The 71,725-nt window shown below is 38.8% G+C and overlaps 3 protein-coding genes and 2 long non-coding RNA genes across 15 annotated transcripts; 2 read left to right on the top strand and 3 right to left on the bottom strand.

Moving 5' to 3' along the window:
* Positions 1 to 22,531: 22,531 nt before the first annotated feature.
* Positions 22,532 to 35,348, top strand: LOC112170444 (disease resistance protein RUN1). Its single transcript, XM_024307739.2, has 8 exons — positions 22,532 to 23,754; positions 27,928 to 29,071; positions 29,613 to 29,888; positions 29,996 to 31,063; positions 31,160 to 31,804; positions 32,405 to 33,027; positions 33,154 to 34,141; positions 34,224 to 35,348. The coding sequence occupies exons 1-8, from the start codon at positions 22,910 to 22,912 to the stop codon at positions 34,854 to 34,856; spliced, it is 6,222 nt and encodes a 2,073-aa protein (XP_024163507.1). The 5' UTR covers positions 22,532 to 22,909; the 3' UTR covers positions 34,857 to 35,348.
* LOC112170445 lies at positions 24,099 to 27,093 on the bottom strand. 2 transcript variants are annotated; one of them, XR_002925095.2, is made up of 5 exons: positions 26,825 to 27,093; positions 26,688 to 26,743; positions 26,479 to 26,568; positions 25,498 to 25,545; positions 24,099 to 24,531 (listed from the first exon to the last, which is right to left on the bottom strand). It is a non-coding gene; the product is annotated as an uncharacterized LOC112170445 (long non-coding RNA). The 2 variants fall into 2 exon arrangements; XR_002925094.2 differs by having other exon boundaries at positions 26,688 to 27,087.
* A 7,133-nt stretch (positions 35,349 to 42,481) lies between the features above and the next one.
* On the bottom strand, positions 42,482 to 43,061 carry LOC112170711. The gene is made up of 2 exons (XM_024308031.1): positions 42,773 to 43,061; positions 42,482 to 42,711 (listed from the first exon to the last, which is right to left on the bottom strand). The coding sequence occupies exons 1-2, from the start codon at positions 43,059 to 43,061 to the stop codon at positions 42,482 to 42,484; spliced, it is 519 nt and encodes a 172-aa protein (XP_024163799.1).
* A 291-nt stretch (positions 43,062 to 43,352) lies between these two features.
* LOC112174544 lies at positions 43,353 to 48,648 on the bottom strand. 10 transcript variants are annotated; one of them, XR_005802089.1, is made up of 10 exons: positions 48,390 to 48,648; positions 48,216 to 48,267; positions 48,006 to 48,092; positions 47,686 to 47,852; positions 47,492 to 47,586; positions 47,044 to 47,288; positions 45,770 to 46,349; positions 45,505 to 45,624; positions 43,652 to 43,761; positions 43,353 to 43,570 (listed from the first exon to the last, which is right to left on the bottom strand). It is a non-coding gene; the product is annotated as an uncharacterized LOC112174544 (long non-coding RNA). The 10 variants fall into 10 exon arrangements; XR_005802093.1 differs by having other exon boundaries at positions 48,234 to 48,267; XR_005802088.1 differs by having other exon boundaries at positions 47,686 to 48,092.
* A 2,275-nt stretch (positions 48,649 to 50,923) lies between these two features.
* Positions 50,924 to 53,448, top strand: LOC112170709. The gene is made up of 3 exons (XM_024308030.1): positions 50,924 to 52,700; positions 52,823 to 52,941; positions 53,122 to 53,448. The coding sequence occupies exons 1-3, from the start codon at positions 50,924 to 50,926 to the stop codon at positions 53,446 to 53,448; spliced, it is 2,223 nt and encodes a 740-aa protein (XP_024163798.1).
* Positions 53,449 to 71,725: the final 18,277 nt, after the last annotated feature.

Here is a 71,725-nt window from a genome sequence, read left to right as displayed (position 1 = left end):
GACATGGCATTTTTGTCAACGCATCAAGTCAATTTCCATTTTGCTAAACTGTTATGTTCTCACTTAAGAAAGTAAAAAAACTCACGATTGGTTATCTCTGTATTTAAAGTCTCTTTTAGTTGCTAGATCCAACTTTTGATTAATAATGTGTACGTAGTATAGCAAATGAAATACACGTCGGTTTACAAAACCATAACCGGCTTCCATGCCATTTGTCCTTTGACACTAATTTGACTCGTACAGCTCATGTGATTAGGAACCAAGTCCACCAAAATTCCAGAAATGAAATAAACAAAGAAAATTGAAAAGACAAAAAAATGAAATGCCTGGGAATTGTTTTAGAATTTCGGGAAAAACCAACAGGCCTAAATTATGACCAGGCTCACTTAAGAACTTAATGTTTGACCCGGCCCAATATCAAATCGAAGTTTCTAGAGCTAGTCTCCTCTATCTCTATTCAGCTATTGGTCAAAGGGTGCGGCTATTGCCACCCTACCATTTTCTTTGTTCACTCTACTTACTCATTACACCCTACATTTTAATTTCAATTATTAGATTTACTTATTTAGCCCATTTCTCTTTCCAAGAATATCCTTATATGACATATCCAATTAGAAAATAAATATTTTTAACGAAAATATCTCATTTAATTTATACTCATAAAATTTATTAAAGTTTCCTAATAAAATCATAATCTGATTTACTCCCATTTTTTTAATTTTTTCTTTCAATTTCAATGTTCTTTTTTTTTTATAAGGAATTTCAATGTTCTCTATTTCAATCTATGTAAAAAGATTAGTAAATTTACAACTATGATCAATGAAGAAGAGATTGATTTTTTTCTTCGTGTTTTAAATTTTTACTTTCGGTGTTCACAAAGAATATTGCAAACATTTTGATGAAGTTAAAGGTAATGTTTTTGTGAATTGAATAACGAATTAACGATGAGGAGGCAACAAAAAGACAAAAAAATAGTAATAAATTCAAATTTGGGTTAAGAAGATAAAGATTAATGTTATTCAATGAGAAATTAAGTAGTCTTTCTATTTAATAATTACTTATATATTTATTTTTTTACATATTTGGATTTTAGAAAATTAGTGTACTTATTAGTCATTTTGCACTTGGGTAATATAGTCTTTCAATAATTCAAATGTTTATAGGGTAAACTAAGAAAATTGTAGGGTGGCAATAGCCGCACCCTTGGTCAAATTAAGAAGAAATTAAAAAAAGAGAATATTTCAGACTGCAAAGCGACGCGCCACGTCAGCACACGCAGGCTGTGTGAGTGTTGAGGCACAGGCACTAGCTCAGTAGTGAGCGTTGTCCTCATATAACAAACTAGTACGCCTGCTCGTCTCTCTCTCTCTCTCAGATTCACACAGCTGAGCTAGGGTTACGATCGATTTGCACAGAGAGAGAGAGAGAGGCACAATGCTTGCGCCGCTTATTGAGAATGGTAGTGAGGCGGGTCGGGTTGGAGAGAACCAACCCGAGAGTGTTCGGACGGAGCCGCAGAGGATTTTTCATAAGCTGAACGCAGTCGTGGTGATGGTTTTGCTGGTCATCATCTTCTCTCTCCAGTACTTTCTCATCAACGGCTACATAACGCTGTTGTTGGTGTCTGTTGTTCTTGCCGGGGCGCTGGAAGTTCCGGGAAACGCACTCCGGTCGGTCGAGTCCGACTCATTCAAGGTCAAGTTCTGCTTCCTTTTCTGTGGATCTCTGAGTCTGTACCTGATCATCTACTTCGGGATATACTTCAACCGTTCTTGTGTGTGCGCTCTTGTGTGTGCAACTGGAGCGCATGATTTTGCCATCCCAGACTGATTACATAGAGCAAATAATTTGTACTAGACATTCTCTGTGGCTCTGTAAGGCTCTGGTTTCTGGATTTGGCGACGAATTCTGTTATGGAAAAGTGGGATGAAGTTTTGGTGTTTACTTACGCCGCATCAATGTAGGTATCTGTTATGTCGGGACAGTTGGGTGCGTTTGAAAAATGATGGATTGAATCTTGAAATAGGGAAGAAGAGAAAGGAACAGATTCGATGAGCGAGGTGGTATGATTGACTTGGGGAGATGTTCACAAAGAAGCTGGGGAAGAGGAGAAATGGAACTGCACATGGAATTGTTCATGAATAAGCTGGAGAAAGGAGCGAAAAAAATACTAACTAGGAGAAATTGAAACTGCACAGGGTATGGATTGATTTTTGTTCTTCGTTCTCTTCTGTCTAGTCCCCCTGTCCACCATCACAGGTCAGGATGTCGTCCATTTTGTTAAACTATCTGGGACAATCTTGAAAATTAGGTAGTCTAAATAGTAAGGTCGACCAAACCAGCCCTAATTGTCTTCTCCTCTCCCTTCTCCCTCTCGTGGTCACATCTGATGTAATTTTGTTTACTTGCTATCTATAGAGGTGGCAATAGTTAGTAGGCCAACAAAGTCCCTACATACTGCATTTGTGGGAAACCGAATGGTCCTTTGCTCAAGCACAGGGGGATATCTTATCCACTTATTTTGGTTCTAGATGATAGATTCTTCCAGACATTACTTCACTCATTTTGCTGATGTTTTGTGGGACTGAAGGCAGCAGTCAATAATCATAGGGTAGAAATGGTATTGAGAATCGCACTTGAGAGAGATATTTGTGGCCCGTTGAGAAATTTACTTCAGGCGAAAACCATAAATGAGTGAATTTCTTGGCCTTCTCTCATAATCAACATATCAAATAAAAGTGCTCTAAACGCATCTACACATGAGATAAAATGCTCTCATTGAATGAGGGAAATGGTAGTAAGCTGTAAAGCTTTATAGGACTATCAAATACTTATGGTTAGTGTAACTACTAGCACATTCTGTGACTGAATAAAATATTGTTAACGGTAATATTTTATTATATTCCTTAACAATACCGTCGCAACGAACATTCTATCAAATAGAGAAGTTCCTTGAGAGTAATATTATATCAGCTTTTACTTTCGGTTAACTATCCGTTTTGATTATTAATAATCCTTAAGAATTTGTCTTAAACTTATATCAGCTCCTCCTTTCTCCTTCTCATTGATGGATATAAAGAATGTAAGCATGTTGGGAGAAATTATTCAATGTATGTTCTGGTTTATGTTCAATACAAGGGAATGTATACGTGGTATATAATATATTGGAGGAGCTAAAACCTCTGTAAAACCCTCTATTGTAATGTTGTACAGTTGTAAACTTGTAATTAGTTGCTTGGATTGCGACACTTGTAGGATTATAGGATTATGAATTGAGGGACAAGGTCGCTCTTGTACTGATGATGAGTTCTGGTGTTTTGCAAAGATTCTCATTCTCCTTTCAAGGCACTGTTGTCTGGATGCATGCGCAACTTATTGTTTGTGCGACTGGTTTGTCATCAGGTGGTTCTTGTTGAGCTCGGTCTTGTTTGTATGCTTTACTTCTCTCTCTTTTAGACTATTAGACTTATTGGTCCACGGAGGAGCAACAGTAAAATAAAAAATCAAATGCAAACCTCCTTAGCTGATTAACATACATGGCGAAGTCGTGCTGCTGAAGCTTGTGCTAGGTCTCTGAGATTTTTGATAATGGTCAGCTCAGAAAAACCTGTCATTGATGAGTCAACTGCCTGAACAATATGTGGGTCTGAGTATGAAAACTGACTTTCATCTCTAAAAACTATGGACAGTCCTGCTCTACATTGGGTTCGATTGAATGAATGCAACATCGGCATTTAACTTGATGTATTCTTTTCTTTCCGGCTGCAGACTTCGTGCTATTGATCGATAAGGATGTGGGATCGTTGTCACGGTAGTCCGCCCACCATTTATTGACAAAGCAAACATTTCAGGGGCCAGTTTACGGCATCATCTCATACTGTTAATTTAAGGCAATATGAACAAATGTTCTTAGTCATGTGGAGAAATCCATCAACACGTTTTGAATTAGTTTTATTAGCGAAAAGGTGTTTTCGAGATCCCATTGTTAGATCAAATATGGACTTAACACATATCATCATAAAGTAATTGATGATTGGCTAAATGTCAAACCTAGTTTAACATGGATACAAACTGTAAATTAATACTAGTAACTTAATGAAGCAATGTATCAATTCATTAAGGATAGTAATCCATTGTTTAGTCTACAAGGAAGGCTACAAGATTGTGATACATTAAGAATCTAACTAGGAAACCTAATCCGATAAAGAATGCTTTAATGAGAAGCTTCTTGAGGGTTAAGTCACCTATATAAATAAGATGAATTGGTCCCTGATTACTACCGACGTTTTGCATATTGTTCTGTCCATTGAGAAGCAAGTTGGTAAGTAACAGAAGACCGTATTCAGTGATCGTGTTTGCAGCTGCAGAGATGGAATCCATGCCTATGATTGCTGAAGGTAAGCTTTAGTTCTTTTGTGATTGTTGTCAAAGCTTGTATGCATATGTTGTGAGCATGTATATGGTTTTAACAATTGGTATCAGAGCATAGGCTCACAAATATCAAAATCGTTTTAGGGTTTTGCAAAACAAACACAAAAAAAAAAGAAAGGGGTTTTTGCTTTACGGGTTAAGTCATATATACTTCTCTGGATTGATTTTGAAACCACATATAAATAGAGAATAATACAACAATTGGATTAATATGTTTGATAGATTATTAAACAAATGCTGATAACAACAAGTACCTCCTCAATTCCTCACTCTATTAATTGTGTTTGTATGATAATTTGATTATAGTTGTGAAAGTCAATTGTATATTTGCTCCTTTAGCCTCACTCCAGAACCTTTGTGTTCTCACCTTTTGGTGTTATCGCCTTTGATGTAGTCTTGCTTCATTTGTTCAATGCAAGCAGCATTGTCCTCATAAATGCTTGTTGGTTCATCTGTGGTAGACTTTAGACCACAATTGCTTCGAACATGCATAACTATGGACCTAAGCCATATACATTCACGAACTGCTTCGTGAAGAGCAATAATCTCTGCATGATTCGAAGAGGTAGTGACTAAGGTCTGCTTTGTAGACTTCCAAGATATCGCGGTCTTTCCCATAGTGAAAACATAACCAGTTTGGGAGCGACCTTTGTATAGGTCAGAGAGGTACCCAGCATCAGCAAAACCTTCCAAAACACTTATATCATTTTGGGATGCGGATAGGGAACGCGGTCCACCATATGTGGCGTCCCTGACACTAAATGGGTCCGAATCCATCTTCTCTCTATAGGGATAGAACAAGCCCATATCAATCGTATATCTCAAGTACTGAAAGATATCTTTTACACCAATCAAAATGGCGTCGCGTTGGCGCAGAGCTATACCTTAGCTAACAAGTTCACTGCAAACGAGATTTCCGGTCCTGTGCATTGAGCTAAGTATAATAATACGCCTATTGTACTCAAGTAAGGCATTTCTGCCTCTAGCATAACTTCGTTATCATCCTTCAGACGAAGAGGGTCATTTTCAGGATCAAGACTACGGACGATTATGGGGGTGCTTGAAGGTTTGACCTTGTCAAAATGCCTAAGCATCTATCAACACGATGCTCAAGTTTCAAACTAAAACATAATCGTGTTCTCCCATAATCCTTCATCTCAAAATCGGATTTCAAGTGTTCAGCGGTTTTCCTTAACTCTTTAAGGGCTTTTAATGAAGATCATATCCAACATGAACCGCAATGGAATCCAAAACTTGTTATGAAAACGCGTGGGTATATCCCTTCCCAATCAAGTGGTCATTTTAGCTAGCGTTTCAACCTCTTTGTAAACGCGCTCCGTGGTCTAGAGCCACTTGACTTGGGTAAATGAAGTTCACCATGAACCTTCATGTATATTCCGTATCTAGATCCCTATATAGATACGTAGTGACCACATTTGTAAGCTGCATGTTTAGTTATTCGGAAACTACCAAACTGACAGGGTAGTGGACTGCAATGACATCCATTACGAGAGAATATGTCTCATCGTAGTCGATTTCAGGGCGTTTTATGAGAAGCCTTGCGCCATAGGAGAGATTACCATCTCTTTTTCTCACTACGCTTTCTAACGAAGACCCATTAGTCAACATGTTTTATATTAGGACGTGTTAGCATCACTAGCTCGAAAACCTTCCTCTTCGTTAGAGAATCTATCTTAACCTAGATCGCATCTTTCCATTTAGGCCAAATCTCTCTACGTTGACATTCATTCATCAACGAAGCATGGTTCAATATCATTTGACTTAACAAACTCATGCGCAACTACATCATCAATTATGATGGAGTTTCTATCCCACGTCTCAAGTACACTAGTGTAATTTTCATAGAGCTCTATATTCTCAGGAATAGGTTCTGACGTTGAGGCGTCCTCCAACGATAACCATAACTCGGAAGATTCTCACGAGACGGATTTTGAGTCTTGATGATCAAAGGATTGGAGTGTGCCAAAGTATCCTTCGAACCCACGAGCCTCCCACGCATCCTAGCTGGGGCCATGGCCTGTAACGCTAGAGTGCCACTCTCTTTGGCATTGGCGCCATGCCTACCTCCGTGTAGGGTAGCGCTACATCCTCTGGTAGGGATGTCCTTCCTTGCAGGCATGTTTGCAGCATATTTGTGTGATCTCGTCACTTTAACAGGGATCGAGATGAGACATAGTGGGGACAGGCCATGATAATTCCTGTCATTCCTGCTGAGCATCCGTGTTCTTATCTCCCCCTAACGACGGGAAGACTGTCTCATCAAAATGACAACCCACAAATCTAGCGGTAATGAGATCGCCTTGCAAGGGCATTAAGTGGCGGACGATTGTTGGAGTCTCAAATCCAACGTAGTTGCCCATTCGTTTGTAAGGACTCATCATAGAGCGCTGTGGCGGCGCAATTGGCACATAAATGGCTCACTCAAATATGCGTAAGTACGATACTTGTACCCAATCACTAGCTGTAACGCAGAGGTACATTGAATGGCGGTGGGTCGTGGACGAATTAGCATTGCTGCATGCGATATTGCATCACCCTAAGCGGATATAAGGAGATTGGTGCGCACTACCAATGTCCGGACTATCATCGTAGTCGTTTCCGCAAGACCATTTGGGTGTGTACATGGGAACATGATGTCCAACATCAGTCCCACTGCAATATCCATCGAAAGTCTTTCGATGTAAACTCTCTAGCATAGTCAAATCCAATTGACTGAATATGATGATATGGGGAGTGAGCCCGTTGTCATATGATATGTGCTAGGAATGTAGCATAAGCAGCATTTATAGATGGACAATGGCACAACACATGACCAGCGTGTTTGCATGTCAACCAAGTTGGTTGAATCAATCCACAGAATCCCCATAGATTCTATGTAAGAACAGAATGAGTATGTTCATTTCCTTTGCATAGGACGGTCTTAGTCCTAATTTCCCTAAGGAACGAGCTTTGTAAAACGAGCGAGAGGCTTTAGAAGTAACCAATGAGTATTTTGGTTACGCCTGAGCGTCTGAAACGCTATTTGAAGTAAGTTGGTGATTGCAACATCACCATGATGGACGCTATCCATGGCGTTATGGATAGGGACTGCACCAACCCTAGCCTGGTGGTGGACGGAGGCGGTGCCCTAGGCAGCTGCGTCGGTCACACTTAGTCCACAAATCAACTTTTGATTCATGCTTCGTTTCGCTCGCAAGAAATGATGTCCATGTGAAGTCTTTAGTAGACAGATCATCATATCATGACCAGGATAACCTATCCTGTCGTGACAAAGCCAATATGTGTCTAAATCCAAGAGATCTTCTCTCGTAACTTTATTGGATTTAATAGCTCGAATAGTGATATAAAATCCACTAGAGAGACACATAAACTTCTCTAAGATGCGCCTTTATTCGCAATCATTAGAGATATTGCAAAGGAACTCATTTCTGTTCTCTACATGAGTTTTCGCATAGAATCCGTCAGCTATTCATAGGTGTGATTCGCCCTAGAAATGTAGAGAGTTTCTGTGATAGTAATTAAGATGTCATTTGGCAAGTGGAACTTGGGCTATTCCATGTCCTTGAATTAATACTGATGGCCCAGCCATCGTAGTCACAAAAGTCATATGCTCAGAATCAAAATTGAGTCATAAAGAACTCGAAATTTTATTCATAAGCCAACGGAGTTACATCATTGTCTCTTTGACTAAACAAAATCTAATCCAAAATGATAGCTACTGCAAAACAATGGTAGTCTTCTAACTTCTTTCGGTAATTTCAAATAAATGTGACTAGGTGAGTAGAGAGATGTCGGTGGAGTAAGACTCGCTTAAGTACCACTAATCTCAGAACCTTCCTAGAAATCACACTTACTTTGAGTGAGCCTACTTTGAAGAAAAGCTAAGCCATTGGCATTTACTACAAAAATATATGGCAATTGCCTATTACATCTCTTGGAAAAATAAAGACTTAAACAGAATTGGCTATCTATTGATCCCAACCAGATTTGTAGTCTTCAACCCTTCACTCTAGATCATCTTCTTGATCTTCTTGTTCCATATAGTGAGCTTCTCTTGCTTCACAATATGCTTTGTAGGCGGTGACAATTTCTTCACGAGCTCTACAAATGTGTGCCCAATGATCAGACACTCCACATCGAGAACATACATCTCTTTGCTCAGACTCCATTGATTGAGGCGCTTTGAAAGAGTCATTTAGATGGCTCTTAGAGCTGGTGGCGCCACCAACATGGCCAGAGGTGTTTCCTCCCTCTCTCTTTCCACGTTTACCTCTTCGGTTCCGTGTTCGCCTATTTTGGCGGTTACCTTCCCAAGTAGAGCGATTATATGGATCAGAATGTCCAGAAGTATACCTAAGATTAGGGTTTCGCTCTTGGCGCCCTCTCTTAGAGGTGCGACTATAATTGGATTCCGAAATATTGAAGATCCTAGAAGGAGCCTAGAGGGGGGTGAATAGGCTCACAACCAATTTTTTTCGTTCAAAACTTTCTCAAGGATTGCAACTGGGTGATCAATCCTGAGTGCTGATATTGAACAGAATATATTGAACAATCAAGCAAACCAACTAAAGTATTAAAGAACACAGATTTTTGTTAACGCAGTAAACACCTTATCGAGGGAAAACATCTGCGTGGCCTTTAACACTTGAAAGACCAAAACCAATTCACTATGAAACCAAATTACAAGATTACAACACAATGATTGCACTGAACTCGGCAACCATTCTAGACTGACTCACTAGACTGTTTGTACTTAACTCTTGCTAATTGTTTACACAAGTGAACAACTCAGAAATCTCAGCTATGAAACAAGCTATGAACGCAGCAAGTTCTTCTTGGAGATTTCACCTTTAAAGTTTGCAATACCCAAATGACCTCATGGGATGCAAGATATGATATGTATGAATGATTGAATGGTTTGTTGTTTTTCAAATTGTTTTCAACATGGAACAAGACACTTTGAAAAACAGAAAACCAAAGAGATAGAACTTTAAACAACAAAGGGATTGAAAACCCAAATATTTTCAATGCCCGAATAGGAATAGAGAACCACTATATATAGAGGAGGAAGAGAAAGAACAGTTCACTCAAAGAACCGTTAAACTCAATTGGAGAAGGTAAACCCATACCCATAATTTCAGATTGCCCGTGTAAACCCATGCTCCTAATTTCAATTAGGAAACCAATTCAAGAACCCAAAACACTCAAGCTCCATAATCAAAACTGACATAGGAAGGGAACCCATGAAAAACCATTGACTTTTTGAAAGAGATGCCATGTATGAGCTTACTTGAGCCATGATGAAGAGGGGTCTTCTTTTGATCTTCAAGTTTGAAGCTTGATCTTGGACAAGATAGCAAGATGAGATGGGATTGGGAACCACGACAACAAGGCAGCAACGTAGCAAACTGTGATGAGGTTATCAAGTTGTAATTGAACTAATTCTTCAAACTTGGCCTTGGCTTTCGACAGCAACACAGCCACACAAAAGAGAAGAAGAACTATTATGCCAAGATAGGGAAGCTGACAGCAAGGCAGCAAACTGATCTTCAAGTCTTCACGTGGGTCTTTGACAGCAAGACAACCACAATTACAGCAATGGTAATTAAACAAAGCAATTATGGTCTTGGGCTACAAACAAGGGCTTGTAACTCTTGGGCTTAGTGGGTAGAGTGTTTTGTTAAAGTGAGGAATTCCAATACAAGTTATACTAACAAATATGTTCTGTTTCCACGGATCTCGAATTATAGTTCTTCACAAGGATGTTGTCATGCGTTTCAGCGACATTTATAGCTCCAATGAGCTCATGAAACTTTGTGATTCGTCTTGCATTTACATTGATTCGATAGTTCTTAGGAACCATCAATGCAGAGACGGGGAAGGTAGAGAGAGTCTTCTCAATCAACATTGCATCTGTGATCTCTTTATCACAGAATTCCATTAAGGATTTAATGCGAAGTGCTTCCGAGTTGTAGTCAAGAACTGACTTGAAATCACAGAAGCGGAGGGTATGCCATCTCACTTCTAGGTTAGGAAGCAGGGAGTCACAGACGTTGCCAAATCTATATTCGAGTGAGACCCACAGCCTTCTAGGGTCTTCTTCATTCATACACTTGTACTGGAGCGAATCATTCATATGACGAGTCATTAGGATGATGGCTTTCGCCTTATTTGCCTCTAAGGCAGCTTTATTTGCTTCCAAAGCTTGAGCTTGCTCAACAGTTAGCACGTCCTGGCTAGTCTCGAGAATCGTATCCAAGATTCCATCAGCCTTGAGATGCTGGCGGATATCACGAACCCACCTGTGATATTTAGAGCCAGTTATTCCCAATGAAGCAAAGTCCAATTTTTTCAGGTTACTCATCCTGAAAAAGAATAAGAAATTAGGGTTAGTTTCGGAGCAAAAAAGGCTACCACGAAAACAAATAAAATTTCTGAGCATAGTCGCTTCCAAGAAATTCGATTTCAAGAGGGGTTGGATTAGATCGAAACAATGATGTTTGCGGTCGATCGTTTTATCTCAACAAACTCTAAGTTTGGAGAACTCTACAAGCTCCAAGCTTGGAGTGACAGTTCGGCTTAATTTGGTCTCCCTTATTATAAAGAAAGGGGGTAGAAGAAGGGAAGTCGGAAGTCCCCGATAAAAAGAAGAGAAAAGTAATAAAAAAACTTCAAAAATGGGAACTTTTAGAAAAGTTTACCTTGAAAAATTGCCGGAAATCTTGACCGGAAAAGTTGGCGGGAAAAATGTTGCCTGAAAGTAGCTGGAAAAGTCGCCAGAAAGTGGCCGGAAAAAGGTTGACCTGCGTTGAGCGCAGGTGCTGACGTTGCTGCCGGGTGCTGACGTGGCAGGATAACTAGATACTGACGTGGCTAATGACGCAGGGCTAACGTCAGTGGGCTTCAGGTTGCTGGGCTTCTATCTTTGGGCTGAGATCAGCTGTGCTTCTGGGCCTAGGGTTATTCTTTCCTTTTGGGCTGAAGCTTTAGGCTGCTGGGCTAGGTTAACTGAGGTAGGCAGCGGTTCGGCGGTGCAGTCTCTTCAGGCGGCCGGCTTGGCAGTTTCCAGGCCTGTTTCGGTGATGGTTTATCCGGTTCCCGGAATATGGGGACGAGGTGCAGCTACTGACAAAAGATGGCAATGGGAGGTGGACTGGAAGATGGCAAACCAGGCAGGAGATCTCAGATTCTTCTTGGGAGGCAGGTTTGGTCTCTTCCGGTGGCCGGTTCAGGTCGATTCCGGTCAGTTCTGGGGGCAGCGCAACCTGTTCTGGGCTCCTGGAGGTGAAAACGTCAAGGTGGGCTCCGGTGGTTCCTGGGATTTGAAGGTTACGAATATATGGTTTCAGGGTTAAGGCTTCGTGCTGATAACGTGTTGTAGAGAAACTGAATTTGAGAGGAATTTGTTGTGTATTCTCATTGATAATAGGGGTCTCTTTATATAGAGAATTACAATGCATAGAATCTCAATCATACAAAGAAAGTAATCGTACATTGAATAGGAATGTAGATCCTTCTAATTTAACCCTATTACCACTAGAGCAAGTAACCTAGAGTTTGGGCCAAACACAAATTAGGGTTTACTTGAACAAGTTAAACTTTGTAATTTTTCAACCACTGCAAGTGGCCTAGTGGTTCTTGCCTAGTTGGGTATGCTCCCTAACCTAGATTCGAACCCTGAAGCTGTCAAAGTAGCCAAGCACTGTGCTGCAATGCACAGTTGGAGCATTTCACATGCGCCGAAGGGGTTTATCTTGGGCCTAGGAAGCCTTTGAGTTCCCCTTGACAAAGTCAAAAAACTTTGTAATTTTTCTATTTCATTTTTTTTATATTCTGATATCAAGGTCTACAATCTTGTGAAGAAGAAGGGACGGTGCACAAAGAAAAACACATTGCATTGTGTAGTAATAAGTTAAAATTTAAAAATAAAAATAAAATTATTGAAGCTGTTGCATATGAATTTTAATATGTGACATGTTTAAAGCTTAGAAAAGTTAGGTGATATTGATGGATCTAAATTTTAACATGTGACGTGTTGAAAGTTAAGTGATTATATAAGTTGGATATATTAAATATGTGGCGTGGTTCAAATAGGGATGGCAATGGGGCGGGTTGGGGATGGAGATCACAATACCATCCCCATCCCCGGGGTTATTCTCTACCCCCATCCCCGCCCCAATCCCCAATAAAAATATATTGGGGATTCCCCGTCCCCATCCCCACTGGGGACTAAGCCTCCAAACCCGCCCCAAATCCCCAATAAGAATTTAATAAATAAAATAATTTTTTCTCATATTGCCTTTTTTAAAATCAAAATCTACAACAAATAAATTTAAAACATGATTAAATTCATAAATCATAATTCAGTGAGTTCGAAAGTCAAAACACCATTAAAGTAAAAGTATAGCCATTAAAGTAAAGTAGTATGTATATATATATATATATATATATATATATATATATTTTTATGATTTATATTATAAAAAATAAATTAAAATATATATAAATTAAATATATGTATATATTATTGGGGCGGGTTTGGGGATGGGGATCACAATACCATCCCCGCCCCATCCCCAATTTTAAATAGCGGGGATTGGGGATCCCCATCCCCATTCCCCATTTGTCCCCGAATTCTCCCCCCATTAGGGGCGGGTATCCAATGAAGCTCCGCCCCGCTGGGGATTTTTGCCATCCCTAGGTTCAAAGTGTCGGAATGTTGGGTGATTTTATATTAAACCTATCCCATCAAACGAAGAAAAGTTTTCTTCGTTACAACGATGAAGGCGAAGACGAAGACTCTGGAGTTCGGACATATCCCATCAAACAAAGAAAAGACACCAAGAAAATTAGAGGAATTTTCAGTAAAGGGTTTCCCACTCTGTCAACAAAAATGAAATGACCAATTAATGTGGACCTTCCTTTACCTTAGCCACCAAGAAAAGGTGAAGACGAAGACTTTGAAAGGAAAGGACCATGCAGCTTCTTTTCAAACTTCTTGGACTCGCGAGTTCCCTGGCTTCTAATTAAATTCGTGCAAACTTGCTTTTCTTTCTCGAGAATCTAAAAAGCTGCTTACAGTACTGATCGTCGAAAATGCAATGCATGCGGATGAGATCTTCCGCGACGCACCAGATACGGTTTATACACGGAACTAATTAATTTAATCATCCTTCTCAACAAACTCACCAACTTCCCCACAGAACACTCTTTTCTTAATTAATTTAATCATCCTTCATCATTACGGTAAATGCAGCTGACCAACCCCATATATATATATATATATATATATTTTTTTTTTTTTTTAAAATACTCTTGAACAATGACCGATATATGCAACAACGTCAGTGTCAGTCAATTACTATCATTGTATCTGCTACGAAAATTGCCTCTGTTAAAATATTGAAAGAACAAAAGGAGATAGATATGAGAGGATATACTCACGGATATTTTTTTTAAATTTGTCTTTTATCAGAGGCTTGTTAGGGTTGGGTACGTTATATATCTACAGAACACAAATACGTGAAAGACGTCTGTCACCAATCTTGTTAAGAAGAAGGGGCAATGAATAAGGAAAAATATTCGATTCTAAGTGGACCAGTCACATGTAATAGCCGGCCACTTTTTCGATTCTTTCAGAACCTTTGTTCCCACGCGAATTAAAGCATCGCCTTTCTCTTTTTTTTTTTGTTCGTCACGAACTTTTAATTGGAAGAAGAACAAAAATTACAAACCAGCTGGAGGGCTAGACCAAAGCCAGCCAAGGAAACATGGAACCATGCATAGTGATACAAGCAAGCAGAACTATCTAGAAGAGAAAAGGTACAGCAAAGAAACAAAGAAGAGAAAAGGTACAGCAAGGAAAGCCTTAAAAATACAAAACTGCAGGAGTTTTCTAGCAATGTTGTGGGGACGTGTAAAGCAGAACACCACCAAAAGATTGGAAAGCAATGCTCCAACATCGAGAGCATCCATTGGGCGAAGGAAAAGTTCTTCTGCGCGAGTGATCAAGCAAGCACCACTATTGTCCAGTCCACCAATTTAAGGATTAAACAAACAAAAAGAAAAAGGAAAAGAGACAATAGTGGAACATCAGATGATATTATTAATCAAGCTGCATCGCCTTTCTCTACCCTAAAGCATCGCCTTCCTCTAATACGTTCTCACGGTCCTAAACCTAATTGTCCAAATTCTTAGAGACCTTTCTTTCAGAGCCTCAACCTAGCAGTTGAGTGTTCATTCTTCGCCCAGCAGAAACCAGCGATAGGGACTCATTCACCCCGGATTTCCTCTATTTCTCCCGCAGCCAACCAAGAGTGGGACTCCTACGGGTAATGAGAAGCTTAAAAAATTAAGCCCATTTCTTTGAAATCCCATTATAGTAATGCCAATAAAAATAGAAAATGAGAGACCCAAAGTAATGAGAAAATGATTTGTAACTGTGAAGCTATAAGGTATCGATCATACCCTGGGGATTACGAAATAACGAAAAAGTAAAAGTGACCGAGATGCGAGGGAAAAACTTTTGTTTAACATTTCCGAAAAGGCCACCTATTTGTTTGTTTACGAGGTTCAGCACAAAATCATAAATAAACTCTACCGACGATTGCCAAGCATATGGTACTAAGTTTCCTCCTCCGTTAATTCTACCAAACTAGAATCTAAACTAGATAGAAATTCTAACAAGAAATTTCAGCAGAAATTGCGGGAGGGTCTCAAGCTTTCTTACAATTAATTATCGCAATGAGTTCAAAGTAGTAAGGTATAAGAAAGTACTACGTGTTTTAGGGAAACAAGAATTGAGAGGAATTTACTGTGTATTCTCATTGATAATAGGGGCCTCTTTATATAAAAGATTACAATGCATAGAATCTCAATCATACAAGGAAAGTAATTCTACATTGATTAGGATTCTAGATCCTTCCAATTAAATCCTATTACCACTAGGTCAAGTAACCTAGAGTTTGGGCTAAACACAAATTAGGTTTTCCTTGAACACTCCCCCTTGTGTTGCCCAAACGCGGTGCTTCTCTCGTTGCCTCATTAAAAACCTTGCCAAGTAACAAAAACCCAGTGGGACAAAAATAACCTCGGTCGAAGGGGAAAAAGAGCACAACACACCCTTCACGTTTCGAGGTGAACATGTAGACATCTCCCCCTGATGTCTGCGTCTCCCTGATGACTACGATCATGGGAGTTCAGATAATTTCCGCAAGCCAATTCTTGCCACATGTTTCTCGAACGTGGATTTGGGCAATGACTTAGTAAACAAGTCTGCCTCACTATCCTCAGATTGAATCTAGTTCACTTTGATCTCGAGGAGAGTCTGTTGTAGCTGATTATGCTTGGTGTTATCGCTTTTGATGTAGCCTTGCCTCATTTGTTCAAAACAAGCAGCATTATCCTAAATGCTCGTAGGCTCATCTGTGGTAGACTTCAGACCACAATTGTTCGAACATGCGTAACTATGGATCTAATCCATAGACATTCACGAATTACTTCGTGAAGAGCAATGATCTCTGCATTGTTCGAAGATATAGCGACGGTCTATTCTGTAGACCTCCAAGATATCATGGTCTTTTCCCATGGTGAACACTTAACCAGTTTGGGAGTGACCATTGTGTGGGTCAGAGAAATACCCAACATCAGCAAAACCTTCCAAAACACATGTCGTTTTGGGATGGGGATAATGGACGCAGGCCAGTGTTGGCGGCGTACCTGGTGTGTGATGGGTCCGAATCCATCATCTCTTTGTAGGGATAGAACAAGCCCATATCAATCGTACATCTCAAATATCGAAAGATATCTTTTACACCAATCCAATGGCGTTGCGTTGGCGCAGAGCTATATCTAGCTAACAAGTTCACAACATATGAGATGCCCGGTCTTGTGCATTGGGATAAGTACAATAATGCGTCTATTATACTAAGTAAGGCACTTCTGCCTCTAGCACATCTTCGTCATCATCCTTTCGACGAAGAGGATCCTTTTCAGGATCAAGACTACGGACGATCATGGGGGTTCTTGAAGGCTTGACCTTGTCAAAATGCCTAAGCATCTATCGACACGATGCTCAAGTTCCAAACCGAGACATAATCGTGTTCTCCCAAAATCCTTCATCTCAAACTCGGATTTCAAGTGTTCAGCGGTTTCCCTTAGCTCTTTAAGGGCTTCTAATGAAGATCATGTCCAACATGAACCGCGATAGAATCCGAAACTTGTCATAGAAACGCGTGGGCATATCCCTTCCCAATCAAGTAGTCACTTTAGTGAGCGTTTCAACCTCTTTGTAAACGCGCTCCATGGTCTAGAGCCACTTGACTTGGGTAAATGAAGTTCACCATGAACCTTCATGTATATTCCGTATCTAGATCCCTATAGAGATACATAGTGACCACATTTGTAAGCTGCATGTTCAGTTATTCGGAAACTACCAAACTGACAAGATAGTGGAGTGCAATGACATCCATTACGAGAGAATATGTCTCATCGTAGTCGATTCCAGGGAGTTTTGTGAGAAGCCTTGCGCCATAAGGCGAGATTACCATCTCTTTTCCTCACTACGCTTTCTAACGAAGACCTATTAGTCAACAGGTTTTATGTTAGGAGGTGTTGGCATCTCTAGCTCGAAAACCTTTCTCTTCGTTAGAGAATCCATCTTAACCTGGATCGCATCTTTCCATTTAGGCCAAAAACTCTCTACGTTGGCATTCATTCATCAACGGAGCGTGGTTCGGTATCATCGGACTCAACAAACTCATGCGCAACAAAATGAACAACTACATCATCAATTATGATGGAGTTTCTATCCCACGTCTCATGTACACTAGTGTAATTTTCATAGAGCTCTATATTCTCAAGAATAGGTTCTGACGTTGAGGCGTCCCCAACGGTAACCATAACCCGAAAGGTTCTCATGAGACGGATTTTGAGTCTTGATGATCAAAGGATTGGAATGTGCCAAAGTATACTTCGAACCCACGGGCCTCCCACGCATCCTAGCTGGGGCCATAGCCTGTAATGCCAGAGTGCCACTCTCTTTGGCATTGGCGCCATGCCTACCTCCGTGTAGGTGGCGCTACGTCCCTACTATAGGGACGTCCTTCCTTACAGGTATGTTTGCAGCATATTTGTGTGATCTCGTCACTGTAATAGGGATCGAGATGAGACATAGTGGGGACAGGCCACGACAATTCCTGTCGTTCCTGCTGAACATCCGTGTTCTTATCTCCCCCTAATGACGGGAAGACTGTCTCATCAAAGTGACAACCCGTAAAGCTAGCGGTAAAGAGATTGCCTGGCAAGGGCATTAAGTGGCGGACGATTGTTGGAGTCTCAAATCCAACGTAATTGCCCATTCGTCTTAAAGGACCCATCATAGAGCGCTGTGGCGGTGCAATCGGCACATAAATGGCTTACTCAAAGGGGCGTAAGTACAAAATACGTGCACCCAGTCACTAGCTGTAACGCGGAGGTACATTGAGTGGCGGTAGGTCATAGACGAATTAGCATAGCTGCATGTGATATTGCATCACTCCAAGCGGATGTAAGAAGATTGGTGCGCATTACCAATGTTCGGACTACCATCGTAGTCGTTTCCGCGAGACCAATTGGGTGTGTACATGGGAATGTGATGTCCAACATCAAGCCCATTGCAATATCTATCGAAAGTCTTTCGATGTAAACTCTCTGGCATAGTCAAATCTAATTGACTGAATAGGATGATTCGGGGAGTGAGCCCGTTGTTGTATGATATGTGCTAGGAGTGTAGCATAAGCAGCATTTATAGGTAGACAATGGCACAACACGTGACCAGCGTGTTTGCGTGTCAACCAACATCATAAAATATTTAAGCGTCCGCAAGTTGGTGACAAGTTCTTCACGAGCTCTACAAATGTGTGCCCAATGCTCAGACACTCCACATCGAGAACATACATCTCTTTGCTCGAACTCCATTGATTGAGGCGCTTTGAAAGCGTCATTTAGATGGCTCTTAGTGTTAGTGGTGCCACCAACATGGCCAGAGGCATTGCCTCCCTCTCTCTTTCCACGTTTACCTCTTCGGTTCCGTGTTCGCCTATTTTGGCGGTTACCTTCCCAAGTAGAGCGATTATATGGATCAGAATGTCCAGAAGTATACCTAAGATTAGGGTTTCGCTCTTGGCGCCCTCTCTTAGAGGTGCGACTATAATTGGATTCCGGAATATGTTCTGTTTCCACGGATCTCGAATTATAGTTCTTCACAAGGATATTGTCATGCTTTTCAGCGACATTCATAGCTCCAATGAGCTCATGAAACCTTGTGATCCGTCTTGCATTTACATCGATTCAATAGTTCTTAGCAACCATCAATGCAGAGATGGGGAAGGTAGAGAGAGTCTTCTCAATCAACATCGCATCTGTGATCTCTTTATCACAGAATTCCATTAAGGAGTTAATGCTAAGTGCTTCCGAGTTATAGTCAAGAACTGACTTGAAATCACAGAAGCGGAGGCTATGCCATCTCACTTCTAGGTCAGGAAGCAAGGAGTCACGGACGTTGCCAAATCTTTCTTCGAGTGAGACCCACAGCCTTCTGGGGTCTTCTTCATTCATATACTCGTACTGGAGCGAATCATCCATATGACGAGTCATTAGGATTATGGCTTTTGCCTTATTTGCCTCTAAGGCTGCTATATTTGCTTCCAAAGCTTGAGCTTGCTCTACAGTTATCACGTCCTGGCTAGGCTCGAGAATCATATCCAAGATTCCTGCAGCCTTGAGATGCTGGCGGATATGACGAACCCACCTGTGATATCCAGAGCCAGTTGTTCCCAATAGAGCAAAGTCCAATTTGTTCAGGTTACTCACCCTGAAAGAGAACAAGAAAATTAGGGTTAGTTTCGGAGCGAAATAGGCTACCACGAAAACATATGAAATTTCTAGGTGTAATCACTTCCAAGAAATTAGGAATTTTCTAGCGTAGTCGCTTTCAAGAAATTCAATTCCAAGAGATATTGGATTAGATCGAAACAATGATGTAAGTGGTCGATCATAAATTCTCTACAAACTCTAAGTTTGGAGATCTCAACAAGCTCTAAGCTTGGAGTGAGCACGAACCCCCACAGTTCGGCTTTTGGTCTCCCCTATGTAGAGAAAGGGGGGTAGAAGAAGGGATGTTGGAAGTCCCCGAGAAAAGAAGAAGAAATTTTAAAAAAACTTCAAAAACGGGAACTTTTAGAAAAAATTACCTTAAAAAGATGGCCTAAAAACTTGACAGAAAGTTGGCCGGAAAAATGTCGTCGGAAAGTGGCCGGATAAGTCGCCGGAAAAGTGTTGACCGGCGTTGACTGGCTGTTGACCGGGGCGCTGACGTGGCAGAGCTGACTGGATGCTGACGTGTGCTTGCGTGGATGCTGACGTGGCAGCTGCCGTCAGTGGACCGCGTTGCTGGGCTTCAGGGTTGTGGCTTGGGTTCGGCTTGGGCTTGGCTTGGGCTCTGCTTCTGCCTCCTTTTTTTTTTTTTTTTTTTTTTTTTTTTTTCTCTTTCTACCGGTTCGGTTGCAGTCTTTTCTGGTGGCCGGTTCGGATGGTTCTAGGCCGGTTTCGGTGGAGATTTTTCGGCTCCGGTGATCTGGGGTCTTGTTGCAGCTTCCAGTGAAGTTTGGTAGCAGTAGGCAGGGAGGAAAGCTTCGAACCGGGCAGGGAGGATATAGATATTTCCGGTGGCCGGTTCGGATATTTTCCGGCCTGTTCTGGGGGCGGGGCCGCCGGTTCTGGACTCCTGGAGTTGAGATCTTCAAGGTGGGCGGCAGTGGTTTCTGGGATTTGAATGCTACGAATTTAGGATTTCAGGGTTAGGGCTTCGTGCTGATAACGTGTTTTAGGGAAACAAGAATTGAGAGGAATTTGCTGTGTATTCTCATTGATAATAGGGGCCTCTTTATATAGAGGATTACAATGCTTAGAATCTCAATCATACAAGGAAAGTAATTCTACATTGATTAGGATTCTAGATCCTTCCAATTAAATCCTATTACCACTAGGTCAAGTAACCTAGAGTTTGGGCTAAACACAAATTAGGTTTTCCTTGAACACTAAGGTAGTTACTGAAAACTAAATCTTATTGACTCATTTACAAGTTGGGGCTGGGGCAAGGTAAGTTCTAAAAGGTTTAGAAGGAAGATATATGATTGCAGTATTGAGCACGTCTTAATTAATGGCCAATACCCTGTATTTATATTCAATTGATCAAATAGTTCTGATCAGTACAAGTAGTTTTTTTTTAAAGAAATCAGTACAAGTAGTTACAAACGATAGAGTAGGACTCTATTGGATTTACATAATAAGAGATACAGCTGATAAGCATGCATGATAATTATACATATAAATGTTGCAACTGATTACTGCCTTGATGTTGTTGATGGACATTAGAAGAATGTGAGATAAGGTTAGGAGACTTGAGAGATACGGTTGTCTTGCATGCAAGTATACGTGAAGAGTCCAAACCAACTTTAATTAGGTTTATCAATCGAATACATGACCCAAAATGACTTGAAAGAATAAAGTTGAGTAGCTGTGAAATGATTGTTTCCCCACGTCTCGATCTTGAATCCACACCAACTCCATTAATGTGGGTTTGAGCTCAGTAGTCACACATGATGATCATGATGATTAATAAAATTCACATTAACTCTCTATTTGCCTTGGCACTCCATGCCTCATGCATATCTGTAAATTGATAGTCTAAACTCTAAAAGTCGATGGACGATGGTACCAGCCAAAAACTTGCCTCAAGTTTGATTATTAGATATGAAGATTAACTGTTACCATGATATATAATCATACTTAAAAGCTAAGTAATTTGCTTCTAATGACTAATAGGTACCAAATTTATCCCAGTTTTAGAAAAAAAAGTATTGCACTAGGTTTTCTCTCTAGCGAGAAAAACCTCTAAGGCCGTCGGCGTCCTCATCTGTGAAGATCAGTCCTGTCCAGTGGCACCCGGACGTCTTGGCTGGCCTCTGGCCTCCCCGACGTACTGCGGTATGCTGCCGGACGGGATATTGATGCTACTGCCCAGGGTTTTCATGGGAGAAAGGTTTTCCGCTTGAGGCTTCGGTCTGATGGTTTTGGCGCAGGTCTCTGGGTGTCGTCTCTAATTCACGGTGGCAGGTGCTTCGTCGTGGGTTTCCAGGCCCTGCGTGAGACGTTTGGATCGTGGAGCCTTTGATCTGGTGCGCTACATCGTCGTCAGTTTCGTAATGGTGCGGACCGGGTTGCCAGGTTCAGTAGTTCCATGGCAGCATGGCGGTACTAGTCGCGGCGGTTGAGGCAGCAAGGGATGTGGCGGTACGGTGGCGGCGATGTTGAGCGGCGGTGCTACCTCCTGGTGTGAGAGAGATGACGGTTGGGCTTGAATCAATCCAGCTGCTGGGCCTTGAGTTGGGCTAGGGTTTTGGCTTTGGCCCACCACTATGTTATTTAGTTTTGTCTATTTTACATTAATTGTTCCGTCTTTTCAGGGACAGTCTAGGCACTTTCGTGCATCTAGTTTTAGTATTGGGTCTTGGTCTTGTCAATTTAATTCTCAGTGTCTCTAGTTGTACACCAATTGAGGTCTCTAGGCGACTAGATTTACTGGTTTCCGAGTTAGGTTGGGAGGGCCGGGTCTTTCTAGCGCCTCCGGCGTAGTACCAACAGGGGATCTCGCTATGTCTACGATGTATTCAATGTCAAATGAATGACCTAGTTTCTATGTACTACTGTGAGTACTAACATATCTTCTTGTTTGTCTTAGATGGCAGCGGAATGGTATGTAAGGGCCATTCTAGCTTTTGATCAATATATTGGCTTTGCCTTCTTTCAAAAAAGTACTTTGCTTCTAATCTCTTTTAGGTGGTAATGGGGGTTTTATATATGAAGTTTAACTCATGAAAAGACATTGTAATTGTGGTCTGATCGACGTACCTTAGATGCGTAAGAATCTAAGCTATTCTAACAAGTAATTTCGGTCGAAATTGCGGAGGGGCCTCAGCTTCTCCGACACGGATTCGTACAATTATTCCCGCTGCGAGTTCAAAGGTAAGGTCATACATCTAACCCAAAAAAAAAAAGAAGGTAAAGTTCATACACTGCTGCGAGGCGCGCATTATGCAAATGGGACCGTCCGCCACGCGGTTTGGGGAGGTATATATAGACAACAGCCTAGGCTCATTTCTTCATCGTTCCCAGCAAACTCACCAACTTCCTAGCTCTTCTTCATATTCAAGACTGCCATTTGTAGTTTGTTCCGAGTTCTAGGCATTTTAGTCTCCTGGGAGGATTTGGTTTGTTTTTTCCCTTCCCTGGTCTGTGTTCAGTTAGGGCTTTCATTTTCTTCATTTACCCAAAAAAAAACAAATTCCGCCAGTCATTAATTTTTCTTTGTTGAATTCTTTCCATCATGACCTAGAAAAAGTTTCCATTGTTTTCCATCATGTTTACCGTCCTCCTTTTCCTCGTTCTCTTTGTTTCTCTTCTTCTTCAGTTTCTTAATTATCTTCTACCACCACCTGCCCAATCTCCAGCAGATTCCCCGAACATCCAAATACCTGCATCTCCTTCAAACCCTAAATCAGAACATGAGGAAGTACCAGCGGATTCTCCGAACATAAAAATACCTGCATCTCCTTCAAACCCTAAATCAGAACATGAGGAAGTTCCAGCGGATTCCCGGAACATCCAAATACCTGCATCTCCTTCAAACCCTAAATTAGAACATGTGGAAGTTCCAGTGGATTCCACAAACACCCAAACAGTGCTTTCATCTCTTTCAGCCCTAATGAAACATGACAAAATTCCAGCAGAAGCTTCCTCTTCTTCGGGCTCAACATTTGATGTCTTCCTCAGTTTTAGAGGTGAAGACACCCGCCATGGTTTTACTGACCATTTGTATTATGCTATGATTCAGAAAGGAATCATTGCATTCAGGGATACAGAAAAACTCGAGAGGGGACGTCCAATTTCATCAGATCTACTGAAAGCAATAAAAGAATCCCGAATTGCAGTCATCATTCTTTCAGCTAACTATGCTACTTCAACATGGTGCTTGGAGGAGCTTGCACAGATTGTTGAATGCGAAAAGTCAACGGGGTTGAAAGTTTTACCAGTCTTTTATCACGTCGAACCATCAGAAGTAAGGAAGCAAACAGGAAGTTTTTACAAGGCGTTTTGCAAGCATGCAAAAACTTTCGCAGACGACATGGGGAAGGCGAAGGTGAACAAGTGGAGAGAAGCTTTAACCAAAGTAGCCAATATCTCCGGATGGGATTTGAAAGGAAGGTAAAAGGTTTTTTTTATTATCTGTTTTTTTAATTTGTCTAGATAAATCTCTAGTACACGTCGCAGACAGACAATTGCAATTGGTCTCCTATAGTGGTTGATTAGTATATTATCTATACTATTATTAAAAAAAGAGAGAAAAGAGAGCCTCCTCTTTAAAATTGAAATTTTTTATCAATTTAATCTTTATATATTAAAAAATTATGAATTATAATTAATCAATAGAGATAATATAATAAATTATAAAATAAAAAATAAAATAATAAAAATAAAAATAAAATAACAAGAAATATGATAGTTGTACGAAAAATTTTCCCACTACTATTAATTTCTCTCCACACACATCCACACATAATGAGTGAATTCTGTTAATATTGATAAATCATTCCTTTCATGGTGTCAAACGGTACGGGTTGTTTTGAATGTTCGAAGTTGGGGTTGGTTTGGGCCAACCAATAATCGTCTGTAACTCGGACCGGCACAATTAAGATTTAAGAGTATAGTGGGCCCAAATCTCTAGCTTGTAGCATGAGAATACATATCGGGTCAATAAATAGATTGCGTTAATACTATTTTTTTTTTCTTTCTACGAACTGTTAATAACTAGGCAACTCCTCCCGCGATGTCGCGGGTTTGTTTGCTTGCTAATGATGAACGCTTTGACGCTCATGTCAGGTCGAGATACTGATCGATTCAACGTCTGAATTAACAGGCACATAATTTCAATCACAAACCCAGATCCAAAGCCGTTCTTTTCTCCTTTGCTCAATCACCAGTCTGTTGCAAATTGAAGCAAAATCAATTCTCATACTAAATTCTCATGAGAAAAAAAAAATTACTTGAACATAGAAAAGAGCAATTAGCACGACAAAGTCACAAACATTCTCACTAACCCAAAAAAAGGGGAAAAAATGAGAATAATAGTGCTATAAAATTTAAAGTAATCAAAACCAAACTAACAGTCTTTTAAAGAGGCCGCAATTCCGGGATCTTAGCTTTGGCTCTTCATATTTTGGGCTGTTTTCACTTTCTTCGTATATAAAAAAATATATATGTATATAGGTATGTGATGTTACTTAACTTTTTGTACTATATGTACTTGGTCAATGTTCATTTTAGGGTTTAATAGTATGATTAAAAAATGTCATGTCTTCATTTTGTTGGTGATATAATTATGTCTTTGGCAATTTACTAATGAATTTTAAATTCCCTTATAATTTATGATACTGTCGAAGTAAACACAGTTTGACTGTGCGTATAATTTAAGTTTAATATTTTCATTATAATTCATAAATATTTTCATTTACACATCTTCATATTTTAAGGTAATGAAAATATTCACCTAATAATTTTTACTATCATTCTGCATTCCATTCACCTAACTTTTGAGCTTTAAGTGTGCAAATTTGTTGAAATTGCCCTAGCACAAAATATTTTAGTATTGATTATGTTACTTACAGTTCACAGTTCAAACCCTGCATTTACTATATAAAATATTAAATCATTATCCTTGATAATGATAATGTGTAAACCAATTTATAAACACATAACATTAGTTGAATCTAACAGATTGAGAATAAACAGATTAACAATAACTTAATAATTAACTGCTCCTGCAGCCTAACAACAGAATAATTTCAACTCTCATACAAATGAACAATAAACAACTTCACATAAAACCAAGGCCTATTCACACAGAGATCAATACTTGCAATCAGAATAACATTATCTACACATTTGTACCTGAACTCAAAATACTTGGAAAATTTAACAGCTCACAGTTCCTAATATCTGTAGAACAAAAACAAACAATTACCTATTACAGCTATATACATAATAACACAAAAACATAACATTTGCAGAAACAAAGTAGTCTGTGAATTTCATGTCATATTGTCATTATATAGAGTTCTCTCCCATTTAAAGTTTCAAAGGGCATCATTATACTTGGTTACAAAATTACATCACTTTAAGGAAACTTCAATTTGATAATTGAATTGAAAAACTTACCTTACTTGATTTCTTTGGTCAGCCATTTTCAAAGAAACAAAGTTTTGGAGGGGGGGGGGGGGGGGGGGGGGGGGTGGGGTTGGTTGGTTTTCTAGTGAAGTGTTGGGTTTGAACTGTGAACTATAAGTAAAATAGTCAATACTAAATGTAGTGGATACTCCGAGACAGTTGTCATTGGTTTCTTATGAAAAAGAATCCATCTCCCCAACCAAAATTGCACACATGGCTGGCCGATTTTCAAGTCATGTTTTATGTTGATCACAATATAAAACAGACATCGTACTTTCCCAAAAAGAAAAAAGAAAAACAAAAAATAAAAAAACAAAACAAAATAAAAGTATGAATTAGACCACATATGCTGCAAATTTTCTGAATATGATTTCTTTGAGAAGCAGAATATCAAGGTTTCTCAAAAAACATTTACATCATTTAAACTTTGTAGTCCTTGAAATCCAGAAAAACAAACGTATTCATATGTGCTAACATTGTCCATAGATCACTCAATATCAGTGGTCAGCATCAATCAATCAACTAATAAAAGTTATCTTCTACACTTACTGACTCACAAAAATTGATAAGAAACCATAAAGGATGCAAGCTTACAGAAAAATCCTGTTATCTCTGATAACTAAACTAATAATCACTCCTCAGAACGTTAATTAATTTCACCCAATGGGAATTACAGATACCAACAATAACACATTAATTCCATACCTGTATAAGAATAGAACACCAAACCGATACCAAATAACAGATACAGGAACAATGGCAGAAGAACAATCGAAATACTCCTTTGCATAGAACCTAGAGAATCAAATCAAAATAGCTATCAGGACTCGAAAAAAATAAATCACCCAAAAAACAATCGAAATCCACATTAGCTGAAAACCAAAATTTTCAAATCGCCCAAATGAAGATCTCACCTTCAACCTCTTCCAACCAATCACTCAAATCGCAAACTCCACAACAAAAAAAAACCCTAAAACATGAAAACCCATATCAATTCAAAGCGAACGACAACAAAAACCCCCAGCAAAACCAAAAAATCCTAGAAATCTACCAGACAATAATGTGAAATCTTTCACAATCCACAGAAAGAACAACCGACTATTTATCAAAATCGAACAGAAACCAAGCTCTTCCCTTCTCCCCGTGATGATCCCAACGATGTAATAGCTGTATCGCCTTCCTCTGCTGATCCACGCCCTTCTATTGCAAAACGACAACCTGACGATAAGCACAGTCGAATAACAACGCACTAAATTGATAGGCAAATTGTAATTCACAACAAAGACCAGGGGTAAAAGAGTCACTCCATTTCGGGCCCCTTAGAAACAGTGCTCATGAACACCAACTCTTGTTTAGCATATAGTAAAGTAAATAGTGAGATAAAAAAATTGTTTTATTAAAAATTAACTTGTAACTTTTCAGAAAATAACCTAATGCATAACATCTATACTATATTTAGGAGAACTTGCTTTGTCAGTCAAAGTGGGTGTGAAAAGACATTTATATTAATTGCAAATAAGTTTTAATAATTAAGTGAGTAAGTGACAATATGATAAATAGATAAATAAAAAAATTTAAATAAATAACTTCTAGACATTAACTACCCATGTTTGCAGAGCATGAAAAAAAAAAAAAGCATATGATAAGGGAGATGTTATGCATGAGGTTATCATATATAGTATAGATGTTATGCATTAGGTTATTAAGGGATATATCATATCTAGTACAGATGCTATGCATTAAATAACCTAATGCATAAGATCTAGAAGTAATAACCTATATTTTAACTGTTGAATTTGGATTCTAGAATGGAATAAAAAAAGAATATTTATTTCTCTTGATAACCTACTTTAGTTTTGATAAAAGTTGCGGCATTGGTTATTTCAAAAAAAAAAAAAAAATTTGTGGCATTGGTTTTGTTTTTAGTTTTACTTTTTATACTTGGTAGTTATTACGTTTTTGTAATCTTAGGCATGACATGTGGCATTGTAGCTTTTTTTTTTTTTTTTTTTTTTTAATCCCACCCCTCCCCACCCATGATGGGGCTCGAACTCCTGACCTCCCAAATGAGAGTTCAGAGCCTTACCACCCCACCAACACACACACATGTGGCATTGTAGCTTACTTAACAAAGTATGTGTATGGTTTCTGCAGAGGAGAATCAGAAGTTATTCAGACAATAACTACAGAGATTTCGAAGACAGTGCATAGCATGTGGTCAAGTGATAACAAGGATTTAATTGGAATGGATGCTCGTATGGACACACTAATCTCGTACTTGGATCTGGGTTCGAATGATGTTCGCACCATAGGGATTGTCGGGATGGGCGGTATTGGTAAATCAACTCTGGCAAAGGCAGTTTTTGAAAAGATCCGTATCACATTTGATTCTAGCTGCTTTATTTCTGATGTTAGAGGGAAACCCCTAGTTGATTTGCAGAAACTTCTCGGTCAACATTTGCAGCTGGACAGCCATGCAAGTATACAGACTGATTTGATGGGGAACAATTTATTAAGGAAAGGATTAAGTCACAAAAAGGTGCTTATCATTCTAGATAATGTTGATCAAATTGCACAACTTAAAGCTTGTTTGGGTCAGGAGACTTGTTTGGGTCAAGAGACTTGTTTGGGTCCAGGGAGCAGAGTCATTATAACAACTAGAGATACGCACACGCTGAAGGTATATGAATTACCGGAAGATAAGATATATGAGGTTGAGAAGTTGACTGATAAGGAAGCTCTTCAGCTCTTCTGTCAGAAAGCTTTCAAGGAAAACCACGCTCCAGATGAATACAAGGGACTATCCAATAGTTTTGTAAATTATTGCAGTGGCCTTCCTTTAGCTCTCGAAGTTCTGGGTTCTAAGTTGTGTAAGAGAACGGTTGATGAATGGTCAGCAGCATTGGCTAGACTTCACAAAGATACCGACAAAGGTATTTTTCCCATTCTTCAATTAAGTTATGATGGATTAGAGGAAACAGAGAAGGAAATCTTTTTGGACATAGCATGTTTCTTCAGAGGCGAGAGTCAATCTCGTGTAGAAAAGATTTTAGAAAGTTGTGGCTTCTTTCCTGACATCGGAATACCTGTCCTCATTGATAAATATTTAATTAAAAGAGAGGAAGGTAAACTGTGGATGCATGATTTACTACAGCAAATGGGTTGGAATATTGTTCGGCAACAATCTCCTAAGCCGGGAAAACGAAGTAGGTTGTGGCTTAATGAAAATTCCCATGAGTATGAACACAGCAGCCCGTGGTTTGTTGAGGATACTCGTCATGTGGTCACCGAGAATCTGGTAAGAGATCGATTGAGAAACCTTTTTTAGTTTATGTATTTATTTTGGTAAACTAGAGATTGAGTACTTGGTCTTCCTGCTTTCCAATTTAAGGCTTAGGGTTTTAGGTTAGTTTAAAATGATAGAAATAACACAGTCTTACCGGGCATTCAAAACACATTTTGATGTTTGCCCGACATTTATTTGAACAAAAATTACAATTTATATGAATCAAAATTACAATATTGGGAACAAAGTTACCATATTCATTTACACTATTTATATATAATTAAACCAAAATTACAGTATTGACAACAAATTTGTTCAAAAACTGTAATAATGTCGTAGTTGGTGTAATTACCATTAATAGAACTAAAATTACACAAAATAGGACTCGCATTACCTCTTTGACAATAAATTAGTTGTCACATTTGTAAACGTGTGTATGATATACGAGTATGTATTATAAAATTTTCCAACAAAGGGATGGTGAAACTCATCTTTAGTTTTTTATTGTATGTAATAATAGATGTTGATACATTTTTCTCATGTTTTGTTATAGGGAACAATTGCTGTCGAAGGTATATATTTGAGCGTGCGGGATAAAAAAGAGATACCATTGAGAGCTGATCCCTTCTTAAAAATGCGCAAGCTAAGATTATTGAAGATTTGTAATGTCAACTTGCTGGATGTCCGATTTGAATATCTGTCTAACGAGTTACGACTCTTGGAATGGCATGAATGTCCTCTAGAATCTCTGCCATCCAGTTTTCAACCGGATAAACTTGTCGAATTGAAACTGCCCAAGAGCCGCATTGAAACACTGTGGACTCAAAGAGTAAGATGGTTTTTGCTAACTAAGTATGGCTTGCGGCACAATTTAATAATCTGTCTAATTAATTACTTATGTTTTTTTTTTCTTTTCTTTTTTTTGTCATGAAACAGCTCTGTCTGGAGAAGCTAAGACTGATGGATCTTTCGTACTGCCAATACTTGGTCAAGACACCGGACTTCAGTAATTTCCCAAATCTTGTAGAGTTGACTTTTGAAGGTTGTAGAAAATTATCAGATGTTCACCCAACACTTTGGAGACTCAAAAAATTGATGATTGCAAATTTGAAAGATTGCACGAGTCTAGAGAGGCTTCCCGATTCCATCAGCTTGCAATCACTTCATATTCTTTATCTTTCCGGATGTTCAAAACTAGATGAGTTTCCAGAGATAGTGGGAAACCGGGAAACTCTGTTAGGACTCTTTTTAGATGGAACAGCTATAAGAGAGCTGCCGACAACAATCCGGTGCTTGAGTGGCCTAATTGGGTTAGATCTAAGTGACTGCAAGAACCTTGTGGGTCTTCCAAGCTTCATTTGCAGTTTGAAGTCTCTGGAATATCTGCGTCTGTCAAATTGCTCACGCATTGACCAACTTCCAGAAGATATAGGGAGCTTGGAAAATTTGGAGAAGCTTGAAGCTTGTAACACTGCTATAAGAAAAGTGCCTTCGTCCATTGTACTTCTGAAGAATCTGAAAACATTACGTTTCCATGGATGTAGGCAGGTGCCCGGGGAATGCTCTGATCAATCCTTGGGTTTGCAATTGCCAAAGTCGTTCTCCGGTTTGAACTCATTGGAAACACTAGATTTGGGTAAATGCGATCTTGCTGAAGGAGCGATCCCTGATGACATTGGCTGCTTATCCTCACTGAAAGTTTTAAGCTTGGATGGAAACAACTTTGTGAGTATACCTGAAAGCATCTCTCAACTTCCTAAGCTTAGACAAATTTACATGCCATATTGTAGCAAGCTTCAGTCTTTGCCAAACCGTCTTCCAAAAGATGTTAATGTAGACGCTCATGGATGTCCCCTGCTGACAAAATATCGAAACCAGCTTAACATGTGGCTTTCTGATGAGGGGATCATCCGTCACATAAATTGTGGATATTCAAACCGTGCAAGCTGTCCACTTCCAATTCCCGAAGAACAAATTGAAGAATACTTACCCAAGAGCATTGAGGTCTCTCTCTCTCTCTCTCTCTCTCTCTCTCTCTCTCTCTCTCTCTCTCTCTCTCTCTCTCAGTGTTTGTATTAACATTCTCTGTTGTTTCTACAGGATATAATTGTTCATGGGAATCAACTGCAAATTAAAGCCTCTCATACAAAAATTCCTGATTGGTGTCGTCATCAGAATAGTGGGTCTTCTGTAGCCATGCATGTCTCGGATCTTGAAATTACTAAAAGCTTAGGAGTAGCCCTGTTTGTTGTTTTTGAAATCTTTAACAGTGGTCACAATTTTGATAAGAGTTGGGAGTTGCAACAGACCTATTATACTTTTAAAGATGACCAAGGACAACAGATCTCTTTCTTTAACCGCTTGGCAGGATACCGGGCTGGGACATATGTATCAGTTTTCTATGATCCACTACAGTGCTTTGTAGTTGATAAAATGTTGAAGAAAGCAAGTCGATTGGAGGCTTCAGTTTCAACAGACAGACCAGATATGGAGGTTAAGTCTTGTGGGTTGGAACTAATCTTTCAGGAAGAAGCTAGAAAGTTTGCTCAAAATTTAACTGAGCATTGTAATCCTGGGACGGATTTCAAATTTGGTAGACATTGTAAGGAATTGATAAATTCCAAGGGAAAGGAAAGCTCCGGTAATATAATGGCACCAAATGAAGCAGAAAAGGTCAGCTGGAAATTTGATTTTAACATGCACCCGGGAGAAGATCTACAGTTGTTGCTTTCAAAAGTCTATGAAGTTAGTACTCTCTCTCTCTCTCTCTCTCTCTCTCTCTCTCTCTCTCTCTCTCTCTCTCTCTCCAAGACAGAGGAAGAATAGAGAATCGACCTTGGTGCTATAATCTTTAATTTTATTCTTCTTTTTTCAGTTTTCTTTATGGACAAAATTGGAATTAAAAATTTTCAAAAATCATGGGAGGTTCACATACCAATTTTGGAGGAATGAATAGAATTTCTTTATTAATAATTGTCGTGGGACTGAGTTTCCCAGTTAGACTGGGTTCCAAACCCCATTCCAAAAATATAAAAAATAATAGGGCCCAATTTTTTAAGACCTGCTCACTTAAGGGACAGTTTTTAAGGGACTGTGAGGGACAAGTGAATCTGACGGCTGAAAATAAATGCAGAGTTTTAAATTGTTATAATTTCTACTTTTATATTATATACAAGTGGTTGAGATGCATTTGTCCCTCACAATCCTTTAGGTGAGCAAATATGCCAATTTCTTTTCAAAAAAAAAAAAGGATCCAGTTTAGAATTTATTTATTTAATTTTTTTTTTGGCAATTGCAAACCGGAGTTCCTCTAACTATTCCATTATATATGCACTCGATGTACAGGGAACATATGGACGTGAAAAGGACTTTGGCCTTTTTTTTCCTCATAAGGTAGTTCCTTTCTGGTTCTTCCATCACTATGCAGGGGACGTGGCACTGTGCGACTTTCCTCTAGACTTATCCGATGATCAGAGATGGGTCAGTTTAGAACTATTTGTTATGGTTTCGAGTGGTTACAGTATCGATGTTGAATCCTTTCTTGATGTTGATTTATGTTCCGATGAAATTAGCACAGTAAGCACATCCGTAATGATAAACACTTGTCTGGGGCCAGAACAACTTGTTGTAATCCATATACCACGCGTGCGTTTTCCGGAGCAGTTGAATCAATGTCACGGTATCAGCGCCTTGTTTAGAACCGCTACTCCAGATATGAGGGTTCGAATGTGTGGAAGCCGTTTACTATACGAGCAAGATTTGGAAGACTTGATCCGTGCAATAACTGTGTGCACATTAGACAGTCAAGATGTCATTGATTCACTTTGTCAGCAAATCCAACAATTACTTGGAAGTTACTTGCCGGAGGAACCTTCTGATCATGTAGTAGCAGTTGAAACCGTTGAGCAGAATTCAGTGGAAGGAGAAAACGAGGTTGGTCGCCGAAATGATCATTCCTCCACTGAAAGGTTTGATTCCCTATTTTTCCTGTAAAATTGATATATTTTGTTACCATGCATATGCATCTATTAAAGTAATAATTAGATATCCTCTTAAACTGACGTAACAGCTTTATTATTTGTTGACTATTGTAGGGAGGACTTGATTCAAGACCGGAGAGAGAAAGTCTTCACTTCAATATTGCACAACTACAGATCTTATCTCCAACAAAAGCATGGTTGTAGAGAGTCCGAAAGAATTATATCCCATTCCGAAGGCTATATTTTCAACAATGGGAATCCAAAGCCGGTGTTTGCCACGCATCATTTACATGTAATGGTTGAGACTCGACTCTATGGGAGCCTTAGCTCAGAAGATTGGAAACGATCTCTCGAGTCATTGCTTCAGTATTTCAAGGTGGCCACTCTCAGTGTCAAAGGACAAATGATTGCTGTTTTAAATCCGTTCACTCCTTCCTCAGTAAACAACTTTTGTTTCCCTCGAAAGGAACTTCCAGGATGGTTCAGGCAAGTGGGAAATCCCAGCAGTTTTAGATGGGGTACACACCCACTTACATTATGTCTTCCAGCATGGTTCAGGGAAGTGAGAAAGCCCATGATTAGATTGGGTATACACCCACGTATATGTGATGCTGAGGATTGGTTGGGACTTGCTATATGTGCTACATTTTCAGTCAACGAGCATCCAAGTGCTGTCCTTGACAATCTGGCCACAAGGACTTTCAACGTTATGTGTCATTTGACAGCGTTGGATGGACGATGTTTCAGTCATGCCCCGGTGTTTACCATAACAAAAGAGAAATTCAAGTGGCTACATCTTCGTGGATTTATGTGGCTAACCTACATACCTCGTTCTTATCTTACAGAGTTCAGAGAAGGTGTTGCAGAAGCTAGAATTTATAATGATTGCCCAGGATTAATGATGAAAGAGTGGGATATCCGTCCCTTGTTCAAGCAAGATGTGAAGGAATTTAATAAAGCAATAGTCCACTGCTGGACTTCGTTCTTCGACAATTTGGATCTCATCCGTCAGTCTGTCGAAGCAGATGAAAATGAACAGGCACATTATTATTTTGATAGAGGGGAAACCAGTAAAATCTTGATGCCTAAAGGAAATGTGAAGGTCTCTCTCTCTCTCTCTCTCTCTCTCTCTCTCTCTGACCTTTAAGATAATAAATTAATAACACATTAATTTTCTCTTGTAGGATTTCAATCGGGACTTCATATATAATGCAACTTACCCTCATTGCGCTAAACTGTTGAAGTGGTTCGGTGATCACACAAGGGGCCCTTCAGTGAAAATCCCGTTACCACCATCTCTATCTAGTGATGGGAATTGGATAGGATTGGCTCTATGTGCACGTTTTTCAGACCTCGAGAATCAAACTACCTCCATAGACAAAGTGAATCCAGAAATTGCTGAGCTTGTTTGCCATTTGGAAACTGAGAACAGTAGTTTCAAACATCTTCACCACTATCGACCAACCAATGAAGAATTCAAGTGGTTATGTCCTACAGAATTCATTTGGCTATCTTATATACCACGTCAGGGGTATCTAGACCAGTTAATTGAGTGTGACCTCTTGGAGGCTTCATTTGCCAGCGAAAGCCGAGGATTGGTTGCTGAAGAGTGTGGTCTCCGTCTTGTCTACCAGCATGATGAGCAAGAGTTTAAGGATCAGTGTATCTTCATGAATTCGTTGCTGGCCAAAAAATCAGAAAGTTTGGAAGAACAAGAAGCTCCCAAGAAGGGTAAACAAGTTCTAGAACACTCTAAACCTGAATGGGGATCTAATACAAAGTGGAGTTTGGAGATCTACATATCCCCAGACTCTTAATATGGCTGCTCTCTTGGGCATGGGATGGAGTACTCTCACATTGAATTCTTTATGGAGTTCTTTTGCTTGTACGAGGTTCTCGATCTCCCATCATATGAATTATCGCTACTTTTGTTCTTCATTATGGCATGGGTTGAAAGCTATTGCCAAACATGCTGAGCAAAGGAACAAGAAACAAACAAATGAGTTGAATCCTCAATAGTGCAAAAAGAGCAAAGCTGACATACCGAAACCAATGGGATGCCGCGTCGTTGCAGTTGGTCATCGGTGGGTAACTTGTTATGGAGGAGGCGCCAAACAAGTATAAAAAACCGGGACATTGTTACCGTGAAGCCTCTTTCAAATAAATTTCAGCTTTGGAATGTTTTATTTCTTTGTGTGTGTGTCATTTGAAGTGATACCAATAAAATTCGATCATGCTTTCTGTTTATGGTCACTGCAAGATCGCATGTTGCTGCAATATTTCTAGTTATTGGAAGAGGTTTTGGTTTATGTCTCCCTTTTCTATGTTGTATTTTATTTTTGGGTTTTTGTCCATTTACCCCAATTTTAGGGATTTTTTCCCACTTACCCCATTTAGTTTTTTTAATTCCCTCTTACCCAAAACACTCTAAGGAGGTTTTCCCTAATACCCATTAAATTTTGTTTTTTTTTTTGTTTTTTTTTATTTTATTTTAATACCATTTTACCTTTACCCCTGTTTGAACCCAAAATAACATTTTTTCCCGATAAGGGAGACTCGAAGAAATCTGAGCCAATATCCGTGGCCCAAGCTATTTATTTGCAACAAGTTCGGAATACATTATTTAGAGACCAAGTAAAGCCTATTTGGAGATCAAGCAATCTTGAAGCAAATCTGAATATTCCTTGATTTACTACTAATTATCAATATATTTGATAATTATGGTGATTTGCTTGTTCGTCAAGACTGCAAAACGAGAGGACAAAATTGATGGCCGAGATTATGCGAGGCATGTAAGGTAATTATCGAGATTCCCCAGATATTGCGATCAAGGACGCGAACGCGGACGAGTTGGTTGGCTCGCGAATTTCAAGTTGGCCTTATATATATGTGGTCCGTGCAATTAAGGTCTTTGGTTGTTCAATTAAGGAAGTATCAAGGTGGGCCCAGCTAAACTTTCTCATGCAATTGGGATGGCTGGATGTGGGAGAGATAGGAAGCATGATTGTGGTCAGCAAGGTATTCATGAAATATATATATGGTGGCTCATGCATGGTGCAATTAAGGACAAGTATCCCATGCAATTAAGGTGGACGTGGAACAAGGAGAAGCATGCAATCATGCTTGCTTGCAATCCTCAAGGAATCTAGTTATATATATATAGTTGCATTGCACATGCATGGCAGATGGGTCAATTAAGAAGGTTGTTAACCTTAATTGTGTGAGTATATAAATATATATGTGCATGCAAAGACTGTTGCAGAATCCTCGCGAAGATATCGATATATGAGACGTGCATATCCTACCGCATCCAAGAGGCAATTAATCCTTGCCTATATTCTAGCGGCGACAGAGGCGGATAATTATTAATTTTTGCCTACGATAGATATCAAAACTATTAAGAGCTATTAAGAGTTTTGATTTGATTCAAGGCCAATAACTGTGGCCTAAAATATAGTATTTCATTCATATTTGGAAAGTGAATCTGCAGCAGCCTATATATAGAGGCTAAAGACGATACAAAAAAGAACACCTTTCTCGAATCAATTAATCCTAGCGATTACAAAGCCTCCCCGGAGCAAACCTTCAACCCTGTTGAAACCCGGTGACCGTACTCTCAGTCCTAGTCTCTCAGAGCCAACTGTCAGTGCTACTGCCACACAGACACTTCTAGAGAAGCAAGGGTAACGCCCTCGCAACCCAGCGAAGCTAAAGATACGCTTTAGCAAACCCCGTGCTTTCTCAGAACTTCCTAGTGATTGCTCTGCTCAACCTACAATGTTGAGTATCGATTTGGTGACCGAAGAGATCACACCCGAAGTCCTTATCCGTAAGGCAAAAGTCCTTTCCCGAAAGGCTAGAAAAGAACCCTGTTGTGAGGTTGGTGCTCTCCTCATCCACAGCGCTTGAAGAAGAAGTCAGGTCAAGGGACTACCCCGACGACTGCACCCCACGGTGCTGGCACGCCTGTGCAATCACTCGCTCAAAAGAGACAGTTTGCACGCCAACTGGTTTTGGAGCCAAACATTTTTGACCCTCTGCATGATGAGGACATTGTAGGCTGGCTCCAAAACCAGTTGGCGTGCAAACTGTCTCTTTTGAGCGAGTGATTGCGCAGGCGTGCCAGCACCGTGGGGTGCAGTCGTCGGGGTAGTCCCTTGACCTGACTTCTTCTTCAAGCGCTGTGGATGAGGAGAGCACCAACCTCACAACAGGGTTCTTTTCTAGCCTTTCGGGAAAGGACTTTTGCCTTACGGATAAGGACTTCGGGTGTGATCTCTTCGGTCACCAAATCGATACTCAACGTTGTAGGTTGAGCAGAGCAATCACTGGGAAGTTCTGAGAAAGCACGGGGTTTGCTAAAGCGTATCTTTATCTTCGCTGGGTTGCGAGGGTGTTACCCTTGCTTCGCTGGAAGTGTCTGTGTGGCAGTAGCACTGACAGTCGGCTCTGAGAGACTAGGACTGAGAGTACGGTCACCGGGTTTCAACAGGGTTGAAGGTTTGCTCCTGGGAGGCTTTGTAATCGCTAGGATTAATTGATTCGAGAGAGGTGTTCTTTTCTGTATCGTCTTTAGCCTCTATATATAGGCTGCTGCAGATTCACTTTCCAAATATGAATGAAATACTATATTTTAGGCCACAGTTATTGGCCTTGAATCAAATCAAAACTCTTAATAGCTCTTAATAGTTTTGATATCTATCGTAGGCAAAAATTAATAATTATCCGCCTATGTCGCCGCTAGAATATAGGCAAGGATTAATTGCCTTTTGGATGCGGTAGGATATGCACGTCTCATATATCGATATCTTCGCGAGGACTCTGCAACAGTCTTTGCATGCACATATATATTTATATACTCACACAATTAAGGTTAAGAGCCTTCTTAATTGACCCATCTGCCATGCATGTGCAATGCAACTATATATATATAACTAGATTCCTTGAGGATTGCAAGCAAGCATGATTGCATGCTTCTCCTTGTTCCACGTCCACCTTAATTGCATGGGATACTTGTCCTTAATTGCACCATGCATGAGCCACCGTATATATATATTTCATGAATACCTTGCTAACCACAATCATGCTTCCTATCTCTCCCACATCCAGCCATCCCAATTGCATGAGAAAGTTTAGCTGGGCTCACCTTGATACTTCCTTAATTGAACAACCAAAGACCTTAATTGCACGGACCACATATATATAAGGCCAACTTGATATTGGCGAGCCAACCAACTCGTCCGCGTTCGCATCCTTGATCGCAATATCTGGGGAATCTCGATAATTACCTTACATGCCTCGCGTAATCTCGGCCATCAATTTTGTCCTCTCGTTTTGCAGTCTTGACGAACAAGCAAATCACCATAATTATCAAATATATTGATAATTAGTAGTAAATCAAGGAATATTCAGGTTTGCTTCAAGATTGCTTGACCTCCAAATAGGCTTTACTTGGTCTCTAAACAATGTATTCCGAACTTGTCGCAAATAAATAGCTTGGGCCACGGATATTGGCCCAGATTTCTTCGAGTCTCCCTTATCAGGAAAAAATGTTATTTTGGGTTCAAACAACCCCTTTGTTACTTAGAGAGAGAGAGAGAGAGAGAGAGAGAGAGAGAGAATGAAAAAGAGAGAAACCATAGGGGACGTCACTGGAGCCGATCGCCGGACTTCGATCATCGTTTGCCGATTTCGGTCATCGGTAGAAGGATTCTGACCAACTTCGCCGGATTCTGATCACCGGTCACCGGATTCGGGTCACCGGTCGCCGGAATCCGGTCACTAACCGCGCGCCCACCGTAATTTTCTGAAAACCTCTATTGCCCCCCTAATAGACGTCTACTACCCTCCAATAGAGGGCAATAAACCTCTATTGCCCCCCAATAGACCCTTTTTACCCCCAATAGTATACTGCCCCCTAATAGACGTCTATTGCCTCTTAAGAGCAAGTTCACCCGTTGGGTCACCAGGTCACCAGTTCACTGGGGCAAGACACTATTCACTACCACTGGACCTTTGTTTCCACCCGTTGGGGTCAGGGTCACCAGTCAATTACTGTTCATCAAATATTTTATTAATTTTTTAAGTGTAAATGAGAAATGTACGATGTAAATAAATACTATTGATGAACATTTTGGAAATCCAACCAAAGAAAATTTTATGGGTAGAAAAATGATATATCCATTGACGAGTTTTTTTTTTTTATAACTCCACCGACATTTTAATCACATGTACACAACTGACAATTTGTTTTTAAAAGAGTGAAAATTCACCGACACTTTTATCTGCATGAAAAATTTCAATAAATAGACATGATCTTTACACTACATCATTTTTGTGTGAGAGGTAAAATAGGAGGTGAGGTATTTATATAAAGTTTTCCCTAAATTTTTTTTCTTACCGTTGTAATCTGATAGGAGCATAAAATGCGATAAATATAATGTGAAACCTCTATACTTTTCTTAGCTATTTTCTTTAAAAAGTCAGTTTTAACTTCGTTTTCTTTTTAGGTAGTTCATGGAGTGATTCAAGAGAAATATTAGCTGAAAGGGAGCAATGGAGCCATGGATCATGAAGTACTGATGCAGAGGATCAACATTGATCAACCATTTTCCCAGAAATTACAAGGGAAGTCCACGGGAATCGTTGTGCAAAACAGTTGCTGCAAAGCAGAAAACTGCAGTTTCAGAATCAGCTTTCTGGGAATGGTTTTGAGGAGCAATTCTTGCACTCTTCCAGATGCACCTTTGTAGAAAGCGCCAGCGATGCTTTAAGAAATGATGTTATAATTCAACAAGAGCCAAATAACTGGTCAAAAGTGTCAACGAGGCAGTAGGAAACCAAGCGCAAAGTAGGCTTCCTGATAAGGCAGAAACTGTCAGCTTTTCACGAAGCTTTTTGGGAGATCTTTTCCGGCGATTTTATTGGAGTTTTTCCAGAAGGTTATTGATAAATATAGAAGATGTGATGTCATAGAACACGTGGGAGTCAAGAACCATCCAGAAACTTGTCAAGACGAAGTCGTTGCTTGTCCAAGAAGGAAGCTTCAGAGTCAGAAATTGAATCCTAGTCAAAACAGGACAGTTTGGCAGAATTCTTCTTTGGACGGATTTCCAGGGCATTTTTGGAAGGTTATTGCTGCTGCAAATATGAAGGAGAGTCCTAGAATGATTCCTCAAGATTTTGGGAAGATTATTAAGGCTTGAAAATCATTTAATTATGCACCAAGTAGAGTAATCCTCAAGCAACTAGGAGAGGCTTTCAAAGCAGAATTGGAAAAGGAAACTTGGGCTGTGTATTCTATATAAATAGAGGCTCTGAACACGTTGAAAATCACCATCCTACAGCGCCATCTTCTGCTCCCAAACCCTAGCACACAAAGTCTAAAAAATTCCCAAGTCTTCAAAAAGGAAAACTGTGCACATCACCATCCATCTCCATCAAGCTTCTGCCGTGACCTATCTTGCAGGAGTGCCTGCATCTAAGGCTGCCTAAAAGTGAATTCGTGGCTCTCATACTCTCCCTTTTACGGTTTTTATCTTCTTGTAATCAAATACTCATGCTTTTATTTGTTGAATTTAAGACGATGTGTGGCTAGTCACTTTTTGTTATGGGCGAGGTTTGAAGCCCCAATTATGTAGAACATATGTTTGTTTAAACTTAGTTTCTTGATCTTTGGTGTGGATTGGTTGTTTATCTCTGATTGATCGAAAACTTTTACATGTCTTTGTTTTATGGTGGCCAACATAGGATTTATGCATGTAATTGGAGCTAGGTTTAGAAAATAATTCACCTAATCGTCTTGTTTTCTAATCCACAAGTATGCAAGGCTTTGAACAAAAGTTGATGTTTTAAGCAACTAGAAGAGCATGCTAGGTAGGCGTTCCACACTAGACTGCAACTCTATAATCAATCGTTTCCATGAGATCTTAATGCTTCAAATATGTTGACGCTATATGTGTTGTTGATAGGATAGCGTTCTATACCTTGATTACATGTTTGATAGGCTTAATTAGCTATTGTGCGTTCACGTAGACTAAGTAATTAGGGAAACATTAATAAGGGACATGATCTGCTCCGACTTGTTTCTTGGTTGATTTCTGTTCACCTTAGTAATTGAAACTAGGTAAACTTAACATTGTTCGAAAGTAATTGGTGGTGGATTTCCGAGTCTCTAACATCTTCTCCATATTGTTTTTCAAACTCTAAAATCGTTTTTGCTTTCTTTTTTCCTTTTATTTTCGTAGGAACATAAAAACCCCAAATCTATTTCAACTTAGGATTGCAACACCCTTCTATCCCCATCTTGTCCTGCCATCTTTTTCCCTCTTTGACGTTTTTCTTTTTCTTAGTTTTGTTATTTGTTTTGTGCTTTAGTTAGTTTTGTTTTGTTTTCTTTTGTGTGAATTATAAAGTTACCCTCAATCTCCGGCCTGAACGATCCCTGCTTACTCTATATTGCTAACGACTACATCTTGCAAGGTTAAGTTGAGCACTTGTTTTTAGCGTATCATAATCTGCCCATTTTTTTTTTTATCTGCAAACCTAGTTTATAGGTCCGTAATTGTAAACCGTCAGATCCCATAATTAAACAAAACAACGACATTCAAATTCAAAAGGAGACCAATGGCTACTTGCCACGTCGGCCCCCCCACATGCCACTACACGACAAAAAACCGCACTGCACCCGCGTCTGGGTTTCTCGGCACTACGCTCCAAGCGAGTGAACCACATGCATTCGTCCTAGCCCGTCTGTCCTCTTCTCTTCTGTTTAGGCCACATTGGAGCCCTGGGTCACGCCCTCAGTCACCCTGCTGACCGAGCTTGTGTCCTGGGCCACGCACTGTTCGCTTGCCCAAGCCCGGTGGAAGCTTCAATAGTTAGATTTTGGTGACTTTGGTCACTTTTTGACGTGGAGCCCGGGCATAATCAAGCCCGGTGAACTTGCTCTAGTAGAGGGCAATAGGCCTCTATTGCCCCCCAATAGACCTCTATTGCCTCCCAATAGAACTTTTGGTCGCTGGAATGAGAACTAATCTTCCTCAAATCACTACTAGCAAATTTGACTATTCACACTGATTGAAATCAGTGGGTATAATATCTAATCGTCACTGATAACAGTGTGGGAAGCTCAATAGCCACCCTACACTCACTGATTAGATTTCTGTCCCATTTGAGGGGTGTGGCCTTTGGTCTCTCCACATTGATAAAAAAATTAGTGTGAATTTTTCTGTGGGGCCAACACATGCTCACATGAGATACATAAAAATATAATATAAAATTTATCTTTAAAAATCAGTGAGAATATTAATCACTAAACTAAATCTGTATAAACTACACAGTAAAAATAGAATTAGTTAATTAATGTTGAATATTAAGTTATTAACCAACAATATATATATATATATATTTTTTTTTTTTTTGAAGTAGAGACGAAATTGTATTAATGATTCATACGATTACAATCGTACTGTAGGGCATCCAGAACAGACTCTGGAGCTTGAAAGAACCATTCCATATGAATGTCAGAATCAAAACCAAGACCTGCTAATCGATGAGCAACATGGTTAGCAGTTCTATAAGTATGATGAACACCTATAGACTGCAATGCAGCTAGCAAACCTTTAATTTCTTCAACAATAGTTCCCAAAGGAGATAAATCTTGGTCCTCCTCTGTCACAGACTTAACAGCCTCTAAACAATCACTCATTAAAGCAATATTGGACATATATACCAAGTGCCTGAATGATCTCCAACCCATATTTAATAGCAAGCAGCTCAGTATGATAAGGAGAAGACACATTAGGCACCCTATAAGCAAAGCCAGCAATAAACTCGCCCTTCTCATTACGCAAAACACCTCCTATGCCTCCATGTTGTAGTGAAGGAACATAAGTGCCATCAACGTTCAAACACAACATACCAACCATGGGAGGGAACCAGAATGTAGCAGCTTTTGTCCTCTTATGGGATACCGATGTCATGCTTCTAATAGCTTGAAGAAACTCTTCATACCAAGCCATAGTACAAGCAACAATTACTGGTGCTTGTTTAGCATTATCATTCCATAATTTATCATTTCTGTTCTTCCAAAGCCCCCATAGGATCATTAGCAACTTAGAAAAAATTTCTGATGAGAGACTGGAAGCCTGTTCTAGTAACCATTCCTTGAAAATAAAAGGAGTAATTGGAACCTAAATGGAAAATGGTGGAGCTGCAAGGATTTTCTGTGCAGTAGGACAACCACAAAGCACATGTCCAACACTCTCTAATTGGTGTAAGCAACCTAGACAACCCATATCACCAACAATATATATTTGAAGAACAACCAATAATATTTATTATTAAAATTCTCATCATATTCAATACAAGGAGCTTAGGAGGGGGAAGGGGATGACTGTCAATAAATATACAAACAAAATATACATGATTGAACAAAGAAACACACTCCAGATTAATTCTTCATTTCTTCATCTTCCCGTTCTCTTCATCTTCCCCTTCGTCTGCTGCATCTCCAGAAGACCAGAACCCCCTTTGTTTTTATCAATTGATGATCAATATCAATTGGAAAGGCATGAGTGCAGATGCAAAAATCAAGGGGAAAAAATATTACCTTATGCCAAATGACACCTGAGATCAAGATCGAAGAATTTGCTATCTGTTGGAATGTTAGCCATTTAAACCAATAAGCATCGACGATCAGATTACAAATCAATTTATAACCTGAAAAAAAAAAATCAAGAAGAATGATGATTAAACTTGCCTGCAAAAGATCTCCAATGTGTTTATACCCATGTAGTCAGCATATCGGCCTAACGATCATATCGTGGCCGTTTGATGAATGAAGAAATTATGATAATCATTGGTAATTTGTAATTATTATTAATGATAATTATCTTGATTTAGAGGATAAATGCTTCGTTAAGAGATTTTATCTCTTTGATATTGCATTTAGAGTATTTGTAACGATTAAGGAGAACAGCTCACATATGCATTTATTGGCTAATTTGGATGAGAGAGGGAGTTAAATAAGCTAGCTGTTTGGTTGTTTATTGATAAATGATTCATAACATTTGTACATGCAGTGCAACTTTGAACAAAGAATGGAATGAAGGCAAGTACGTGCGGCATATAGTTGATTCACTTCCTTATTCTTTTGATGCTAGTTTAATTAAAGAAGCCGTAGCTTCATTGGATTACTGCAAACAGTTTGAGTTCAAGAGAAAGACTTTATCTCAGTTTGATCGTCAAGCAAGTTAACTTCCTCTATATAAAGAAGCATCGACAGAAGACAGGGGAGACACATACATCTCCAGCCAAAACTCCATCATGGGTTTCCTTTTATTTTTCTTAGCTCCAGATTAGTTTCATTCGATTCTTAGTTGTTAGCTCTACTAGTTCGAGTCAATTTCCTTCGTTTTTCTTGTAATCTAGCATCACTATTTCAATAATTTCCTTTGTTACTTTTTTATAATAGTTGATAGTTTTATTATTCAAGCCATTTATTATTTTCTTTTTCCGCTCTTTACTTTATCTCTATTTACTTTCCTGCGATTTACTTTATTGCTCTTTACCGCTCTTTAATTTATCTCTATTTACTTTATTTTCTTTATATCTATTATTGCAGAAAGGTAAAGAGCAATAAAGTAAATCGCAGGAAAGTAAATAGAGATAAAGTAAAGAGCGGAAAAAGAAAATAATAAATGGCTTGAAGAATAAAACTATCAACTATTATAAAAAAGTAACAAAGGAAATTATTGAAATAGTGATGCTAGATTACAAGAAAAACGAAGGAAATTGACTCGAACTAGTAGAGCTAACAACTAAGAATTGAAAAGAGAATGAAACTAATCTGGAGCTAAGAAAAATAAAAGGAACCCATGATGGAGTTTTGGCTGGAGATGTATGTGTCTCCCCTGTCTTCTGTCGATGCTTCTTTATATAGAGGAAATTAACTTGCTTGACGATCAAACTGAGATAAAGTCTTTCTCTTGAACTCAAACTGTTTGCAGTAATCCAATGAAGCTACAGCTTCTTTAATTAAACTAGCATCAGAAGAATAAGGAAGTGAATCAACTATATGCCGCATGTACTTGCCTTCATTCCATTCTTTGTTCAAAGTCGCACTGCATGTACAAATGTTATGAATCATTTATCAATAAACAACCAAACAGCTAGCTTATTTAACTCCCTCTCTCATCCAAATTAGCCAATAAATGCATATGTGAGCTGCTCTCCTTAATCGTTACAAATACTCTAAATGCAATATCAAAGAGATAAAATCTCTTAACGAAGCATTTATCCTCTAAATCAAGATAATTATCATTAATAATAATTACAAATTACCAATGATTATCTTAATTTCTTCATTCATCAAATGGCCACGATATGATCGTTAGGCCGATATGCTGACTACATGGGTACAAACACAATGTTAACCACAAGAGCACGGGGCAAGGGGGTAACTTAAACCAAAATTATTCACTCATTTTATGAGCAGCTTTTTTGAGAGGAACTTTAGTTTGGCTTGGAGTTTGGAACCCATGATGCAGAAGCCCACTTTTTATTGTATTGGAAGTGAAATACCTGGAGGAAGACGACGGAGTATGATTTTATATAAAATCCAAAGAAATTCCGGATCAGAAAAGAACCATGAAAGGCTATTTCACTAATTCAAGATCCAATAACAAATTGAACATAGAGAATTGAGATAAAGGATCAAAGAACATACCTGGAATGGATCTGCTTCTTAAATCCAAGATCAGATCTGGAGTTAAAGATATAAGAGAGAGAAAGAGAGGAAGAAAATCAATCGATCTGCTACGGAGGAGTCATGCTCTCATTCGCTTCGAAGAAAATCAGATCTGGGTTCTTTCAATTCTCTCTGTCTCCAAACACGTACTGGAGTTTCTGTTAAGCTGCTATTGAAATGGAGATGACTATGGAGGAATCGTGCTCTCTGATGAATCCTATACAGAGTACAACGCGATAATTTTCCAACTTAATTCTAGACTAGGTATTGCGGCCCGCGCAATGCTGCGGGTGGTCAGCTTAATAATACTACATTTGCAAACATTACATACATTATACATTCACAATGACACTCAAACATAGCAAACTACATGTAACATTCATCAAAAGGCACTACTTGGTAACCAAAAGTAAAAACAATTTCTCACATAGTTAAGAAAAACAAAAATATAACAGTGACCAAAAGCAAGCAAGAAGAATGATGCTTCAAAAAGACAACCCTATTGGCCTTGAATCTTCCAGCCATAACGATCAATACAGCTCCAGGGGTAATGCTTGCCCTGCAAAATATAAAATGGCAGCGAATCCCTTCAGGTGCAAAGTAAACAAAGCGGAAAAATAAAAAAATCATTTCACAATAACTTTCGATCTCTACTGTAATTTCATGGCAGAAGGAAGTTTGTAGTTTTCCCAAATTTAAAACAACTTGAGATTTTTATACAGTTGAAAGTTGCTTTGGAATCATACACAGCTTTCATGAGTTATCGCATCATTTCTATACCTCGAAGCAATTCAAAAACATTTCTCCAGACAGAAACATATAGGAGCAAGAGCAAACTTATACTCTATACCAACACATAAGGGAAGAATTTAACACACTGATTTCTATAAAAAAAAAAAGTTTATGTAACTGCTTATTACTGTAAAATAATAACTACATGTAGGTCAATGACACTGTCCTTCACAAAGATAGAATCTCTCACTGATCTACCAAATCTCAGTACGACATAAGAAGTTATAGATCAAATAACGATAGGTGTCAACTGAAGGAAGAAGATGTAGCTATTGATAGTCAGAAGTTTCAAATTTAGGATGTAGATTTTACTTTTTAATCTGTCATGCTAATATTGTCCCTTCAAACTTAATAAGACATGTTGAGTTAAGAAAAAAGCTCAATGAACTTCAAAACCAAACCTCTCCTTCTGAGTGTGTCAAAAATAAGTTTCAGAGTTTAGATTCTAATCCATTTCTCACCAAATGGCTGAATGTATGGTTTGCAAGTCTGCTTACGCCATCACAACTGGGTTCTTCATCATTTGGAATACGTGAGGTCTCCTCTCCACAAAGGTGTTTAAGAATATGTACAGAATAGCAACCTATCTTGACCTGAAAGCAGAGAACATCATCTGGCATTTTACTGATCCTGTCTTCATCAACTTCCTCTTGAGTTTTTACACACACAGTCAAATCATGATCACTGCAAATCCATAATTAGAGCCCTGTTAGTTGAAGAAACATTGTATGTTAGCATAGGAGATAATTAATCATGTATATGCAGATAATGTACTCCTGATTTTGTTCATTAAGGATTTTTCTGTAGAAAAGAAAAAAAAATGGCAACGCACTAATTTCATAACATTCCTCTAGTAAGGAACCCACACATCTCTCACAATTATCAATGTCAATATTAGAAGATTCATACCATAATGTTGTGGAGTAGTTGAAATTTGCAGAGGACTCTTTCTGTCGATACTGCATGCCCTCCAACCAAATAAGAGTTTGAAGCTCTGTCATCTACTGAATGAGATGAGAACAGTTAATTTTTAGAGATAATCATTTAAAAGAACATCACAACAGAAATCAAACCAAATTCAGAAATCACAATAGAACGTATACCTGTTCTATCTCTTCAAATTCCCTTCAAGCCTCTCAATTTACATGAGAAAAGACCCAAACTTTGTTTAGCGGGACACACATCCCGTTTTAACTAACAACACAAACCCCATTTCTTTAAATTCCCATCAGTCCCCTCAATTTACATGAGAAAAGAGTCGATCTTTACCCTTCACAAACTCAAGAGTAAACCCCAAAACATAGAAGCAAGCAATATCAGCAACAAAAAAACAATTTAAGAACATAAATTGTTGAATGCCAATTTCAAAACCAGCTAAAAATTTCAAAGAACTTATTTTCTTGGAAATAAAAAAAGGTCTAACCTGAAGATGATTGCAACTCAAATTCCTCTATCGGACCCAAAGGCTCCGGAACCTAACTTCAAACCTTTAAGCAGGCGACTAAAATACCTAAAACGAACAAATCAAAATCATTAATAACCAAGACCTTAAGCACAGAAGCTATTAGAAGCAACAGAGATTTGGACAAAAGAAAGGAAAAATAAAAACCCAAAACCGCACAAAAACTTATACATGCACAGAGTTTGAAACCTGGGAAATCAATTAGAGCACCATTCTACGATATCTGAAGACGTGAAAAAGCATTGCAAATTAAACCACAATACCACAAAAACCAACCATCCGATTCAATCGATTAGACGTAACTGAAGAAAAAAAAAGAAAGAAAAGGAATTGCAAACCGATTACCCAAATTCATCTTCTTCTTTCTCAGATTAAAACCCAATTACCCTAATACATCTTCTTCCTTCTCTTCTCGATTAGGTTTACAACTTCCCATCAATTGAAATGTAATCGCTGAATTGCAAACTATGTTGTTTAATTGGTGCCTTCAAGTTGTAGCTTGTAGCTTCTGAACTTTCTCCAAAAACCAATTGAAATTTGAAAGCTCCGTACAGTTCAGAGCGAGGAGAGTGAGGAGAGCGACTGAGCGAGAGAAAAGGAAAAGAAAAAATTGGGCGCAAACCGGAGACGAATTTTTATATTTAGGGCAGATGGCAAGACTGTAAATTATTACAAAAAGAGGACAAAATTGTAATTTCAATTATCAGCTCGGCTCGAGCCTGTACTGTTACTAAGCCGATGATGAACAGTAAATCCCGCACCCTCCTTTAATATATAGTATAATGTAATTAAAAGTAACTCACACCGCGAGTATATAGATTAAAGTAACTCAGCTATTTATAGAAAGTTACCGTGAACAGTAATCATGAACAGTAACTCAGCTATTTATAGATTAAAGTAACTATAAATAGCTGTCTTTGCATGCATTTTTTTAGAAAGAGGCCAACTATTTAAACCAGTTTATTTAGAAAGAGGCCAACATTACCATGCATTTTTTCACATATATATGCTTAAGTTGTAATCAGTCTTTAATCAATAGTTCATGCTCCAGGGTGGTTTCTGGGTTTTTCAGCGCGCTAGAGCCAATAACCTTTGGAAACTTGTCTTCTTTAGGATCTCCATGACATCAGAACTCATCACCCTCCAATCCTTCTCTCCTGAGCAGGGTTCTAAAATCGGCCTAGGCGCTAGGCGCAGCATTCCCGTCCCGATTCTCCCCTAGTCGAGAGAGCTAGGCGCTGGGGGTAAAGTCGGCCGCCTAGGCGGGGCTGGGCGGAACTAGGCGGGCTCTAGGCGGTCGGCGCCTAGGCGGGCTCTTTAATTTTTTTTTTTTTTTCTTAAAATCGATCAATTAGTTAAAAAGTTAAAAAGTTAAAAACTTAATTCTCGACTCAATCAGCCTAAGGCCCTAAACTAGAACTCTCGACTCTCGACTCTCGACGAAATCGAAACGCAGCTGCCGAACGCCGCTCCCTCGTCCCTCAGACTCTCAGTCTTTCTCCGAGTCTCCGGCCAGCTCTCTTGCTCTCCAGCACGCCGGTAAATCGGATTTGTGTGTTTGTGTTTCAATCCAATTTCAATTTCTAGGGTTTCAATCTCACAATTTTTGGGTTCGATTTCTTTTCAGGCCTTTCTGGGTTAGATTTTGGGTTCGATTTATGGGTTCAAGCCTTCAAGGCTTCTAGCTCAGTGATTCTTCAAGGACGAAGCCTGGTGATTCTTCAATCGCCATTTCTGGGTTCGATTTCTGGCCTTCTGGGTTCAAGGCTTCAAGCTCGAATCTTGAAGTTGATTCTTGAATATTGATTCTTAAAGCTCGATTCTTGAAGCTCTATTTGCAATTTTGCATAGCTCGCCAGCCCTGATTCTTGAATCTTCAATTTCTGGGTAAGTTGCTGCCTTGGTTAGTTGCCTTTGGTTCAAATAATGCTTGGTTGAATATTGAATATTGATTATTGAATATGCTTGAATATTGATGCTGCCTTGGTTAGTTGCTGAACGCTGTTGGTTCGAATAAGGGTTGGAATGTTGCTTGAAGATTGATGATTATTTTGTGTTCTGGTTTTGCAATTCTGTGTATTGGACTATTGGAATCCATTGATTCAATCCCTTTTCAATTACCCAGATCCTGAAAACAGGATAGGGATAACAAGTTCAGTGCTTTATGTGATTTGGGTGGTAGTGTGGTACTGGTTGGTTGTGTGGAGCTTTTGCTCTGTTTTGTTTGCCTTTTGAATTGGATTTGGTTACTGAATTGCTTGCAGTTTTGGTTAATTGAATTGCAGGTTGTTTTTGCAGTTTTGGTTAATTGAATTGCAGGTTGTTTTAGTTAATGTGTAACCTGTTACCTGTGTTGGACTTTTGATTTTTGAATTAGCCTCTATTTGGCTCTGTTTTTCTGCTTTTGCAGTTTTGGTTACTGAATTTGTGATCCTTTTAGTTACTGTTTGGCTCTGTTTTGTTGTTACTGAATTTGTGATCCTTTATTCCTTTTAGTTCTTACTTCTCTGAGCCATTTGTTGTTTCTGGAATCAGTTAATTATGTTATTCTCTTAGACTTCTTAGTTAGTGGTGATGAACATTGAACTCACAACCTTCTTTTTTTTTTTTAGAGAATAATGAACTCACAATTAAGTTATTATCAATTACAGAGGGTTGAATACTTGAATTTGGCAATGTTTGAAATGGGAGGGGATGCTTTGAATGTTTTTGATTCTCTCCATTCCATTGCTCTTGATCTTACTTCTCTAGTTCTCTGAGTCATTTGGTTTTTTTTTTTTTTTCTTTTGAATAGAAGGTTCATATCATAGTTACTGTTTGGTTGTTTTGCTGCTTTTGCAGTTTTGGTTACTGAATACTCTTTTTACTTATTTAGGAAAATGGCGGGTACCACATCTTCCTCGGCATCTAATCCAATTTCAGAGTTGGGTTCATCATTGAAGCGTGGTTTGGGTGATATTGGATGGGAATATGCGGAGTTGGCGGATGCCTCAAACTTGGATAGGTTGAAGTGTAAGTTATGTGGGAAATTAGTTAGTGGTGGGATATATCGAATGAAGCAACATATTGCCCACATCAAGGGAAATGTGGCTCCTTGTAAAAAGTCTTCGGATAAGGATAAAGCCAAATGCAAGAATGCTATTGAAGAGGCAAAGAGTAAGAAGAAACAAAAGAGTAGACATGAAGCAGAAGTGAGGCAAGAAGTCATTTTTGAAGGAGATGAAGACAATGAAGCGAGTCAAGGGACAAGAAGAATGCCGCATACTCTTGGGCCTATGGACCGTTTTGCAACCCCCATCGATCCGGATTCTTCATTGGATGGAAGTAGGAAAATGAGACAACAAAATATCAATGATGCACTTTTCAAGCAAAGAACACATAGTGTGCATCAATACTTGGCTAGATGGGTGTATGAAGCCGGGATTCCTTTTCATGCCGTTGATAGTGATAGCTTCAAGAGGTTTGTTGAAGTGGTTGGTCAATTTGGCCCGGGTTACCGACCTCCAAGCCAATATCAATTAAGGGAGCCATTATTGAAGGAAGAGGTAGAGAGAACTAAAAGTTTATTGAAGAAGCAAGAAGAAGAGTGGGCTTTGAATGGTTGCTCTATTATGACCGATGCTTGGAGCGACCGGAAAAGAAGAAGTATCATGAATTTGTGTGTCAATTGTGCGGAAGGCACAACTTTTCTTTCTTCTAAGGAAGCATCGGATGAGGCACACACCGGGACGTATATTTTTGAATATGTGGACAAATGCATTGAAGATGTTGGACCACAAAATGTGGTTCAAGTGGTGACGGACAATGCTTCAAATAATATGGCGGCGATAGATTTGATGAAGTTGAAGAGGCCAAACATATTTTGGACTTCATGTGCAACTCACACCTTGAATCTTATGCTTCAAGGAATTGGCAACCAACCTAGATTCAAAGGGGTGATTGAGAGGGCAAAGAGCTTCACCATCTATATTTATGCACATCACAAGACTTTGGCATTGATGAGGAAGTTTACAAAGAAAAGAGATATAGTGAGGCCGGGAGTCACTAGATTTGCAACAGCTTTCCTCACTTTGCAAAGCTTGATGGAGAAGAAGAATGAGTTGAGAGCTATGATTACTAGTGATGAATGGAATGAAAGCAAGCATGCAAAGAGTGTAAAGGGGAAGGCGGCGATGAATATTGCTTTGAGTGCTTCTTTTTGGAATGGGGTAAGTCTTTGCTTGAAGGTGTTTGCCCCTTTAGTCAAGGTGCTTCGCCTTGTTGATGGGGATAGAAAGCCATCAATGGGCTTTGTGTATGGAGAACTACTTAGAGCCAAGGAGGAGATTAAAATGGCATTCAAAGATCAAGAAACTCACTATCGTCCCATCCTTGACATTGTTGATGGAAAAGCCCGTGGTCGACTTGATAGTCCATTGCATTTAGCGGGTTACCTCTTGAACCCTTACTACACATATGCCAATCCAGGTCTTGAGAATGATAATGTGGTCATGGATGGGTTCTTCACTTGTGTTGAGACATTCTTTCCTGATGACATTCAAACTCAAAGTTTGGTGACAAATGTAGAATTGCACAAGTATTTGAAGAAAGATGATGGATTTGGAAGAGGTTTGGCAAAGGCGGGATGCGCACAAAATGATGACACTTATAATCCGGGTAAGAAATACCAACTTATTTTTAATTTTTTTTATATAGCCAATTGTTATTGTTTTGTTTGTTTTGTTTTTGGAGTTTGGCTAATTCATTATTGTTGTTGTTTTGTTTATGTTTTTTTTTAGTTTTGTGGTGGAATATTTATGGAAACCTTGTACCAAGATTGCAAAGTATGGCTAAAAGGATACTTTCATTGACCACAAGCTCATCCGGATGTGAGAGAAATTGGAGCGCTTTTGAGGAGGTAAGTATTTATTTAGTTATGCATTTTTGTAAGTTTATAAGCAAGTAGGAATGTAGTTTACTTATTTAGAAACTCATAATATACTCATTTTTTTTCTTTATGTAGATCTATACAAAGAAAAGGAATAGACTAGATACAACGAGGTTGAACAATTTAGTTTATGTCTAATTCAATGCCAAGATCATCAACAAAAAGAGAAGAATGAAAGAGAAGAATGTGGATGTATTACTAGCATCTGAAGCTACTATGGCCCAAGGATGGATTGTGGATGGTGGTGATGAAGATGTAGATTCTGATCTTACTAGTGAAGTAGTTGGAGAGGGATCGGGATTGGGAGTGGATAGTAGCTTAGAGCATAGGAGAAGTAGTAGAATTCAAGAAATTAGGGAACTTCATGAGGAGGATTTTGTATCGGATGAAGAGGAAGAAGATGAGATGACTTTTGAGTTTGAGTCCGATGAGGAGGGAGTACTAGAGGGATATGGAGAAGAAGAATTTGAGGGTTAGGCTTGGAACTTGGAAGTGGAAGATTTGGAATGTTGCAGATTTATATAATTATGACATATAGCAGATTTGGAATTTGAGGATACCTTTTACCTTTTATATTTTTATTTATGACAATGTAATTATATGTTGCTTGGTTGGAATGTTGCTTGATAAATATTGAATTAGATATATTTAGACTTTGAATTGCAGATTTGGATTTGGTTACTGAATTGCAGATTTGCAGGTTGTTTTTGCAATTGTTTTAGGCTCTGTTTTGCAGTTTTTTTATATAATTATATCATTTATATGTTATAAACTTATAATTATATCATTTATATGTTATAAAAATAAAAATAAAATTAAAAAAAAAAAACCGCCTAGTCCCCGCCTAGGCCTCTAGGCGCTAGTCCCCGGCCTTCCGCCCGACTAGCGCCTAGCGTTTTTTAGAACCTTGCTCCTGAGGTTAAATGAGTGCAAATAAAGCAAAAGGTTGTATCATGCAAAGACATGCTGACTGAAAACTGCACTGAAGATATACAGTAATTACTTGGAATCCAACATTGCTAGATGACATGCAAGTCATAGCATTATCCTTACAAACACAACTCTTCTGAAGTATACAATAAAACATTATAACTACAAAAACAGTTTGGCTAATTTCCATTGCCGATACGAAATGATACAATGCACATTTCTTAACTACAAAAACAGTTCGGCTAATTTCCACTGCTGATACGAAATGATAGAATGCACGGTTCTTCAATAAGAATGAAAACTATCTCCTACTGCCCTCAAGCAAAAAACACTACATTCACTACACACATAAAAGAATCAAACTTTGATGATCTAATCAAAAACCGAACTTGCCCTCAAGCAAAAACACTACGTTTACTCAACATACTCAGAGGAGCTTCAGCCACATCATTTTAAATAATAGCAGTTTCAACACACTCATGTACATAAAACAAAATACAATAATGTGGCACAGCTCACAGAATTAAAATACTTCCACATTCAGTGTGAAAATTATAAGCAGATATGTCGTGTTGTAGTATTCATATCATGAGTAAAAGTGGATATCAACAATTACCCAGATTTAATCGATTCCCAAAAGCCAGCTTTATATGTCTTATGAATTATGCTTCCTGCAAACAAAAATACGAAAAAGCTTAAAACTTTTCCATTGTCGCTCATAGAAAAGGGTAATGACTAAACTCTAACACTCATTAAACTGCAAAAATGGGCAAGTATGCATACCTTTAATAAGGCTGTGGCTTAAATTCCAAGGAAACAATAACTTATTCGATACTTGACGATCCAAATGAAATGAAGCAATAGGGCACCTGCCACAAATATAAAACGAAAAGGGCATCACTTCCTTGAACCCATAAACACACATTTTACCTCACCATCATTATCAAGTAATTGCACCCAATGGTTGGAAAAGTGCCTACAGATACTTCCATATAATTCCTAATTGTACTTACAGAACACATTAAACACAGAGCAGAAAGCATATATCTACACTTTACATACCCACAACTTTGAGTTCAACAAAACTAAGAATCAATGTCCGAAAGTCTCAGCAAGTAAAAGTGCATTTAGCTCTAAATTTTACCATTGTGACTAAACAGAGACAAAGAGTTGACATTTTTCTCCTTGAATGCATTCACCCAGTTCAAATAAACATAAGGTACAGTGTTAGAGTGATAGAAATTAGCAAACTGACCAGAACACCAAAATTCAGTAAAAAGATTGAAGCTTTAATCATAGCAACTGATATATACCTTGATTTCTCCAAGTTTGATTTGAAAGGTGGACGCTTCCTCTCTCTAGAAGGAGGCTAAGTTGGACATATTGGACATATTGGACATATTGAGGAACAAAATCCTAGCTTTTCTTTCGAGATTTCAATCAGGAGAAAATGATATTTCCATTCCAGCTAGAATAAGATGCCATAATAGTTGAGCCAAAGCAAAAACAATATCCGCTCAATTTTTTCATTAAAAACAACAGTCTGGCACTGCATTTACCTTGACTTGAATCACAACGAAAGGAAAATTAAAAGGTTAAAGTTTTAATGAAAGAGGCTGCTAGAGATGGATGAAGTTGTGAGGCTGTGAGCTAAAGCCACTAAGTCCATACAATAACAAAAAATGAAATCACAGAAGCATTCTAACAACTTCCACCAATTCCATAGATCAAACTTTGACACCAAACTTCTTTTCATCCAAGCTAATGAAATGAATCTGAAAATTTAGTTACCAAAGAGAAGAAAAGACTCAAGGATTGATTATTTCCCATTCAAATACACAAACTATACAGTAACATTTAGCTAGAGCTAAATCCACTATTTCATAGTATAATGATGGAATTTTCAGAATTTTTTAATTTGTTCTGCAAAGAGGTGTGGCATTTGCCTTGAATCGAATCGCAACAAAAGGAAAATTAATAGCTTATAGTTTCACATATATCCACTTAGGTCTAAAAGAGGCTGCTGGAGATGAATCAAGTTGTGAGCTAAAGCCAGCAAGTCCTTAGATGGCCACGAAGGGAATCAAGACCAGGCAAAGTACCTTTTCCCTTCTTCATTAGATAGAAATTCAACCAAAAACAAAGCACTAAAAGCTGGAAAGTTAATTATAAGATTTCCTCTTTCCTCTTCCATTTACTATAGCTTTCTTTCTTAGCTGATCGAAGCATGCACCCAACAGAAAACAAGTTTTGAAGAAGGAAGTTCATCTTTTTAATTACATTGCAGGACTTATCCATGATGGAAAAAGAAAACTGAACTGAGTTCATGAATAACCTTCAAAGCATCTTGTTAAGGACTGTCAACATTTATTGAAATTCTGCTGACCTTCAATGCCACTTTCTGCTTTAATCCTCGGCCAGTAGCTGCAATACCTCAAACCATCTTGAAGCGTCAGTTGTGATTGAGCCAAATTATGCCTATCAACAACTCATTCAAATAAGCCTCAAACCTGAGTCAACCGAGATTTGGACAAAAGAAAGGAAAAAAAAAAAAACCCAAAACCGAACAAAAACTTATACATGCACAGAGTTCGAAACCTGGGAAATCAATTAGAGCACCATTCTACGATATCTGAAGACGTGAAAAAGCATTGCAAATTAAACCACAATACCACAAAAACCAACCATCCGATTCAATAGATTAGACGTAATTAACTGAGGAAAAAAAAAAGAAAGAAAAGGAATTGCAAACCGATTACCCAAATTCATCTTCTTCTTTCTTTCTCAGATTAAAACCCAATTACCCAAATACATCTTCTTCCTTCTCTTCTCGATTAGGTTTACAATTTCCCATCAATTGAAATGTAATCGCTGAATTGCAAACTATGTTGTTTAATTGGTGCCTTCAAGTTGTAGCTTGTAGCTTCTGAGCTTTCTCCAAAAACCAATTGAAATTTGAAAGATCCGTACAGTTCAGAGCGAGGACAGTGAGGAGAGCGACTGAGCGAGCGCAAAAGGAAAGAACAAAATTGGGCGCAAACTGGAGAAGAAATTTTATATTTATGGCAGATGGCAAGGCTGTAAATTATTACAAAAAAAAGGACAAAAATGTAATTTCAATCATCGGCTCGGCTCGAGCCGGTACTGTTACTAAGCCGATGATGAACAGTAAATCCCGCACCCTCCTTTAATATATAGTATAATATAATTTTCCTAGTATTAGAGTAAAGAAAGGAAAAAAAATTATTCGTATAGATAACTGTATGAAAAATGTTTGTTACAGTTGTCTATGACTCTATGAGAATAAAATTATTTATTAATTTTTTATTTTATTATCCTCACAGATATCTGTGTGTGTAAATCCTTGTTACAGAGATATCTGTGAGCATAAAATTATTCAATAAATTATATTTTTGTTATTACTCACTGATATCCATGTGTGTAAAACACTAAAACCTAGTTACAGATGTCTATGAGTGTAAAATTATTTAATAAATGCATTTTTATTACTTCTCACAAACATCCGTGTGTGTAAAACCTTGTTACAGATGTCTATGAGTGTAAAACTATTCAATAAATTATATTTTTGTTATTACTCACAGATATCCGTGTGTAAAACACTAAAACCTAGTTACAGATGTCTATGAGTGTAAAATTATTTAATAAATTGCATTTTTGTTAATTCTCACAGACATCCGTGTGTGTAAAACCTTGTTACAGATGTCTATGAGTGTAAATTATTTAATAAATTCTATTTTTATTATACTCACAAATAATTGTGTGTTAAACAGTAGTCACAGATATCCATGAGCTTATGTAGGGTCCAGTTGATCAATTCACACTGATGTCTGTATCTAGAAATCAAATCACACGGGTGTTTTATCAGTGTGAAAGTCAGTGTGTATAAAATCAGTGTGGGTTGCTCATTTTGCTAGTAGTGAATTAGACAAATAAAACTTTGATTAAGAAAAAAAAAATTACAACAATTCAAAACACCTATTGCCCCCCAATAGACATTTAGCAGACCTCTATTGCCCCCCAATAGACATGTATTGCCCCTCAATAAAATGTTTTTTTCCCTTGTTTTCACTCCTTCTTGACCTTCTGCCTCCATTTTACAAAAAAAAAAAACAATAAAAGAAATTGATTTGGCCACCGAACCGAGAAAGCCGATTCCCAACTCCCAAGTTGCAGTACCTAGTACTACTCTTCCTCTAGTACTCTCATCTATAGTTTCTCTGTTATGTCCGAACCTAAATTTACTGATTTACTAATCATTAGGACGGTAAACGACATTTACTATCACATTTACTATCGTTTTAATACTTTTAGGGGGCCCTAAAATATGACTTTTTGTTTGGGTCAAAATTTGAGAAAATGTTCTTCATGGAAGTTGTAGAGGACGTTAAACCGAGCGCGTGCATATATGGTACGTAAAAATCGGAGTTCGTATGCGAAAGTTATGGCCAAAATACTAAAGTTACTGTTTATAGTAAGTTTCTATAAATAGCCGAGTTACTGTGGTAAGTTTCCATTTTCGGAAACTTACCAAGCCTCTCCCCGATTCTCTCTTCCTCTCCGACCTCTTCACCTTCTTCCGGCCATAACTCCTTCATCCGGCGACGGATTTTGACGTGTAAGATGTCGTTGGAAAGCTCTCTTCCTTCTCTTCATTTCTAGGTTCGTTTCGTAGCTTAATATGAACTGTGGAAGGTGCAGCAACGAGAAGAAGATGACGGTCACTGTAGCAGTTTTGAGTCAACGCCGATATTTTCCGATTCCGGCAGTCTCCGGCCACCAAATTGGCATCGAAGGTTCGGTTTTTGACATAGATCATTTCCCCTAAGGTCTTTCATTTCAATTTGCAGTGTAGAGGTCGAATTAACAATTTCAATTTCTAGGGTTCTTGGAATTTCTGAAAAATTTTCACCAGCCAAATTGGAGCTCTTCCAGGTAAAATTGGAACTTGTTGTAGTTGAGAAAGAGGTTGGGTTTGTTGAGTAGATGGTGCTGCCAAATTTTGGTGGCCATCGGAGGTGGTTGCCGCCGGCCACTGTTGGTGGCGCGTGGAGGCGTGTAGGGCAGTGTTTTAATTCCGGTTTTTAGCCCATTAAATCCTATAAATTGTGTAGAACTTGTATGTGAAGTTTGGTAATTTTTGGAGAAACTTGAAATTAATTATGAATTTTTGAAGTTTAGGGTTTCGATTATCGAATTACGAGAATCCGACCGTCGGATATCTCTCGGTTCTGCCTTGGAACCTTTAAATTAACGAATTGGTATTAGTGGTATAATTTGGGCTGTATTCGAGGAGAATGGGAGATGTAATTATGAGGAATTGATTTTAGGAATCGTATTAAATTGTTGAATAATTATTCACGGAATATAATGGTGTACAGGATGATGTACCGAGCTATTGCTCGATGACGGAACTCGAATGCGTGATCGTCGGAGTAGTACCGTGAGTGGACTTTTGTTTTTAAGTAAATGATGCATGCAATTATTTTGAAATTATTGGTTTATTTAATTATCGTTTTATTTATCGAGCATGATATTTTGTCTTGGATTATAAATTGACATTGATTTTTCATGAGTTTCGGATATGAACTTATTATGCTCGGATTTGGGATTTATGATTTAAGTTCGGAAATATGATTTATTGTTGGAGATTATGTTTTATTTTTATTTATCTCCTATTTATTTTTGAACTTGAGATTATCTTGGCGTGTGGGACACGTCATTGGAAATTCTTGTGCGAGAGTTGGGGAAGCCTTATGTATTTATGGATTTATATGGTTATGGATTACCCTTTCGCCATACTTTGGGTGACTATTATCATTGCTAGCATTGATCTTCCGCCTTTGTGGTGAGGTGATGGGATCACCGAAGCCCTCCGCCTTTGTGGCGCTGGTTACTGTCTCTGTGACAGTAATTCTGAAGTTCAGTATCATATCGCTACACCTAGTGGCGTAAGGGTATATTACGGGAGTAATGAGAGTACTTTAGCCTGGGAGGCTATCACCCGAGCCTGGGAGGCTCATTCGTATGGCTATCATCTTCCCCTACTCATTGTATTATTGCTGGGCTAGCGGGGTCTAGTCCGATTTTCACTGTAGCCAGCGGGGATGGTCTTATTTCTTTTCTTGAGAAACGAGATTTCTGTCTTTCATTATAATTTTCGAATGTTGTGACTAGCGAGGCTAGTCAGTGTATCGTTTTGAAATTCTTGATTTTAAAGCTAAATGTGTTTTCTTATTGCTGCATGCATCGGGTTTTTAAATAAATAAACGTGGGAAAGTATGAAATCTTTTCTTTTTAATTTGTTAATTTTTGTCCACTCACGCTAACGTTTTTACGTACTTTTCCCTGGGCCCTTCGGTTTTCAAATGCCCAGTTTGCAGGCGAAATTAGATGAGGTCGGGCGTACATGGAGTCGAGGTATAGCCAACAGCATTGCTTCCGCGTACTCATTCTATTTCTGTGATCTTTGTTACCTAGTGGAATAGTATTGCTTTGATAACCTGTGAAATTAATCTTATAATGTGGGTTGAGACTGTTATTTGTGAAATTGGAGTTGTGGTTTGGGGAGCAGGTGGCTCCAGGAGGATAAGGATGGGTTGATTTAGGAGTGTAAATTTTCTTTCTACAGGTTTTGGGTTGTTCATTTTAGGGGAAGTTCTGCCAAATTTTTGGAATAATTTCTTCTAAGGTAGACCCCGCAGGGCCACTTCGGATTTCAGGATGAAATCTGGGGCGGGTCCTGTCATTCTCTCTTTCTTTCTAGTAGGTTTACTCCCAAAAACCACCACACTTCATCATCAACCTGAGTCTCATCCCTCATCAGACCACTAGCTTTCGAAGACTATAACAATCCAAAGAAGAATATTAACCTCAGAAACCAACAATGCAAAGCTATAATAACAAACCCAGCTAAAGCGACTTCCTTCAAACCTTCCCTGCTGCCCAATCCCTTCGAAACAACATCTTCGCCGGAGATGATGGTAACGGATTTCCCCAGACCATGATGAGCTACTTGACAAGGATTTCAGGTATTATCTCGTGCCAGAAAAGTTCACTGGTGAGGAAGATAACACCGGCGAATGTAATAACCGAAACTTAGGCCTTTTCTGGTGGAGACCATGGTGGCGCTGGGCAACTACTCAAAAATCCTCCGGGGCTGGAATGACGAGTGCCGGAACGATAGCATGTGCTTGTCGATTGCCTTTGCGTTTTCTTCGTGCACGTGCATCCGAATAATAAAAACCCAGCAAGAAAACAATAAGAGAAGTGATTGACAGAACAAAACCAAAGAATAATCCAAGCACAAGATGAAGAAACTTAGGGTCGTCCACTGCAGCAGTAACCTCAAGCTGTCCCATTGTCAAAGATCGATCTCCTAGTACTGATCATCTGAAGGATCCATTGGCAAAGTATATATGAGAGAGAGAGAGAGCAATGCTTGGTTTGGAAAGGTTAGCTTATTTGTTAATTAATATGTTAGCATGTGTAGGTACAAGGTTTGACCAACTTGGTATATTGGCATTTCCATACAAAACGGTGAAGTGTTTTACAAGACTGATCCAAGAGAATCTCAGGTAAATGCATTCATGCATACATGCCTAAATTAGGTGTTGGTCTAGGAAAGTATCTTTGGGGTTTAATTGGTTTAATATCTTTTATTTACTTAAAGATATTTTTCTGTGTGTCAAATTGTGTTATTGATTTCCTAAGTATTTTAGGTTTTGGTGTCCTTATTTGATTATGTTCTTTAACACAAAAGATTGTTTCCTTGTAGAAGTGGAATTAGGGTAGAAATCTGTTTGATTGTGTTTTGCACGGCACCCATTCATATATTGCAGAAAAACACACGGCCATGAGGTGAGAGAGCACAAAAATATTGATAGAGTCTTGTCTGGTTGCTTAAAGATTAAGTCTTCACAAGAGTCAAAACACTTGGTCCATGTTTAAGTGTTTTTGATCATTGTTTCATATGCATAACTTCTCTTTAGATCAGTAGAGAGGCTGTGAAGAAAGAAGAGCGATATTTGGCGATCGTTCAAGTGAAGAAGAAGGTCAAGATTCAAGACAAGCACCACTCTAGTGAGTCTAGAGATTGTAGCCGTGTAGAGAGCTATATGTGTTTGTAAAGAACATATCCTTCATCATAAGTTAATTCTTATTTTGGGTTCTCAAGAGTAAGAGCCCCGCAGTGTTTTTAATCTCATATTTGAGGTTTTCACTGCATAACCAAAATCTGGTATTCTGTTTGTTAATTTTGGTTTATGTTGCCCAGTAAGGATTGATCCATGCATTGCAATCCCCGTTTTCCAGAAAACACATTATATCCTTGTATTTTCACTTGACATCAGAGCAGGTTCTAAAGCTTTTTAGTTGATCCGTGGTCAAGGATGGAACGTGAATATAACAGAGCCTCCAGTTCGATAAATTGCCCCCCTTTGTTTGATGGTGAAGATTACTCACAATGGAAGATCATGATGAGGGCATTCCTCTACTCTCAAGATGAAAATATGTGGAATATAGTTGAGACTGGGTGAGAACACCCCACCAAGGCTGAAGACTCAAAGAAAGTAGAAGGGACATCTGCAAGAGTTCTTAAGCCTAGGAAGGAATGGACAGAAGAGTAGGTTCGGAATAGAAGTTGTGATTTCAAGGCACGGAATTCCTTATACACAGCTTTATCCAAGAAGGAGAGGGTGAGAATCAGCCATTGTAAAATGGCTAAACAAGCATGAGATCTTCTTCAGGTCACTTATGAAGGAAATAAAAAGGTTAGAGGTCAGAAGCTTCAGAGTCTTGTTTTGGAGCTTGAGAACATGCAAATGGGGGAGGATGAATCAATAGATGACTTTCATGCTCGTCTTATGAATGTGACAAGTCAGTGTCACAGTCTTGGTGATCCGTTTGAAGAGCATAGGATTGTCAAGAAAATACTTAGGTATCTTTCATCAAAGTTTCAATCCAAACAGACAGCTATAGAGGAGACTCAAGACTTGGACACCTATTCTCTTGACGAACTTATAGGTAATCTCAAAACTTTTGAGATGAGGATCAAGCCTGAGAAAAAGGTAAAAAATATTGCTTTCTCTTTTGTTAAAAAGGAAGATGATGTTGATGATGATTATGTAGATTTATCGTTGTTGACAAAAGAGTTCAAAATTTTTCTGAAAAACAAAAAATCCTTTGGAAATTCTTTGAAATTTTTTTCTAACAAACCTAAATGCTTTGAGTGTGGTGGAATTGGACATATTGCTACCGATTGTGGCAACAAGAAGTATAACTCACGTGGTAACAAGGCTCTAAAGACCACATGGAGTGATAGTGATGAAATGTCTCAATCAGATGGTGAAGAGGTAAATCTTGCTCTTACTTCCTCTCTTAATATTGATTTATCCGATGATTTTGCCTTGGAAGATGATACTCTTGATGAAGAAACAAATGAAAAGTGTAAGCAATTGTATAATGCTTCAAAAATTGTTAATCGAAAAAATTACAAACTTGAAAAAGAAGTTGAATCATTGAGTGGAAAAAGAAAAAATTGAGCAAAAATTTGAAACTTCTTTAAAAGAATGGGATGAAGAACATACTGACCTTATTTGTAAGATTGAAGTTATACAGGGTGATGTCAAGTCTAAGGATTGGGACAAGGAACATGGTGATCTTATTAACAAAATTAAAGTTTTGCAGGTTGAAGGCAAGGCTCAGTCCACTCTAAATGTTTCACTAACCCTTGAAAATGAGAAATTGCAAGATGAGCTATTGAAAGTCAAGGAAAGCTTCAACAAGTTTTCTATAGGGTCTGAAAAGGTCTCCAAGATGATTGGATTTGATAAACCTCATTGCAACAAAGAAGGTTTAGGTTATGAAGGTGAGTCTTGCAAGCCTTTAACCGTTGTGAAAGGTGTGGAATGTGAAAGTTCATTGGATTAGTCACAATCTTCAAATAAAAATGAATCTAGTCCGAAGTTGCCCAAAAGATCAGAGGCAAATTTAGCTCTTCAAACCCATCAAAAAGGTGCTCAGGTAAGTTTTGACAGTCACAAGTCTGTGCGTCAGCCCAGGTACTATCATAACTCTAAAAGCTTTATTCCCACTTGTCATTATTGCGGAAAATTGGGACACATACGTCCTAGGTGTAATATACTTCGCAGGGTCACTCAAAATCAGAGAAAAACATCAAAAATTAGCCCAACTGCATTGCTGCAAGCTGAGCTGAAAGAGCATCTGAAGTTGATTAGCAGGATTGCAGAGCGTATTGCAATCCCCAAAGAGCAGAAGTTGAAGCAAAAGCAAATCTGGATTAAAAAAGGTTCAAATAATCATTTTTCTGCTCATATGGATAATCTTGATAATAGCTTGAGCTCGCTTTCATTCCTACTGAACACAAAGTGACTAATTCGTTTACTAGGCCTTTAGACAGAACTCAATTTGAATCACTTAGAAGCACCATTGGTGGATGCTCTAAGTATTGATACTCTCACTTCGCTTGATCCATTTTGCATGCATTCATATTGTATGTTTTCATCTTAATATAGGTGCATTATTATCTTTATCATAGTATAGGTGCATTATTAGTTTTGTCTCTGCAGTGTTTAGTTCAGTTTCTGGAAATTCAGGATTGAAATGGTGGTTTGTATCCCCGAGTGTCTGACAGATTATTTTGAACTTAGATTGACAAGGGTCGTACTCTTTTCCTTAAATCTGTGTGCAATGAGGTGCCTAGCACGTTTTGATTTTGCTCTTGCATCACTCTGTAATTGTGAGCTTGAACAACATATTCTCTATCACCTTGAATCCTCACATGCACACATACTCTAAATGGTGGTAAGTCATATTTGTCGGTTGGCCTGTTCTCAATACTCTTGTACGGAATATTTCCTTATTTTTGCTGCTCCTTAAAAAAAAATGATTTATGGAGCATAACCAGGCTATTCCCAAAGTAAACAGGCATCGGTCGTGACGAACGATATGAGGATTGGGAAGAAAAGGGGAATGGTTTGGTCACCCCGGTGGATTGTGAAACTATTGACTAGAGTAGATGTGCTCTTTGGGATGTCCTTGTTACATTTAGTACTCTAAAGTCATCTGACTTGGGAGCTGCTAGCATAATACTCGTTACATGGGTCGTAGTCTTCTTGAGCAAAAATGTTACTTTGTGTGAAAGGCCAAAAGAAAAATTCAAAATCATGCCCACACGGTGTTATAAGGGGGGAATAAAGTTTATGTGCTTAAATGTGTTTCGTATGTGAGCCTTGTTTTTTAGGTTTCCACAAATATTACACACCCCATCTTGAGATATTTTCACTCTTCACAACAAGAGGTATAGAATACTCGATCACCCTCTATCTTACCTTGTGATTGTCAGAATCAATTAACTAGTGTGAACTTATTTTGTTGCACTCTTGTTTATGGTTAAGTGGTATTGCTCTTGTTGGAAAAGCTATGCGAATTAAATCTGTTCTTGGCATTTGGATACAAACCCACTCATTGTGTGTTTGCATTTCATTCTTGCATCTTTCATAACATGATCACACTTAGGGGGAGTATTAATATTTGGACTATCGTCCTCTGATTGATTCGACTTGGGTTAGTGTCTACTGTGCCCCATCTATTTGTGATCCTCCTTCTACATTGCTTCCGCTACGTAAGTTACCTTTGTCATTCATATTCAAAAAGGGGGAGAAAGTAGATTCATAACTGTGATAACGTTATTCTATCTTATGCCATCTTACCAATGTGTGATAAGTGTTTCAGGAAAAGTATGGATTGTGATTCTCTCCCCCTGTACTTGTTGAGGAGGAGTTTGCGTTGAATAGATGTGTTTTGTATAGGAATGCCAAAGGGGGAGATTGTAGGTACAAGGTTTGACCAACTTGGTATATTGACATTCCCATACAAAACGGTGAAGTGTTTTACAAGACTGATCCAAGAGAATCTCAGGTAAATGCATTCATGCATACATGCATAAATTAGGTGTTGGTCTAGGAAAGTATCTTTGGGGTTTAATTGGTTTAATATCTTTTATTTACTTAAAGATATTTTTCTGTGTGTCAAATTGTGTTATTGATTTCCTAAGTATTTTAGGTTTTGGTGTCCTTATTTGATTATGTTCTTTAACACAAAAGATTGTTTCCTTGTAGAAGTGGAATTAGGGTAGAAATCTGTTTGATTGTGTTTTGCACGACACCCATTCATATATTGCAGAAAAACACACGGCCATGAGGTGAGAGAACACAAGAATATTGATAGAGTCTTGTCTGGTTGCTTAAAGATTAAGTCTTCACAAGAGTCAAAACACTTGGTCCATGTTTAAGTGTTTTTGATCATTGTTTCATATGCATAACTTCTCTTGAGATCAGTAGAGAGGCTGTGAAGAAAGAAGAGCAATATTTGGCGATCGTTCAAGTGAAGAAGAAGGTCAAGATTCAAGACAAGCACCACTCTAGTGAGTCTAGAGATTGTAGCCGCGTAGAGAGCTATGTGTGTTTGTAAAGAACATATCCTTCATCATAAGTTAATTCTTATTTTGGGTTCTCGAGAGTAAGAGCCCCGCAGTGTTTTTAATCTCATATTTGAGGTTTTCACTGTGCAACCAAAATCTGGTGTTCTGTTTGTTAATTTTGGTTTCTACTGCCCAGTAAGAGCATTTTTAGCAGACTCTCTATTTTGGCTCCTTAGCTATTTTGGAGAGCATGTTTAGCTTTTTATCTATTTTAGCAGCTGCACCAGACTCCTAAGTGGGTCTTTATTATAACTTTTAGCTATCTCGCTCCTAAATATAGAGAGCAGGATGAGGCTCTCTATAATTTAAAACATTCATTTTAAGTTATTTTATATAATTTATAAATACATTTAAACTATTTAATCTTCATTTAAAAAATAATATAAATTCAAAACTAGCTAAAATAGAGAGCATTGATGCAGATGTAATTCTAAAGTGGCTAGCTAAAATAATTTTTTAGCTACTGTAGCTAAAATTTGACTAAAAAATGGCTAGCATTGCTAAATATGCTCTAAGGATTGATCCGTGCATTACAATCCCCGTTTTCCAGAAAACACATTCTGTCCTTGTATTTTCAGCGTGATTCCAGAGCTAATTCCATTAAGGAAATGGAATATTTGTAGTTGGTAGCAGTTAAAAGAGAGAGATCTCTAAAAGAGATTTGATTATTATTCGGACTCTATACATGCCTTTTTGCTTTGCATTGCACTTTGCTTTGTTCTGTACGTTAAATCATTATACTAAACTTCCTACTCAAATCACATCTAATTTATGTAGAGAACCTTTTTACCAAATATAATCTCACATGAATTGTGCTATTAAAATCCATATCTATTACTTTCAAATTGAAACTTTTTCTTTAGGGGAAGGTGACAAACAAGTAAATAATAATACCGTGGAGTATGTACATTAGAGGATTGCACGATCATGCAGTTCAAAATTGCATCATAAACCGAAAAGAACAAAAGTTGATTGACCACATTTTGATCATAGAAAATAAGTTAATTCATCGCAAGATAATTTCTAAAGTCAGATCCGTATAAGTTTATAAACTATATGTAATCTTTTACATTTGCCAAAGTGCACAAGTAAATTTACAATACACTAATAACCCCTTTTTCTAACCCAAGTAAATGATCAAAATATCAAACGACCAACTCCTTGGTAAAGAAGAAGAAGAAGAAGAAGATCGTCCACGGCGTGCAAACCCTGTCAACTGCTGTTCTACTTGTAGGAAGTTGACTCAACCAACATTCGTGGCTTCAAACCCCCCATACGAGGATTCAAATTTGCTCACCACCAATACTAGTGGTGATATCACCACTCAATACAAAACTGCCATGTGTTATAAAACATAATTATAGTTTATCATGATGTTTTATTAAAAAATTATATTTTAAGTATTCAATTAATTCTATATGATGTGGCAAGTTTTAATAGGGTTGTGATATCACCACAAAATAAAAGTGGTGAGCAAATTTGAATCCCCCATACGACACCGTATGGTGTAAGCTTCTCTCCACCTGGCCAATTAGATAGTGCCCGTGCATCGGAGATTATAGAAAGTGATACGTCATTCTCGTCTCGTGTTAACGTCATCGTCGTCTTCTTCCTCTCCTTCTACGCAGCAACAAAATAGCTGATTCTTTCGTACTCCACTGTCCCCTCCGATCCCCAAAAAACTCCGATTTTATCGGCCAATTAAATGGCCGACGATTATGTCCTTATTCCAAACGGAGAAGAAGACCATGCAGTCCTCGCCACCACTCCTAAGCCTCCACGTGTCGCCTCCCTCGACGTCTTCCGTAGCCTCTGCATCTTCATGAGAGAGTCTCTCTCTCTCTCTCTCTCTCTCTCTCTCTCTCTCTCTCTCTCTCTCTCTCTCTCTCTCTCTCTCTCTCTCTAACCTCCATTTCCAATTGAACTGTCGGAATTCGTAGCTTTAAGCTTCCAGTCAAACACGTTGACTTCCTAGACCCTACTGTTGAAGTAAATTTGAACTTTTTTCAATCCGAACCACGTGGTGTGGTGTGGTGGACGAGCGGCCTAGTCTGGAACCTCCAGTTCTAGCGTTCGATTCTCAGTTCCACCCCGTGGCCAGCAGATTTGAGGGACCTAGGTTATTTAAAAACACCAGGATTCGTGCGTCTGCTGTGCAGTGATTAGTCTGGCGAAGCTGGGATACACTGCATAAGGGTGTGTGTGTGGTTACTATTGTCGTCCAAACCTAAAAAAAAAAAAAAAACTTTTTTCAATCCGAAGTTTTTGATGGAATTCTGGTGCTTGATTTGTGATGCATTGCTTGAATTTCTAACTGATGATGGTGGTTGATTATGGCGGCTCGATTATTCCGGCGATTGCTCACTCGCCTTGGAACGGTCTCCATTTGGCTGACTTTACGATGCCATTTTTTCTCTTCATTGCCGGAGTTACTCTTGCTTTGGTCTATAAGGTACTCATGGTATGCATATATTAACTCAATTTCTACATTGCTCAGATATATACATTTGAGTTACAGTATTAATTTAGTTTGCCATACTTGAGAAGTGCAAATGAAATGCTGATTTTGAAAGTAACTAGCATTTGAAACATCAGAATTCCCAAGGAACATGAATAAAAGTCGAATTCTTAAAGTTTTCATTTCATGGTTATTATTCAACCTGTTCATTAATTCTTTGTGTCTACTGTACATGTGATGCAGGAAGATCACTATCCAACAAGCGTTTGGATTGGCTGTCCAGATACAAAATAACACTAGGTGCTGCAAAGAAGAATAGGGAAAAATTCACCAACGGTGTCTGGACACTTAGGGGACTTTCATAATGATACCTGAACTTACAAAGTTATCAATGTGATACCTGGACTCATTTTTTCGCATCAACGTCATACCTACGACCAATTTCCGTCATGGAGCTGTTAAATTTTGTACGTGAGTAACTTAATGAAGACAAAAAGACCGATTTACCCTCAAAAGTTTTTTCTTTTCTTTCTTTCATTCTTTCTTCTTCTTCTTTTTGGTTTCTTCTTCCCCTAATTTGAATCATCAAGATTCAAATCATCTTGCTCGTCCGATTCCCACCGCAGATTGCCGATCAAACACCGCCGCTGCGTCTCAATCCACCTTCATGCACCGTAGATGTTTCTGGTTCCCCCCACTTCAAATCCTACAGCAAATTGAAATTGTGCACTGAGGCTTCGCCGCTCACTCCGAGTTCATCCCCGCCGCCGCCGCCGACGACTTAGCCACCACTACTCTCGTTCTCTCCTCCGACCCCTTTTATACACCATTGATCAGAAACTCATACCCCGCCAGCCCTCCACTCTCAAATCACAGCTCCAATCCCACCCCACCATCTTCTCCATCGTTCCTGACATGCAACACCACCTCCACACCATCCTCACTTGCAGAACATTCAAGCTGTTCTGATTCACCAGCTCCGCCACTCCACTGCTACCCACCATTGCGCCTCGCCGATTAGCATACAAAGGACTCGGAGCCTCCACCATCGAGAAATGGAGGCTTGCGTTCTGCGTGTCCTGCGCGGCGGATATCGGCACAGTCAGAGAAGATGTTGTCTGAACAGAAATTGAGTTTGGGTTCCACGGGGGCAGCTCGTCGAGCTTGTAGATTGCGGCCTTGGCTTTCTTGATGACCTAATCGATGGCCTTGTTGGGACGGTCGTATCCGAACCGATCTTGCACGTCGTAGAATTGAATGGCGGTGTGGGCGGCGATCCTGACGCGGTGGTCCCTAGGGCCTTCGGCTGTGCAGACCTTGCTGTGGCGGTCCTTCCGGCCGGTGGCCCTTAGAATGTGGCCTCAAGCCTCCATGATTTTGTTGGCGGTGGAGGAAGAAGCAGTCCTTATCCCCAAATTCAGTCGAGAAGCAGCGGAGGACGACGTCATTGCGCGGTGGTGGTGGTTGTTGTGGCTCTCCCCCATTTTTCTTCCTGCATATTATATGGTGGGTTCTCCGAAAGCGGTGGTGTTGGCAAGGAGAGAAGGAGAGAATAAAGAAACCGAAAAAGAAGAAGAAGAAGAATAAAGAAAGAAAGAAAAGAAAAGGAAAAAAAAAATTTTGAGGGTAAATCGGTCCTTTTGTCTTTATTAAGTGACTCACGTGCATCGCATGTGCAAAATTTAATGGCTCCGTGAAGGAAATTGGTCATAGGTACGACGTTGATATGAAAAAATGAGTCCACGTATCACATTGATAACTTTATAAGTTCAAGTTTCATTCTGAATGTCCCCTAAATGTCTAGACACCGGTGGTGAATTTTTCTCGAGGGAAAATCGGTCTTTTTGTCTTCATTAAGTGACTCACGTGCATCGCACGTGCAAAATTTAACGGTTCCGTGACGGAAATTGATCGTAGGTACGACATTGATATGAAAAAATGAGTCCAGGTATCACATTGATAACTTTGTAAGTTTAGGTATCATTCTGAAAATCTCCTAAGTGTCCAGACACCGTTGGTGAATTTTTCCCAAGAAGAATATCATATCCTCATCTTTGAGAAGTTACTGTTAGGCTTGATTGGATTTGAAACTTTCAATGCCTGAATAAGTTTATCCATATAAGAAAGGATTTTGTCTTTTTTTTTTTTTGGACTTTGTTAAGGGGAACCCAAAGGCTTCATTCCTAGGCCCAAGATAAACCCCTTCGGCGTATGTGAAATGCTCCAACTATGCATTGTAGCACAGTGCCTGACCACTTTGACAGCTTTGGGGTTCAAACCTAGGTTGGGGAGCACACCCAACTAGGCAAGAACCACTAGGCCACTTGTAGTGGTTAAGGATTTTGTCTTTGATGCTACATGAAAGTTTTGATAGTTTTTTTTTTTTTTTGAAGGAAAAGTAAATTGAGTTTAATACTTTACTTTCATTGACTGCGGTAAATGGGGCTTTGTATCATCAATAAGGTTGTGTAGGTGGGAATTAGTTGCTATAAATTTACCCCTTTTGAGAAGGAAAGGATATTCTGTTAAGTCTTTTGGTTGCTTTATTCATATTTCTGTGTCATTGTACTTTAAACACTCATAACATGGTTGTGGTTTTTGTTTACGAAGTCATTGACTGGAGATTCACGGGACAAGCCATTCCTAAGGAGAGCTCTGAGAACTTGTCTGTGGACTGTTTCTCTTTCATTTGAAAAAAGGGCCATTGCAATACACCTAGAATCTCCAATGACCAATGCACTTGTGTATCATATGAGTGAACTTTATATAATGATCTATTCAGACATCGTCTAGGATTGCTTACAATTGCTCAAAAATTCAGGCCTCCTTTACAAAATGTGCCCAAA

This window comes from Rosa chinensis, chromosome 6, assembly GCF_002994745.2.
Source record: "Rosa chinensis cultivar Old Blush chromosome 6, RchiOBHm-V2, whole genome shotgun sequence".
Taxonomy (NCBI): domain Eukaryota; kingdom Viridiplantae; phylum Streptophyta; class Magnoliopsida; order Rosales; family Rosaceae; genus Rosa; species Rosa chinensis.
Note: the sequence above shows the minus strand (reverse complement) of the source record. Positions and strands in the feature narration are given on the sequence as shown.

Bases quoted from the DNA above. Each gene is read 5' to 3' on its own strand.
- LOC112170709 (XM_024308030.1), top strand. From the start codon at position 50,924: ATGGCGGGTACCACATCTTCCTCGGCATCTAATCCAATTTCAGAGTTG. The intron at 52,701-52,822 runs GTAAGAAATACC...GTTTTTTTTTAG, and splicing joins TGATGACACTTATAATCCGG to TTTTGTGGTGGAATATTTAT. The intron at 52,942-53,121 runs GTAAGTATTTAT...TTCAATGCCAAG, and splicing joins ATTGGAGCGCTTTTGAGGAG to ATCATCAACAAAAAGAGAAG.
- LOC112170444 (XM_024307739.2), top strand. From the start codon at position 22,910: ATGTTTACCGTCCTCCTTTTCCTCGTTCTCTTTGTTTCTCTTCTTCTT. The intron at 29,072-29,612 runs GTAAGAGATCGA...GTTTTGTTATAG, and splicing joins ATGTGGTCACCGAGAATCTG to GGAACAATTGCTGTCGAAGG. The intron at 31,805-32,404 runs GTTAGTACTCTC...CTCGATGTACAG, and splicing joins TGCTTTCAAAAGTCTATGAA to GGAACATATGGACGTGAAAA.
- LOC112170711 (XM_024308031.1), bottom strand. From the start codon at position 43,061: ATGGCTTGGTATGAAGAGTTTCTTCAAGCTATTAGAAGCATGACATCG. The intron at 42,712-42,772 runs GTATATATGTCC...AGTCTGTGACAG, and splicing joins GGAGATCATTCAGGCACTTG to AGGAGGACCAAGATTTATCT.